Raw genomic sequence first — 72,089 nt, forward strand, 5'->3', positions numbered from 1 at the left:
CAGGTTTGCCGATTCAGTTTAAACCATGTCCAAAGCAAACAGAATCCTGCCGATGTCCTGTCCAGAGGAGCAACGACGCAACAACTGCAGAATAACGCTCTCTGGCAGAATGGTCCAGACTTCTTGAGGACCACGGGAGAGCCTGTTCCGTACGAGGAGGACGATCCTACTCATGAAAACACCATAGTGGCGGCGGTACAAGAAATGAGGGAGGAAATAAGACCTGTCCCACCAGGAGAGATATGGGAAATTCTACAGAGGGAAGTAGAGTTCCAATTCTTGTTGAGAGTTGCTAGGGTAATTCAAAGGTTTACCAGATTAAAACGGCATCCGTTCAGTATTGTTGTCCAACTAGAGCAAAACCATTATTTGCCTACAGTCTATGCTTACTTGGAGGGTGGTGTCAGACCCCCTCGTGAAGTTACTAATTTTGTCAGACAATTAAATCTAGTGTTAGATGATAAATTAATTTACGCTAGGGGACGAGTGTCCCAAGTAGAGGAAATTAAACAGCCAAAAGGTACTTAGTTAGGGCTTATCTAAGATATTTACACCGTTTGCACTTACATTGTGGTGTGAATACACTAATGGGTATCTTTCGACAGAAATGCTGGGCGGCGGGCCTAGGTTCCATTGCGAAGCGGACCGTACGATGGTGTCCAGAATGCGTGGTAGCCTTCCAGCCCCTGTTGAGACAGCCACCACCACCCCCCCTACCGAAGGAAAGGATCACCCTAATGAAGCCCTTTACAGCAGTCGGAGTGGACCACACAGCGGCCATACAGACTGAAACGCGGCCAGGCTACATACTGACCGTGACATGCATGGCCAGCAGGGCCGTGTACCTCGATTTCTGCCCCTCCCTGGAAGCGGAAGAATTCGTCTTAGCCCTAAGACGATTTTGTGCTACCCACGGTGCTCCGTTGTTCATCACATCTGATAATCATCAAATGTTCAAGACTGCCAGCAACCTCCTTCAGGGACTCTACGAAGAGGATGAAGTCCAGCAGTTCCTGAGGAGAACTGGCACAGATTGGCACTTTCAGACGCCCCATGCACCTTGGAAAGGTGCGTTCTTCGAGCGCCTCATCGGAGTGACGAAACGTACCCTCCAGATAGCCCTTGGGAAGAAGTACCTGCCGGACGCCCATGTATTAACCCTTGTGAAGGAAGCAGAAGCAGTGGTAAATAACAGGCCTCTAATGTACAGCGGCGACAAGTGCGAGGATGAGGTCCTCACTCCCTCCCATTTGCTGAGAGGACACCCAGTCCACCTCATGGCACCGATCTTGCCGGACGACCACCTCAATGCGACCTTCACCTCCCGGAGGCTTCGTGACAGTTACATAAAACTGACAAACTCTTTGAAGGCCTTCAGAGAGAGGTGGAGAAAGGAGTATATGAGTGCCCTGAGAGCCCGACACGACTGTCGATCTGGGGAACCTTCCAAGCTGCACCCCGGAGACGTCGTGCTAGTCAAGCAAGTAAATAAAAAAAGAGCTATGTGGCCCCTTGGACGTGTCGTGGAGACATATCCCGACGACGACGGAGTCGTGCGTTCAGCCAAGGTGTTATTCGAGGATGTCGAGTCCCTGCGAGCTGTTAGCCACCTGGTTCCCCTGGAAATTGCCTCCTCTGATGATGGTGTTGGAAAAGATGACGACGACGACGGAGAGGAGGGTGCGCACAGTTTGCCAGCAGGAATGCCAGGGATCGTTGAGACGTCTGGGGACAACCCGGAGATGGGTCAAGCTACGGCATCTCGACAACCAGCCACAGAGACCTTGGATAATGACGCTAATAGTGATAACAATGCGGTAAGTGGAGCAAGTGAAAGTGAAACAGGATCCGAGACAACGGACGGACAAGGACGTTCCACACGCCCATTGAGAAGGGCCTCTGCGAAGCAGCGAGAACTAATAGAATGCTTAGTCAGGAGTGAGGATATATAATGCATAGTTGCAAACAGTGAGTGAAAAAGGGAGTGCTCCATCCGGAAGGTAGGGAGGGTGGAAAGAAGTGAATGTAGGTGCAAACGAATCCACAGAGGTTGGAAGTGCGTCGGGTGTGGAGAACGGGGACAGGATGGTCTCTCGTACTTACCAACCGAGCGTTGTACAGAACCAGGCCCCTCCCTCTTGTTCCCCCTAAAGTAATTGCCCTGGTGTGGCAGAGTGGGAAGGGTACATTTTTTTTATTGCCATCCTTGTTTATATACATGCTTATTGATTATTGTAGGCCCATTGCCTACTTTCCTTTCTATCTAAATAGTTCATGTATGTATTACATGTCTGGGTACATTTTTTATTGCCATTTTTGTGTATATATACATACTTATTGATTATTAAAGGCCCATTGCCTACTTGCCTTTCTATTTAAATAGTTCATGTATGTATTATATGTCTGGGTACATTTTTTAAAGCCATTCTTGTGCACACCTGTAAGAGTTGATTGCCCCGGGGTAATATTGCTGTCGATGTACATTATGTATACTCTGTTAGAGTCGTCGTGGAGTGCTACGCAACGAGCCTGACAGAGTCTTGGAGTAGTTACTCCTCCCCCGAGTCCAGTCTTGCCTAATTGACCGTCGTTTCACCGCCCCTTTATTTCGGGTGTGGAGGATGTCGGGAGTTTCGAACTGATCATTCGAAAGTCCCACCATTCAACTCCACAAACGTTACGTTAAATTGAGCTAAGATTGGAAGATCTCGCAGGCGTTGCTGCTAATGACTATGGTCCTATACGTGACGGTATTGGGGCATAAAATTTAACCACCTGTTGGGGAAGGAGCGGGTGTCAGATAAACTAAGTGTTTGTTATTTACGAATCAAAGAATTCGTCTCGTATTATTGTGGATTATAGCAAATTATGGCCTTCAGCCGAAGCATTAAGCTCATCCTTCTATCTGAAGTAAGACTTTAACAGTTTCTCAGTCTTGTGGTCGATAAAGAAGCTTTATCAGACCCCTTATAAATAAATAACGTAAGAATTCCCTCCCCTCTCCCAAGGACACTTTAGTTAGCGCGGGAGACCGAAGTTTTCTTCGGAGCTGCCCAGAGCTACAGTCGTCCTCTCTGCCTATCTCCCCAGAACAAGTAAGTCCATTTTACTGGTACTCTCTCTCCGCTCCAAACCGCGTGAAACCAGGTCGGTTCCCCCAAGTCTTTTTCTGAGTGCCAAGTGTTTTTTTATATCTGTCTGTAACTTTGTGATCCCAGTGATTGGGGATTAGATTTTTTTACTAAGATATGTCAGAGAACCTTGGTAGGTGTTCTTCCAAGGTATTATATTGAAATTGAGTGTATTTAGTTCTTTTTTTAGTCCGACGTGGACTTAGTGCCCCACGGGCATATGTTGCAGACCCCAAAGGGAGATAGTCTCATCTATCAATTAGTTTAAATGTTTTAGTGTGTATTTTCCTTGTTAAATAGTTATTTTTGAAATAAATTTGTAAAGTGTATTCATATTTTATTGAATCCTGGACAGTTTTAGGAGGCTAACCTCATTAAGGTATTGTTATCGGCCCACACCCTCGGGCCTAGAATCATACTTGTAATAAGTCGGAGATAATTCACGACAAATATTGTCCAAATTTTAGTATTTTGAATTAGACACATTAATTATATCTACATAGCTAAACAGATTGATGGTTCCATAGCCAGGTTTTGTATAGTCAGCTTCATGAAGTAATGACGCCATATTTTGTTGAGAGAATCGGAACTTTCCTTTGATAAATAACAAATGGTGATTCCTCTTGTGTTCAGAGGCATAAATAAGTACTGTTCTGGACGATCTGTAATGACAGAAATGCTTCATTTAACTGAATGGTAATTCCATTTACGATTATTAGACTTAATAAACGACATCTTGCTTGAGTTTTGTCCTGAGTGAATTATTCTTACCAACTGATATGCTGGCCTTATTAATTAGTCCATGAATTATATATATATATATATATATATATATATATATATATATATATATATATATATATATATATATATATATATATATATATATATATATATATATATATATATATATATATATATATATATATATATATATATATATATATATATATTTAGAGCTGAAAAGTCCCTATATTTCTCGCTATTTTACCATAGTTTAAATTTCCCTCCATTTAGAGATATGTCCCTACTGGACTGAGGTCGAGTGGTGAGCTGGGTTTCCCTTTCTGATGTTAAACTGCCAAATGCGCCAGAAAAGCCCTAAATTAATTTTTTTTCTAAGATATAACATTAATTGTGGGAAATAATTCCAGGAAAGCCTCCCGGCTCTGATTCCCTTATCCGGGACTGGAGGAATAGAGTGCCAACACTCTCCCACTCATCAACCCAGTGAACCGCAATGAACAATGGTTTGGTAATGTCAAAGAAAAATATATGTTGGGATTTTACTCTAATATAGTGAGTGTAATCAGGAGCAGATCCTATTCTGAACTCCTCAAAAAGAGAATAACTCTAGGTAATGTTCAAATACCATCGACTTAGAGAGAGAGAAAAGACTCGATTTTTATGATTTATTAAAATACTAGAGAAAGAAACAAAAATGCAATATATTTAGTATTTCTATTTGTATTTAGCTTTTAAATGCATTTTAAAGGTGGTGTTTATATATATATATATATATATATATATATATATATATATATATATATATATATATATATATATATATATATATATATATATATATATATATATATATATATATATATATATATATATAAAATGACAGAAGGTTATGGTGACTGGGTGGTAGCGTCCTTGCCTGGTGATTACCAGACGGGTTTGAGTCCTGCTCAAACTTGTTAGCTTCTTTGGTCGCTGCAACCTCACTATCATTATGAGCTAAGGATGGGGAGTTTGGGGGAGCCACTAGCTTTATCTGCTGAGTCACACGCAGCCATTGCCTGGCCCCCCTTGGTCCTAGCTAGCATGAAGATGGGGTTTGGGCGATAATCATATGTATAAATGGTCAGTTTCTAGGGCATTGAGCTGCTTGATAGGGTAATGCCAGTGCCTTGCTTTGCCATTCATGAGTGACCTTTAAACCACCAACCCTAACCCTGGCCTTCCTCTTGCAACTTCTATCATCAACTCTTGCATTCATCACCTTCTTCAGCAGACAGCTATTTTCCATTCACTCGAAATGGGCAAACTTAAATAGCTTTTGGGAGTAGTAGGCTGGCCAGGGCACCAGCCACCCGTTGAGATACTACCACTTGAGAGTTATGGGGTCTTTTGACTGGCCAGACAGGACTACATTTGATCCTTCTCTCTGGTTATGGTTCATTTTCTTTTGCTTACACATTCACACACCGAATAGTCTGGCACAATTCCAACCACATGCAAGCATTGCATAAAACAGTTTCAATACTGGCAAAATTATTGTATATTTATTTGATACATTCAAAAGGTTAACCACAATAGACAATATCAGGTGTTAATAAAACACCAATTATAACTAAGACAAGTGCATACCTTTTACAAGGGAGAAAGTAATAATTACACATAATAATAATAAGGGGGAGCAACACCGTTTCCCCTCTACACTGGTCGCTGTCGGCTCGAAGAGTGCGCTCTGCGCTTACCTAGCACAGCTACGCCCGAGGATCACAATCACAAACTCTCGACCACACACACAACTACTCCTTTGTTACGCCTCTCTACACCTCTGCGTATGCACACTCGATCCTACACCATCTCAACTACGTCGAGCTAACATAACATTTTGATGAGATGAAAACTAATTCGTTTATTAAGTCTAATAATCGTAAATGGAATTACCATTCAGTTGAATGAAGCATTTCTCTCATTACATCATTTTACCCCTACGGAAATTGGTTTTCATTTATCAAGAACTATCAACTAACTGCAAAATCTACGGTAGAAAACAGATCTAACAACAAGTTTTATAAGCTATGAATAGTAGCCATCTCTCAGCCGGATATAGGCCGCAACATTTAATCTTCAAGGTCTGCTGACAGGAATACAGAGCAAGTTGTGGGCCGCCACCCTTAAGGCACGTTTTTACCTAACCATCCTAATAACCTTACCAGGATAAAACACCTACGTAAGAGTGATCTTAAATTCAATTAAGACTTAGTCACTCCTCATTAAGGGTATAATCACTTAGGATTATTTTCCTTACAAACAACTTCTTTGTAAGATACGCCATAACGTATTTCCAAGAAATCTTTTGTGTTCTTTGTTAACCATGAGGATTAATTTGGTTTCCCTTATTACGTTCTCCAGGACCAACTCTAAGCGCCGAAAACATAACCTTATTTGGGCATAGCGATGGTCTAGCTCCATGATTGGTCGGCTCAGAGGGGCATCTCGCGCTAGACAGAGTGACGTCACGGCCCCGGACCTTGGCAGTGCATGGCTGTCCGCTGTGGTGTGAGCATCTCTGCGCTCAGCTTGCTGTATTGACTGATGAGGTGATTTAGGAGTGTCTCTCCGTGCGTGAAGGACCAATCACACATTTGGCTCGATAACTAATCACTCGCAGGAGATTAACGGTACCACCTGTGAATGTTCTTTGGAACTGAACTTGAAACAGAATTGGCGTTGGGAAAAGATGTAAGTCTATTATTTATTCTAATGAACCCTATTACAATTAATGTAATCCTGTACCATTGCTGTATTTTATTTTTTTATTGACAAGCTGTTTTTTTTTGTTTGCAGCTAAAACCTCGTCCGATATACAAGTTGTACTCTTCAATATATCTAATTATAAAAGACGTGAGTTTCAAGACCTACACGCCAATAACTTAGAACTTTAGCCGAGAGAGTGAACCCCTCTCCGGTGTTCTACAGTTTTAGATCTTTTCCCAACGCCAATTCTTAGATGACTGATTGTAACCTGACTATCAAGAAGTGAATCTTTCTCAGACATTGACGCCGAGCTGGGAACATCGTCATCATATCGGAGAGATCATTAAAACCAAGAACGTCATCCAAGAGCAACACAGTTGAGGTCCGCCGAAAGCTGTTAAAAGCGCAAGCTAACTTAGCCAAGGTTCAACTGGAGGCACACTTAGAAGAGGAAGAACGTGCCGCCAAGAAGAAAGCTGAAGCTGATGAACTCGCTGCTCAGAGAGATGCCGAGGATCGGGCCGCTAGAGGACTAGCGGACCCTGCATTGCTGAAGGCCGAGCTCGAGGTTCAGAGACAGCAACTTGAATACGAAATTAGATCGGAGGCAGGAGAGTCGCAATGTGGTTCGGAAGTGTCTTCACATACCGGAAGCGTGAGAGTTCCCAGTGTAAAAATCGTGAAGACTGAATATGGATCGAGGATCAATCAATGGAAGCTAAGTGTCGCCCACCACCACGAGAATGACCCAAGTGCTATGCGGACATTGGACTCTGTAGAACATACAAGAGGACCAGAATGCCATTCTACACCCATGGAAGTCCACTCACGGCCATTGGATCCCACCTCAACTCCTTTCACACCACGACATGCCACATTTGAACCCTCTGTCACTGACCCCTTGACCAACAACTCTCAAGTGCTTAAGGCACTCGAATGCACTCTTGCTAGCAGCAATGAGTTGGCGCGGTCAACGCTGTTACCACCTACTAAACTTGAGCACTTTGGAGGCGACTTCACCAAATTTAATTGGGTCAAGATGTCCTTCAAATGGCACATTGAGAACAATACCTCGGACCCAGAGTGCAGGCTGAACCACTTGTATCATATCCTAGATGGGCCTCCGAGAAACCTGGTTGAGCACTGCTTGCACCTGTCACCGACAATTGGGTACGATGAAGCTTGGAAGCAGCTGAGTGAATTCTACGGCAGAGAAGTCGATGTTACCGAAGCTTTTATTCGTCAGCTTCTCGAAAGGAAGGAAATCCCAGCAGGTGAGAGCGAAGGTTTAATGAACTATGCTTCTTACCTAAAGAAGGTGAAGGCAGCACTGTGTGCAAATTACACTAGAATTGAGCTGCAAGAAACAATAAGTAAGATAGTGGAAAAGCTCCCTCACCCTCTTCGGGTAAGATGGGTCTCCAAGTACCTAGAACACGAACACAAGCTTCCAGCCCTGATCACCTTTGTGGAGAGACATGCACTGGTTGCTAAAGAACTGAAGTACTACGAGTGCAACCGTCGTCCATCCAAGGGCAAACCAGAGGACACGAGCAAGCCGATTAACCCTGGAACGGTACGGTGGGTCGTTCGCGACCCCGAGCGTAAAAAAAAAAACAGGCTTTTCTCACGTGACTCACCCCCGTGACTCACCCCCGTGACTGAATTTGTGGGTGATCGACCTGCAGTAGGTGTCTCGCCTACACGCTCTAGTAGTGTCCAGATGTGCATTGCTGTAGCTGTACTCCTTCCCCGATTTCTGAGACGCGTCGGGGTCGAGCGCGACCGAGTTTACCCTTCTAAGGTAATTTGTATAATTATCAAAGTTATTACGTATTATGAAATTGTCGTAGAATGGTGCAACTTGTATAGGTTATTAGTTGTGGAAAGTCTTAGTGGATTGTTTGGCTACCATGTGCAAGATTTTTTTTTTAGTTAAAATGTCGTTCATCACCACGAGGACCATTTTACCGCGAGTGCCCCTTTTTAATTTTTTTTTCATTTTTTTGCCAAGTCATTTTTCCGTAAGATATTGCCAAATAGTGTCGTAAAACTTTTGCTTTTTTAGTGTTGGAAAGTGTGTCTAGATGATCTGGCTACCCATGCGTGACTTTGTTTTTGTCAGATACGACGTAGTTATTGGTATATTGGGTATTTAACTGCGGCTGCCAAATTCTGTTTTTTTTTTCAATATTTGTAAAAAATTTACTACGTAGTAAGGAATTGCCGTATATTATTGATTTTTTTTCATGTTTATGTGTTAGAAAGTGTGCCTTGATGGTTGGGCTAACACGTGCATGTCTTTTTTTTTATCTGAGATGCCGTATATTAGAATGTTGGGCATTTTGCCGTGAGTGCCCCTTTTTCATTTTTTTTCATTTTTTTGCCAAGTCATTTTTTCGTAAGATATTGCCAAATAGTGTCGTAAAACTTTTGCTTTTTTAGTGTTGGAAAGTGTGTCTAGATGATCTGGCTACCCATGCGTGACTTTGTTTTTGTCAGATACGACGTAGTTATTGGTATATTGGGTATTCAACTGCGGTTGCCAATTTCGGTTTTTTTTCAATATTTGTAAAAATTTACTACGTAGTAAGGAATTGCTGTATATTATTGATTTTTTTTTCATGTTTGTGTTATAAAGTGTGCCTTGATGGTTGGGCTAACACGTGCATGTCTTTTTTTTATCTGAGATGCCGTATATTAGAATGTTGGGCATTTTTCCGCGAGTGCCCCTTTTTATTTGTTTTGCATTTTTTTGCTTAGTCATGTTACCGTAAGGAATTGGCAAGTAGTGTCGCAAAACTTATATTTTTATAGTGTTGGAAAGTGTTTCTAGATGATCTGGCTACCCATGCCTATTTTTTTTTAGCCAGATATAGCGTATATATAGGTATGTGTTCGATTTTCCTGTGATTGCCATATTTTCGTTTTTTTCCCATTTCTTTCAAAATTACTACGTACTAAGGAACTATCACAGAGTAATGAGTCATTTAGATGTTTATTTGTCGGAAAATGTGCCTTGATGGTTTGCCTAGCACGTGGCTGAAATTTTTGTTTCTGAAATGCGTATAATAAAATGTTGGCCATTTTTCCGCGAGTGCCCCTTTTTATTTGTTTTTCATTTTTTTACTTAGTCATGTTACCGTAAGGAATTGGCAAGAAATGTCGCAAAACTTATATTTTTATAGTGTTGGAAAGTGTTTCTAGATGATCTGGCTACCCATGCCTATCTTTTTTTTAGCCAGATATGGCGTATATATAGGTATGTGTTCGATTTTCCGGTGATTGCCATTTTTTCGTTTTTTCCCAATTCTTTCAAAATTACTACGTACTAAGGAACTATCACAAAGTAATGAATTATTCATTTATATGTTTATTTGTCGAAAAATGTACCTTGATGGTTTGCCTAGCACGTGGCTGAAATTTTTTTTTCTGAAATGCCGTATATTAGAATGGCCATTTTTCCGCGAGTGCCCCTTTTTATTTGTTTTGCATTTTTTTGCTTAGTCATGTTACCGTAAGGAATTGGCAAGTAGTGTCGCAAAACTTATAATTTTATAGTGTTGGAAAGTGTTTCTAGATGATCTTGCTACCCATGCCTATCTTTTTTTTTAGCCAGATATGTCGTATATATAGGTATGTGTTCAATTTTCCTGTGATTGCTATTTTTTCGTTTTACCCCATTTCTTTCAAAATTACTACGTACTAAGGAACTATCACAGAGTAATGATTCATTTAGATGTTTATTTGTCGGAAAATGTGCCTTGATGGTTTGCCTAGTACGTGGCTGAAATTTTTTTTTTCTGAAATGCCGTATATTAGAATGTTGGCCATTTTTCCGCGAGTGCCCCTTTTTATTTGTTTTGCATTTTTTTGCTTAGTCATGTTACCATAAGGAATTGGCAAGTAGTGTCGCAAAACTTGTATTTTTATAGTGTTGGAAAGTGTTTCTAGATGATCTGGCTACCCATGCCTATCTTTATTTTTAGCCAGATATGGCGTATATATAGGTATGTGTTCGATTTTCCTGCGATTGCCACTTTTTCGTTTTTTCCCTTTTCTTTCAAAATTACTACGTACTAAGGAACTATCACAGAGTAATGATTCCTCTAGATGTTTATTTGTCGGAAAATTTTGTTTACTTCTTTTTTGATTGAATATCATCAAATTTTTTTAGCTAAAATATTATATTGTTTTACATTTTTTTTTTCGATTTTATTTCCCTTCAAAAAATTTTTTTTGGGTCAGAATTTTAATTTTATAGTCGTAAAATAATCGACAATTATCCAGCAACCCACCATACAGTTCTTATGCATATCCAAGAATAATTAGATTAGTAAATAACACCTTGAAATTGACTTACCCTTCCTACATTTCAAGTGGCAGATTAGGGAGTCTGAGTCAGTGTGGTTGGCGGCCATTTTGTGGACATATCCGAACCGTAAGTTGCCCTATCTATATATATTTTTGTTCCCTATTGAATTTGTGATATTTTGGTATATTTTTACCTGCATAAATATCATATTATATATTAAATATATGTATTTTTTACGAAATTTCTAAGTACTCAAAAAATTACCTTTAGATATGGCCCCTGATATAAATGTAATTTACAAAATAATGAAGATTTTTTTACATATTTCTATTTTAGGATAACATATTTTTATTCCCTAAGAAAATTAGCCACTTCCTATTTCATTTGGGTACCCAAAAAAATTCATGAAATTTGGACAAATTTTTTTGGCCAAAAAAAGTTACCCTTTTTTTTCTCATTTCAGATCTTCACCTCCATGGGTCTGACTTCATTCAAAATACATCAAGATGTGTCCTAAACATTCAAGAATCAATTCCTAAAAGGATTTGTGTATATATGTATAAACTTTTTTTATGAATTTTTATGTAAGTTCTTTTTTTTCTATTTAATTTTTTAAAATATCTATAATAAATAGTTTTTCTGCAGATGAGTAGTATTTATCTTTACAGTTGTTTTAAGCATTCTTTGAAGTTTTTTTGGCAAAAGAAAAAAGGAGGTTACTGTAAAAACTGATTTTTCAGGAATTTTTTTTGGCGTCGGGGTCGCTCGCGTCCGAGTATACCCTTAAAGGGGTGTCCGAGGAGCTTACCTATCCAGGGTTAAAGCTAAAGCCTTGCCTGTTCACCACAGCTCTCCTTCCGACAATGGGATATATTGTGTATACTGCAAGAAAAATAAGCACGGAATTCAGTCTTGCCACCGATTCCAAAGCCTTAATTTGGATGACTGCTGGAATGCTGTGGTGGATGCCAAACTCTGCTTCAGATGCCTAAATGTCGCGCACAATCACGAAGCCTGTGAAGAAGAATCTACGTGTGGCAAGTGCGGCTTGGGGACGCATCACACGCTCTTGCACTATGTGAAGTAAACCCCTCCAAGGGACAGTGCAAACTCCAAGAGAGCAACTGTGTCCAAGACATCTGACAAACCTAAAGCGAAGGCCAGGACGACTAGCAATACACCACCTGATAGAACTAACACCGAAACCGCTCTAGAGGCTGGGACTCCTGCGACGATGGGGCACGTACACGCCATGTCCACTGACCGACGACCGGATAGTTGTACAATGTTGAAGCTTATCCCAGTCATGGTGAACGGAACGTGCACTACGGTCGGCTTAATAGATGGAGGAGCCGCACCCACGTTAGCCGCAAGGAGCCTAATAGACCGGCTAGGTTGAACGGGAAGGCCTTGCAACCAGACCATGGTGACAGAGGCCGGTACGTTCGCCTGCAAGGAAGTGGTCCAACTCACCCTTGGTAACATCAACGGAGGTGAGGAGGAAGAACGAGTAAAAGAAGTCTTTGTTACTGGCAAAATTAATGTGTCGACGGACTACATAATGCCTTCGGACCGGCTGAAGAGATGGCCACACATGGCAGACGTAGATCTGCAAAGTATGCCAACTTACCACGAACAGGTCCAGCTTGTTATCGGGTTAGACACGACCCTGAATCGAATCATTCTGGAGCAACGCCACGGCACTGCCAATGAGCCATCCGCCTACCTAACCAAGCTTGGTTGGGTGGCTTTCGGTCCTACTGGAGACCGGTGTGCATCGGAGGTCTCACCCGTGCATCATGTTCATCGAAAATTTGACCCTCAAGACTTGTCAGAGCTACTGCAGAGTCATTTTAATAGAGATTTCTTCGAAAAGGAATCCCTCTCCAGATTGGAAGATTCCCTAGAGGATAAAAGATTCCTGGCCACCTTGAATAACACGACACAGCATCGACATGGAAAGTACGTGGCCAAGCTGCCATTCAAGGACTTTACTCCTCTACCAGATAATATGAAAATGGCAATTCGGCGAGCCCGAAGCTTGAAAAGAAGACTAGAAAATGACGAAGCTTACAACACATCCTACGTAGCTCAGATGGAGAAATATACTGATAAGGGCTATGCAGAAAGGGTTTCTGTAAGTCAGCTAGACAGGAAGGACGGGCGCGTATGGCTCATGCCGAACCACTCTGTCAGGCATCCTGTCAAACAGAAAGACCTAGTGATCTTCGATCTGAAAGCAAGGCACCGAGGAACATCTCTCAACGAACATCTGATGCAAGGCCCCGACCTCACCAATAGCCTGCCGGGTGTTCACCTGCATTTTAGAGAGGGTCAACATGCCATCACAGCAGACGTGCAGGAGATGTTCCATCAGATGAAGGTACCTGAAGAGAACAGAGACTGCCTGAGGTACCTCTGATGGCCAGAAGGTGTCTCCAGCAGAGAACTGCAAGTCTTCAGAATGACATCCCACATTTTTGGCGCAAGATCATCGCCGAGCGTCGTTAACTTCTGCTTACGCAAAACAGCCCTGGACTTCGGAAGCAAGTATAACGAAAAAGCTTCTAACTCTATACGTCGCAACTTCTACGTCGACAACCTCCTTAAGGCGATGGATGATGAGGAAGAATGATTTAAACTGACCAGAGATCTGATCAACCTGTGCGGGGATGGAGGTTTCCGTCTTAACCAATGGACCTCCAGCAGCAAGCGAATTCTAGCTGCAATCCCCGGAGAAGAACGAGATGACTCTGTGGCTGTCCTAGACTTGAATAAGGATGAGCTGCCAACTGAACGAGCCCTGGGGATCCATTGGAATATGAGCATAGACGTGTTCACGTTCAGAATCGTCCTTAAAGACAAACCTTTCAACCGACGTGGTGTGCTCTCTGTTGTTGCATCGATCTACGACCCCTTGGGCTACTTATCCCCCGTCACTTTCATCGCGAAGATCCTGTTGCAAGAAATGTGCCGAAGGAAGCTCTCGTGCGATGAGGAGATGTGTACTGATGAACTTGTTCGATGGAAGACCTGGCTCGCGCAGTTGCCACAACTGGAAGAGTTCCAACTACGAAGGACCTTCATACCACCAGACTTCGGAGATGTTGACACCCTTCAGCTGCACCACTTTGCAGATGCAAGTCAGACAGGCTATGGTGTAGTCTCTTACTTTCATGTAGTTGGTGTCAACGGAAAGATTCATTACACTCTCGTCATAGGACGGGCGAGAGTCGCCCCTCTGAAAAGGACCAGCATCCCTCGTCTTGAGCTGACGGCGGCTGCTTTCGCTGCACAGAAGGACTCAAAGCTGAAGACTGAGCTCGATCTGAAACTGGCCCCGTTAGTCTTCTGGACTGATAGCACCTTAGTGATGAAATATCTCAGAAATCCGACTGCGAGGTATTAGACCTTCGTGGACAATAGTGTCAATCTCATTAGGGATACATCCAACATTATGGCGTGGAGATACATCAATACTACTGCGAACCCAGCACACCTCGCATCACGTAGCCTCTCCGTCGCTGACTTCCTCCAATCATCTTTGTGGTTTTCAGGACCAGATTTCCTCAAGATGGACGAAACGCACTAGCCAACCATGCCCGAAGACGTTGTCAGAGGAGAGCTTGATCCAGACGCCGAAGTGAAGACTTCTCCTGTCTTCGATATAAGGAAGAAAGAACCAAAGTTCATTGAATCAATAGCGACAATATTCTCCTCCTGGTTGAAGTTTCTCAGGACCGTCGCGTGGATGACAAGATTTATCCGCCACATGCAGAAAGCTCGCCCATACAGCGGCGACTCACTCTCGAGTGCGGAGCTGCGTACCGCGGAGAATTTGATCTGGAGACTGACCCAGAGGCAAGAGTATGAAGAAGAGTTAAGCACCCTCTCGAAGAAGGAAAGATCGCTGAAGAGGTCTAGTAAATTAATCAAGTTAAGACCATTTCTCGAGGATGGATTGCTCCACGTTGGTGGTCTATTGCAGAAATCAACACTGGCAGATACGGCCAAGAATCCAATCATCCTACCCAGCAGTTCTCTGGCGGTCAAGCTTATGGTGAGAGCCACGCACGAGTCCTGCGGTCATTGTGGCCAGAGCCACCTGATGACCCAGTTGAGGACAAACTACTGGATCGTCTGGTGAAATGCGATAGTCAAGACTGTCATTCGAGAATGCTTGGTCTGTCGCAGACTAAGTCGTCGTCCTGTAGTTCAGGTGATGGCTGAACTGCCATCCGACCACCTTTGTCCAGATGAACCCCCCTTTACTAATACTGGGTCGGACTGCTTCGGACCGTTCTTAGTGAAGCATGGAAGGTCCACAGTGAAGCGTTGGGGTGCTATTTTTACGTGCCTCACCTCGCGAGCAGTCTACCTGGAAGTGATCGATACAATGGAACAAGACTCCTTCGTCAATGCCATCAGGCATTTCATCGCTCGTAGGGGGCCTATCAAGAGAATGTGGTCCAACAACGGGACCAACATTGTGGCCATGGAACAAGAGCTAAGAGAAGCTCTCCAGCGCTTCAACGAAGGAGAAATCAGAGACACACTCTCGATCCGAGGCATAGAGTGGAACTTTCATCCACCACGTGCCTCACACTTTGGCGGAGTGTGGGAGCGTCTGATCAGGTCCGTCCGAAGAGCCCTTACAGCGGCCTGTCTCCAACAAGTCACGACTGATAAAACGCTTCGCACTCTGTTCTGCAAAGTGGAGGCTGTTGTTAATAGCCGACCTCTGACGAAGATCAACGGCGACCCGAACTGCCCTGCTCCTCTCACGCCTAACATAATCCTAACTTTGAAAGGGTCACACGATCCCCTCACGATGTAGACAGGCACAGTTCCTCGCTGACGAATTCTGGTGCAAGTGGATACAGGAGTATCTCCCTCTGATTCAGGAGTGCCAGAAGTGGTCAGTCCCAAAGCGTGACATTAACGTCGGTGACGTCGTTCTAACGCTGGACGAGCGGCTTCCCCGAAGCAGCTGGCCTCTAGGGAAAGTCATGGAGGTCACTCGGAGTGCTGACGGTCGCGTACGTCAAGCTTTGATCAAGACTGAGAACGGCGAGTTCAGTAGGGCCATGCAGAAACTGTGCCTTCTCTTGGAAAATGATAAAGGCGATGATATAAAGTGATGTATATGAGGTTTAATTAGCGTACACCGAGCGCTGCTCGCTGCATTTTGTAAATTTTGAATTTTATTATTTGAGTTGAAAATATAGCAAGGTCATTTGAATGAAGTAACCCAAGTGATGCCGTATCTACGGAAATATTTAGCCCATGACCAAATAGGGGCAGTGTAAGATATGCCATAACGTATTTCCAAGAAATCTTTTGTGTTCTTTGTTAACCATGAGGATTAATTTAGTTTCCCTTATTACGTTCTCCAGGACCAACTCTAAGCGCCGAAAACAACCTTATATGGGCATAGCGATGGTCTAGCTCCATGATTGGTCGGCTCAGAGGGGCATCTCGCGCTAGACAGAGTGACGTCACGGCCCCGGACCTTGGCAGTGCATGGCTGTCCGCTGTGGTGTGAGCATCTCTGCGCTCAGCTTGCTGTGTTGACTGATGAGGTGATTTAGGAGTGTCTCTCCGTGCGTGAAGGACCAATCACACATTTGGCTCGATAACTATTCACTTGAAACAGAATTGGCGTTGGGAAAAGATGTAAGTCTATTATCTATTCTAATGAACCCTATTGCAATTAATGTAATCCTGTACCATTGCTGTATTTTCTTTATTGACTTGTATTTATGTATTATAATGAACCCTATTGCAATTAATGTAATCCTGTATCATTGCTGTATTTTCTTTATTGACTTGTATTTATGTATTATAATGAACCCTATTGCAATTAATGTAATCCTGTACCATTGCTGTATTTTCTTATTGACGAGCTGTTTTTTTTTTTTTTTTTTCCTTTTTTTGCAGCTAAAACCTTGTCCGATATACAAGTTGTACTCTTCAATATATCTATTCATAAAATACATGAGTTTCAAGACCTACACACCAATAACTTAGAACTTTAGCCGAGAGAGTGAACCCCTCTCTGGTGTTCTACACTCTTCATGTCATTCAGTATCATGCACTCAATAACCCTGAGCAGGAAAAAAGATCCTTTGAAGATAATATACCTCTTAAAGCATCCTAATGACTAACTTACACATCAGTCACATAACTTGAACTACTCCACCAGAGTTTGTAAAGCATTTGGATGGGGTTACTCTTGATATACAATCTCAACCGGGTAGAAATTCACAGTAACGAAGTGTTATTATCAGATCCATAATCTATGAACATAACCCATAAAGACACTTGGAAATTAACATATTTGTCATATGCATGAACAATTTTAAGGCACAGAATAAAATACATTTTCATATAAAAGTAAAAAAATACAAAATACAGTATAAAAAGTATAATCATCTCAAATTTCCTCAATTCATCTAGAGGGAGGAACAATATTGCAAGCACCTCTAGTTTGTACTCTTTTGTTCACATTCGGATTGATAATTTACATTTCCTGCCTTTTTACTAGCTACTGTTCTTGTCCTACAAAAGGTTTTACTTTGTCAGCAGCACGTTCAATAATGGTGTGGTCAAACAAGTTTTCAACTCATATTTAGCACCATCCCTAAACACTTTAGTTACTACATAAAGACCAGACCATCTTGGGTTTAGTTTCTGACTTGTGCTGGGAATCACATTTTCATTTTTAACCCATACAAGACAGTTTTCATCCACTTTCTCATTCTTCCTCTTTTGATTGGTTAATGCGTGATACCTGCTGGCCATCTCTCTATGAGTTTTTTTAATTACTTCATGTGCTTTTGCAATAGCAATCTCTTCTAAACCATCATTTTTTTGTGGGTAACACACTAGTAACTTGCGTAGGGGTGCTGCGAGAGAAAAATACATAGTGAGGCTGTTCACCAAGAGTGGTATGTACAGCAGAAATGAGCACATGCTGTGTTTCACCTAAGTACTTTGGCCATTGATAAGGATGTCCTTTACACATCACGTTTAGTACTGTCTTCATAGTTCGATGCATCCCTTCACTAACACTGTTTCCTTGTAGATGATATGGGGTAATATAACCTGCATTGATCTTATGTTCGCGACATAATTCTCTAAATTGATTTGAAGTGAATTCAGCATCATTATCCAGAATGACAGTCATAGGTATACCAAAATCATTCAGATACATAAGGAAGTTTTGCTTACCTCCTCTGTAGACTTACTTCGCAAGGGATAGGACTTAACATACCAGCTATAATGATCAATAACAGTCAATACATATCCATAACCATTTGCACCAGATAACATATCTGTTAAATCAAGACTGGTTCTCTCTAAAGGTTTAGTTACTGGAGGCAATTCCTGAAACTGTTATAGCAAAGAACTACTAGCTTTACGTTTTTGACACATGACACATTCACTTACATATTTGGTAACATCAGATCGCAATGAAGGCCAATAAAATAAGTTTTCAATAGTATCAATTGTTTTGTGTATTCCTAAGTGACCTGACAATGATTCATGACCGAACTTCAAAGCTGGCTTGGTTAAATCCCAAAGACCTATTAATCTCAGGTGATACTAGAGGCTGATGATCTGTGTGAATAGTAAATGGAACACCCCAAAGAAGAGGATGAAGCCTACGACATGCTAAGACAATACCAAGTGCTTCTCTGTCAGTGGCACTGTAGCGCTGCTTAACTGGCTTCAGTTTCTTAGAGAAATATCTAACAAGTTTCAACTGACCATCTTACCTCTGCATCAAAACCGCACCTACATGATCTAAACTAGCGTCTGTAAATAATTCAAAGGGTTTAGTCATTTGAGCCTTTACTAACACTGGAGCAGTGACTATTGCTTGTGTCATCTGTTCAAAGCTGGACTGACAATTCTTTGTCCACAGGAAGGGTTCTTTCTCTCTTAAGAGATTAGTCATGGGAACAGCAATTTTAGCATAATCCTTAATGCAGTGGTTCCCACCCTTCTTCTAGTGGTGACTCAATTTCAGCTTGACCATACTTTTTGCGACCCCACTCAAATATCAAGGCTACCTGAAAATTATTTTTTTTAGATAAAAGAATATTATTGATTAAAGTACACTGTTTATCATTGAATAGCAAAAACCCAAAAATGCACTTATATATAATATATAGTTTCTTTATATAAGACACAATGCATAATAGAATGTTATTGATATGAGTACTCAAGCATTATCCTGATAATTAAGATGATGTTCTTCATGTCATTCATGTGATAGTTAGAACTGCTTTCCATGACAGTATCTCAATCCGCAGTGATGTATACGATAAAGCACAACGTAGTTCATCTTCAGCATGGAGATTAGGTCTCAGCTTTGACTTTAATAAAAGTACAAATGAAAAGGTCACTTCAAACATATGTCGAAGAAGAGGGCATAACATTTTAAGCATACCTTTAGCCAAATTTGGATATCGACGTAACTGCTTTATCCAAAACTGAATCTCTTTTAGGGAATCAAAGTCAGCTTTAGCACTGTCAGATGTAATAAGATCAGTAAATTCTTTTGGTTATCTTTCAGGAATATTTTCAAATGGTTTATTCGAAGTAACGTGTTGGATAACCGAGGTTTTTCTGGAAAATATTGGCTAAATTCCTCTTTTAAGGTCTCTAAGAAGAATGAGTAACCTTTGAAAACTGTTTGAATGGAATATCAGGGTCATTTTATTCAACAGATGCATTTAATGTGGGAAACATGCACAAATTTCTCTTTTGTCATTTACTCCAAGAGATTCAGCTTCATTTAAAAGGCATTTAGTTTTTCTTTCTGAAGTGGATGATTAAGGGAATTCAAAATTGTTAAAAATCTAATAAGTATGCAATTTTTGCCCAATTACTCATATCACCTAAGAAACTGGAAAGTTCTGTTCTTCCTTGCCAAGATAAGAATTCTCTAACCTCACCATTCAACCTTTTGGTAGCTACCTTACTCCAGTTTGTTACATAACTTCATACTTTGAATACATTTATTATGACACACTTTAGCAAACAAGCGGTTGTTCAATGCATCTGACTTTATAAAGTTAACTGCTTTAACAACTGATTGCATAACTTTTCAAATCTTTGGCAATGTTTCTGCAGAAAATACTTAACGATGTATCATGCAATGAATTCCAACAACTTCTGGAGAAATATTCTTTACCTTCTGTTGAAACCCTAATCTACGACCTAGCATAGAAGGTGCACAATCAGTACACACACCACCGACATTTTCCCACATCAATCCTCTTTTTTTAAGAAATTATTCTATTTTTTTTTATATATACCACAGCTTTAGTTGTTTCTAATGGTCTGCAAGAAAGAAATTCATTCTTAAAATCGTCATAAACTAATAACCGAGGAAGATTACCTATATATGTTGATTCTTCAACTTTTGATGTGATGAGATCAATTGGAGATCTACAGTATGATTAGAAAGCGTTACAATTTCCGAGGATTTAACTCCCTTATCTGCAAATATGCCATGAACGATGTCTTTTGCAAAAGGTGAAATGAATTCCTCACCAATGACATGCGTTTTTTTTTTCTTTTTATTTCTTAATTTCTATCTGTCAAGAAGAGAATTTTTTAGATCCACATGCTTATTCTTAAAAAAAATGGGCTTTCTTTACTGAACTTTGCATTTTTTGACTCAAAATGTTGGGAATTTTCCTCCGACTTATTTAAAACTGCAATGATTCTAGGCCCGATGGAGTGGGCCGAGTATAAGACCTTGGAGAGGTTGGCTTTTTAAAACAATTCAGGAGGGTTTCAATAAAATATGGTCAGAAAATCTGGTTTATTACAAAAATAATCATTTAACCCTGGATAGGTACGCTCCTCAGACACCCCTTTAAGGGTATACTCGGACACGAACGACCCCGACGCCAAAAAAAATTCTTGAAAAATCAGTTTTTGCAGTAACCTCCTTTTTTCTTTTGCCAAAAAAAACTTCAATGAATGCTTAAAACAACTGTAAAGATAAATACTACTCATCTGCAGAAAAACTATTTATTATAAATATTTTAAAAAATTAAGTAGAAAAAAAAAGACCTGACATAAAAATTCATAAAAAAAAGTTTATACATATATACACAAATCCATTTAGGAATTGATTCTTGAATGTTTAGGACACATCTTGATGTATTTTGGATGAAGTCAGACCCATGGAGGTGAAGATCTGAAATGAGAAAAAAAGGGTAACTTTTTTTGGCCAAAATAAATTGTCCAAATTTCATGAATTTTTTTGGGTACCCAAATGAAATAGGAAGTGGCTAATTTTTTTTAGGGAATAAACATATGTTATCCTAAAATAGAAATATGTAAAAAAATCTTCATTATTTTGTAAATTACATTTATATCAGGGGCCATATCTAAAGGTAATTTTTTGAGTACTTAGAAATTTCGTAAAAAAATACATATATCTAATATATAATATGATATTTATGCAGGTAAAAATATACCAAAATATCACAAATTCTATAGGGAACAAGAATATATATAGATAGGGCAGCTTACGCTTCGGATATGTCCACAAAATGGCCGCCAACCACACTGACTCAGACTCCCTAATCTGCCACTTGAAATGTAGGAAGGGTATGTCAATTTCAAGGTGTTATTTACTAATCTAATTATTATTGGATATGCATAAAAATTGTATGGTGGGTTGCTGGATAATTGTCGATTATTTTACGACTATAAAATTAAAATTCTGACCCAAAAAAATTTTTTTGAAGGGAAATAAAATCGAAAAAAAAAAAATGTAAAACAATATAATATTTTAGCTAAAAAAATTTGATGATATTCAATCAAAAAAAAAAGTAAACAAAATTTTCCGACAAATAAACATCTAGAGGAATCATTACTCTGTGATAGTTCCTTAGTACGTAGTAATTTTGAAAGAAATGGGAAAAAACGAAAAAATGGCAATCACAGGAAAATCGAACACATACCTATATATACGCCATATCTGGCTAAAAAAAGAAGATAGGCATGGGTAGCCAGATCATCTAGAAACACTTTCCAACACTATAAAATTATAAGTTTTGCGACACTACTTGCCAATTCCTTACGGTAACATGACTAAGCAAAAAAATGCAAAACAAATAAAAAGGGGCACTCGTGGAAAAATGGCCATTCTAATATACGGCATTTCAGAAAAAAAAACTTCAGCCACGTGCTAGGCAAACCATCAAGGCACATTTTCCGACAAATAAACATATAAATGAAATATTACCTGTGATAGTTCCTTAGTACGTAGTAATTTTGAAAGAAATGGGAAAAAACGAAAAAATGGCAATCACAGGAAAATCGAACACATACTTATATATACGCCATATCTGGCTAAAAAAAAAATAGGCATGGGTAGCCAGATCATCTAGAAACACTTTCCAACACTATAAAAATATAAGTTTTGCGAGACTACTTGCCAATTCCTTACGGTAACATGACTAAGCAAAAAAATGCAAAACAAATAAAAAGGGGCACTCGCGGAAAAATGCCCAACATTCTAATATACGGCATCTCAGATAAAAAAAAAAAGACATGCACGTGTTAGCCCAACCATCAAGGCACACTTTCTAACACATAAACATGAAAAAAAAATCAATAATATACGGCAATTCCTTACTACGTAGTAAATTTTTATAAATATTAAAAAAAAAACAGAAATTGGCAACCGCAGTTAAATACCCAATATACCAATAACTACGTCGTATCTGACAAAAACAAAATCACGCCTGGGTAGCCAGATCATCTAGACACACTTTCCAACACTAAAAAAGCAAAAGTTTTACGATACTATTTCGCAATATCTTACGGAAAAATTACTTGGCAAAAAAATGAAAAAAAATGAAAAAGAGACACTCGCGGTAAAATGCCCGACATTCTAATATACGGCATCTCAGATAAAAAAAAAGACATGCACGTGTTAGCCCAACCATCAAGGCACACTTTCTAACACATAAACATGAAAAAAAAATGAATAATATACGGCAATTCCTTACTACGTAGTAATTTTTACAAATATTGAAAAAAACAGAAATTGGTAACCGCAGTTAAATACCCAATATACCAATAACTACGTCGTATCTGACAAAAACAAAGTCATGCATGGGTAGCCAGATCATCTAGACACTCTTTCCAACACTAAACAAGCAAAAGTTTTACGACCCTATTTGGCAATATCTTACGGAAAAATGACTTGGCAAAAAAATGAAAAAAAATGAAAAAGGGGCACTCGCGGTAAAATGGTCCTCGTGGTGATGAACGACATTTTAACTAAAAAAAAAATCATGCACATGGTAGCCAAACAATCCACCAAGACTTTCCACAACTGATAACCTATACAAGTTGCACCATTCTACGACAATTTCATAATACGTAATAACTTTGATAATTATGCAAACTACCTTAGAAGGGTAAACTCGGACGCGAACGACCCCGACGCGTCTCAGAAATCGGGGAAGGAGTACAGCTACAGCAATGCACATCTGGACACTACTAGAGCGTGTAGGGGAGACACCTCCTGCAGGTCGATCACCCACAAATTCAGTCACGGGGGTGAGTCACGTGAGAAAAACCTGTTTTTTTTTGACGCTCGGGGTCGCAAACGACCCATCGTACCTATCCAGGGTTAAAAACACAATAACAAATCACGCTAATAAAATCTGAAGGATATCACGAGCGGTTAAGCCAATGTGTACTAAGAAACATCACGCAAAATGAAAGTTAGGTCTTCAACCCTACTGCACACGCAGTTACTCGATATTGACAAGAAATTGACTTAATCAAATACAGGCTCTCATGGCCTTAGAACACGATAACCCTCAGGATGTTTGCACGGTTGAACTAAACTGGCGAAATTACAACATTACTCTAATGACTCTCTGGTAAATGACATACCGGCGTCTGCAGACATCATCTGAGGCATAAATCAAATACCTAATCCCAGGGATGATAAATTTACAGACAGATAAAAAATGCACATAACTTACACTGACAAAGGAACCGACCTGGTACCGCGGTTAGATAGGAGCCAGAGGCAGAGAGACACACTATAACTTCATAGACGGTACTTACGTCGTTCGGGGCTTAGGCAGAAATGCCGGGCCTTGCTCAGCATAGCTCAAAGGAAAACTACTGTCTCCTGCACTAATAAATGGGTCCTTGTAAAATGCGCGGGAACTCTAACTTTATTTAATCAACAAGGAGTTTAATTCAGTTTCTTTATAGAATACAAGCTAGAAAAACAGTTAAAGTCTTACGTTTAATCAAAGGATAAACTCAGTACTTTGGCGGAAGGCCGTAATTTGCCAGAATCTAACAAACTAGCGAGTCCTTGGCTCTAAACATATACATCGATAATTTTGCCTGCATGAATGAATACAATATCATTTTTGTGAATTGTAAATAATGAAGACTTTGTTTTTCTGACACCCGCTCCTTCCCCGCTAGGTGGTAGAAATTTACGCCTCAATACTGTCATGTATTGGACGGCGCTCATTCATAGAAACGCCCGTGAGATCTTCCTGCCTTGCCCCAATTTAACGCAAAGTTTGTGAAGATTATGGCGGGGATTCTGAATGATCAGTTCGAAATTCCCGACACAAAAAGATGTCTTAACTTATCTTGGGTCATTGATTCTTCTGAAAGCACTTCACCGCATATCAAATTTTTTTTTGTTTTTTCTTTTCCTGCTGAGATAAAGCAAGTATAACCAATGTTAGCGTAGTCCTCCATATATTTCTGCTTTCCTTTGTTGTTTGCCATTGCCATAATTGAAACAACCTATTGTAAAATCAAATGAGAGAGAGAGAGAGAGAGAGAGAGAGAGAGAGAGAGAGAGAGAGAGAGAGGAGGCGGAGGGGGCGGAATTTAAGACTATACTACGTATCTGCATTTTAAGTAATCACCAACAACTCATTTGTCATTTTTGTCTTATATATGCATGTCTGACTGCAGCTTAGGCTTATAAACAACAATATTTTCGGCATATATGACTATTTTGAGTTTCCTAATTTGTAGTTAAAATATAGTATTTAATGAATATCATAATTAATAGATAATTCCAATATCAAAAACTTTCTATCACACGAATGCAAACAAAACCTTCAGATATAAACCTAAATAATGAAAGTTATAACCATCTTAAACATAACAATGCTCCTTACCTATACATTTCAAAATACAAATTCATTGTTTGTTCAAACCAACTGGTAGCACAGTGACACAGACATACCACACGCAATATCTTTAATTAACAAAAATTATCAGAACCAGACATATATATATATATATATATATATATATATATATATATATATATATATATATATATATATATATATATATATATATATATATATATATATATATATATACTTCCCTATTATTATTATTGCTTGCTCTATTGAAATTGAATATATATATATATATATATATATATATATATATATATATATATATATATATATATATATATATATATATATATATATATATATATATATATATATATATATATATATATATATATATATATATATATATATATATATATATATATACATAAAACACAGGATGGGACCAGATATAAAATACAGATTTGTTAAATCTACGGATAAACCCTATAAGTACTTTCTACAGAGATAATCGTTCTTGTTAAACCTTCTCTGTACAAAATGAGCTGAAAAAGGCCAATAGACCGCAGTGTAATGTATGTACATGTGAATGATCGGTCCAGTTGATCGTCAGATTAAGGCAGGACCCACTTATATGGGTCCTGGATTAAGGTATATGCAAAAAAGGGAAACAACTCAGTTTGAGTAGGGTCATTCTATCCTTCTTTTTTTAGATTTATATATACCACTTAGGTAAGAATGGGGAACATTTTTGGTAAGCCTATTGAATCTTCTTAAACCAACAATAACAGCCAACACCTTTTAAATCATTATCATGCCTTCGCGACCCCAAGAAAAGTGCTTGCCGACCCCATTTTGGGTCGCGACCCCGGGGTTGGGAACCACTGCCTTAATGTGTATCCTGTAAAACCCACACATTCCCAGAAATCTCCTAGTTTGCTTAACATTGATAGGTGGTTTCATGCCTTTGATTGCTCTGATATTGTCTGGACATGGTCTACAACCGTCCTTTGAGATTATATGACCTAAAAACTTTATTTCCCTTTGGCCTATCTGACATTTCCTTAGATTTAACTTCACTCCTTTGTCATTGAAAAGTTTGAATATATGCTTTAACATTTTCAACAGAATGGGAAAACTGGGAGCCCAAACAACTATACCATCTACGTAATTCTTAATCCACCCTTTGTTAATAAGAGGAGCCAAGATATTAGACAAGATACGTGGAAATATAGTTGGACTGAAACTTAATCCAAAAGGAAGGCGCTTAAATCTATACAGTGAAACTAAAAGTAGTTAAATCCTTGCTCTCTTTATCTAATTCCACATGATAATATGCATCTTTCATATCTAAGGAAGCATAATAATGGTTTCCTGCAGCTGTATCTACTATTTCCTGCAATCTAGGTAAAGGGTGAATATCAACCTGGAGGTGTGTGTTGACTTTACGGTAATCGAGGCATATCCTTTAAGTGTGATAGGGTTTCCTTACAAGAACAATAGGGCTTAGCCACGATGCATTCGATGGTTCTATTATCCCTCTTTCTTCCATAATCTCTAACATGGTGGAAATAGGAGTTTTGGCTTTTTCGGGGTATACATACTTGGGAGACCTAACTGGATGGGGATCACTTACTGAAATATGAGCTTGAACATCTTTAAACTCTCCCAATTCTTTTTCTTCAAGAATGAATATGGAGTAATTTGCAACTAACAGGTCACTCATTTCTGCCTGTTGATCAGCATTAAGATGAGAATTATTTTGTTGAGAAAACAAATATTTAATCTTTTCTTCTCTAGTATTGCCTAACTGGATGCTAACATAAACACCTGGAGCAAGTAAATCATTCTGAATTCTAGTTTTCTGACATATTGGATCCGGCTGATCAATATCATCTTCACTGATTATCCTATAACAACCTAATAAAGTTCCAACCATCACTGTCATCCTAGCTTTTGTATTATTTACCAATGGTAAAAACACTTCCTGAGCATCATTAACTTTAAGGCACAAGACATTGAGTTTGACACACCTTAATTTCAGGTACAAATTCTAACAATGTGTTGGGAGGTTCATCTACAGCTATTGGGGAAATACCAGCAGTAAACTGGGATAGAATAAGTTTCTTTCAAAGTCTAACCTGAGCTTTTTGAGGTTCATTTGGTTGTTAGATGGTCTGGGTCTCAAATATCTTACCAGATAAATAAATCTATCCCAAACAAGAATAAACACTATTACAAATCTGGGAAAAATATTGCACATCTTAACTTACAGTTGAGGCACAATTCCTCCCATATGCAAGCACAGCATGAAACAGTTTTAACCCTGGATAGGTACGTTCCTCGGACACCCCTGTAAGGGTATACTCGGACGCGAACGACCCCGACGCCAAAAAAAATTCTTGAAAAATCAGTTTTTGCAGTAACCTCCTTTTTTCTTTTGCCAAAAAAAACTTCAATGAATGCTTAAAACAACTGTAAAGATAAATACTACTCATCTGCAGAAAAACTATTTATTATAAATATTTTAAAAAATTAAGTAGAAAAAAAAGACCTGACATAAAAATTCATAAAAAAAAAGTTTATACATATATACACAAATCCTTTTAGGAATTGATTCTTGAATGTTTAGGACACATCTTGATGTATTTTGGATGAAGTCAGACCCATGGAGGTGAAGATCTGAAATGAGAAAAAAAGGGTAACTTTTTTTGGCCAAAAAAAAATTGTCCAAATTTCATGAATTTTTTTGGGTACCCAAATGAAATAGGAAGTGGCTAATTTTTTTAGGGAATAAACATATGTTATCCTAAAATAGAAATATGTAAAAAAATCTTCATTATTTTGTAAATTACATTTATATCAGGGGCCATATCTAAAGGTAATTTTTTGAGTACTTGGAAATTTCGTAAAAAAATACATATATTTAATATATAATATGATATTTATGCAGGTAAAAATATACCAAAATATCACAAATTCTATAGGGAACAAGAATATATATAGATAGGGCAGCTTACGCTTCGGATATGTCCACAAAATGGCCGCCAACCACACTGACTCAGACTCCCTAATCTGCCACTTGAAATGTAGGAAGGGTATGTCAATTCCAAGGTGTTATTTACTAATCTAATTATTATTGGATATGCATAAAAATTGTATGGTGGGTTGCTGGATAATTGTCGATTATTTTACGACTATAAAATTAAAATTCTGACCCAAAAAAATTTTTTTGAAGGGAAGTAAAATCGAAAAAAAAAATGTAAAACAATATTTTAGCTAAAAAAATTTGATGATATTCAATCAAAAAAAAAAGTAAACAAAATTTTCCGACAAATAAACATCTAGAGGAATCATTACTCTGTGATAGTTCCTTAGTACGTAGTAATTTTGAAAGAATTGGGAAAAAACGAAAAAATGGCAATCACCGGAAAATCGAACACATACCTATATATACGCCATATCTGGCTAAAAAAAAGATAGGCATGGGTAGCCAGATCATCTAGAAACACTTTCCAACACTATAAAAATATAAGTTTTGCGACACTACTTGCCAATTCCTTACGGTAACATGACTAAGCAAAAAAATGCAAAACAAATAAAAAGGGGCACTCGTGGAAAAATGGCCATTCTAATATACGGCATTTCAGAAAAAAAAAATTTCAGCCACGTGCTAGGCAAACCATCGAGGCATATTTTCCGACAAATAAACATATAAATGAAATATTACTCTGTGATAGTTCCTTAGTACGTAGTAATTTTGAAAGAAATGGGAAAAAACGAAAAAATGGCAATCACAGGAAAATCGAACACATACTTATATATACACCATATCTGGCTAAAAAAAAAAAATAGGCATGGGTAGCCAGATCATCTAGAAACACTTTCCAACACTATAAAAATATAAGTTTTGCGACACTACTTGCCAATTCCTTACGGTAACATGACTAAGCAAAAAAATGCAAAACAAATAAAAAGGGGCACTCGCGGAAAAATGCCCAACATTCTAATATACGGCATCTCAGATAAAAAAAAAGACATGCACGTGTTAGCCCAACCATCAAGGCACACTTTCTAACACATAAACATGAAAAAAAAATCAAAAATATACGGCAATTCCTTACTACGTAGTAAATTTTTACAAATATTGAAAAAAAAACAGAAATTGGCAACCGCAGTTAAATACCCAATATACCAATAACTACGTCGTATCTGACAAAAACAAAATCACGCATGGGTAGCCAGATCATCTAGACACACTTTCCAACATTAAAAAAGCAAAAGTTTTACGACACTATTTCGCAATATCTTACGGAAAAATGACTTGGCAAAAAAATGAAAAAAAATGAAAAAGAGACACTCGCGGTAAAATGCCCGACATTCTAATATACGACATCTCAGATAAAAAAAAAGACATGCACGTGTTAGCCCAACCATCAAGGCACACTTTCTAACACATAAACATTAAAAAAAAAATGAATAATATACGGCAATTCCTTACTACGTAGTAATTTTTACAAATATTGAAAAAAAAACAGAAATTGGTAACCGCAGTTAAATACCCAATATACCAATAACTACGTCGTATCTGACAAAAACAAAGTCATGCATGGGTAGCCAGATCATCTAGACACACTTTCCAACACTAAACAAGCAAAAGTTTTACGACACTATTTGGCAATATCTTACGGAAAAATGACTTGGCAAAAAAATGAAAAAAAATGAAAAAGGGGCACTCGCGGTAAAATGGTCCTCGTGGTGATGAACGACATTTTAACTAAAAAAAAAAAACATGCACATGGTAGCCAAACAATCCACCAAGACTTTCCACAACTGATAACCTATACAAGTTGCACCATTCTACGACAATTTCATAATACGTAATAACTTTGATAATTATGCAAACTACCTCAGAAGGGTAAACTCGGACGCGAACGACCCCGACGCGTCTCAGAAATCGGGGAAGGAGTACAGCTACAGCAATGCACATCTGGACACTACTAGAGCGTGTAGGGGAGACACCTCCTGCAGGTCGATCACCCACAAATTCAGTCACAGGGGTGAGTCACGTGAGAAAAACCTGTTTTTTTTTGACGCTCGGGGTCGCAAACGACCCACCGTACCTATCCAGGGTTAATACTGGCGAAATTATCGTAACCTTTTTTGATAATTCTGTTATTACATTTAAAACGATAACCACAATAGACAATACCAAGTGCTATTAAAACAAATGAATTATGACTAAAACAGGTGCTTACCTTTTACAAGGGAAAAAGTAAGAATTTGACATAATAATAAGGGGAGCAACACCGTTTCCCCTTTACACTGATTGTTGTTGACTTGAAGAGTGCGCTCTGCGCTTACCTCGCACAGCTACGCCCGAGGCTCACACAAGTACGCCTTTGTTTACCTTGTGCACTTAATCACAAACTCTCGGCCACAGATATAACTACTCCTTTGTTACGCCTCTCTACCCCTCTGCATATGCACACTCAATCCTACACCATCTCACCATATGTGGCTAGCATAACATTTTGATGAGATAAAAACCAATTCGTTATTTAAGACTAATAATCATCAAGGGAATTACCATTCAGTTAAATGAAGCATTTCTGTCATTGCATTGGGTTTCTATATTCACTAAAATGTCAAGATAAACAAACATAAATGCCCAGCCAATATCACCAATCTGCAGTCGGCCAGTCACCTGCCCAGCAGGACTTCACTTTTCCGTCCAGAGAAATCTATGTCATTCACCTATCTCATGAATATACCATCACTCAACTATGGTCTGTCTGTCGTTTTTCGAAGGCCTGAGGATCCTGATATTGAGCACTATAAAATGCAAATGGGAAAATAAAAAGTGACGGTAGAATTTTTTCACTCAATGTCCAGCGTTCCCTATGGTCTAGGGATCACGAGGAGAAAACTCTTTGTAAAATTACTTGGATATCAAAGATTTTAGTTCTTCCATCCCCCCACTAATCTTATTCACAACTCCTTATTCATGAGACAAATATGGGGTAATTCTACAGTTGATAGCTTTTATTTTTCCTATATCTGAGTGGAATCTTTTTGATCTTGGAATATCTACCTACAACATGCAACGAGGAATTAATCGAAAAGATAAGAACACTATATAATCACTGACGAAACCAACACCCTAACTTTGGTGATAAAGTTCATAAACCTTCACTCTTGGAAAAAGCTTCCTCTTCTGTCAAGAGACCTATAAAACTCGAGACATGTCTGAGTATTTTGTAAGTCTAGTTTTGTTAATGGTAAAGTCTTCTCACTCTTAGGCTCTATTTTGGATCCGTCTTGGCTGCCCGAGTAAGATACTAGACAGGAATTTACATTAATATAGACAATTTTACTCAAAGCAATCAGTGATCATGGGATGTATTGTAAGAAAGTAGAAATAAAGATCTTCATTTTTGAAGCACAAGAATAAAATTCGCTAATATCCCTTATCTAGGCTACTTTCTTCAGTATCTCTGGTATCACTATTCCGTACTAGATAACTATATCGGAAAAATATAATCAATGGAATAAAAAAAAAAGCTTTTATTTCAAATAATTCAAATTATGTTTCCAGATTTCCGTTTATCAAAAGAATCAAAGCAAACAAAAGGTGGAAATGGATGACTTGACCAACGATGCCTTTGCTTTTCTCTTACCAGGAGGACCAAGAGTTAAGGGAAAAAAAAATGAAAGATAATCAAGATTAGAGATAACTGGTATATAACATTCATATGAAGCAAAAGTTAACCTTAAACCAGTAAGCTAGTATATAGTTAAGTTAGTAAAGTAAAATGAAGTAAGATAAGTATTAGGTAATATAATCCTGGAGGTCCCGATCCTTTATCTTTAAAAATATCTAGGATTGACTTTTTCTAAAAGTACCAAATATTCTAATGTGTAATGCCGCAGAAGTTGCTATTTGCATAACTGAGTAAGGTTCTGATCTATAATACAATAATCATTTGGGTAAGTCAAATGTCATAATAACCAATTAAATGAAAATTTTATATCTGAAAAGAATCATCTGAAATAGAATAAGTTATCCACACAGTCGCTGCTTTGCTGTTCCTTGTGATTTGAAGTAAGGAGCCACCACAGGAGATGTTGATGTAGGTATATTTTTCCCTGATGAAGTTGATGTTTATGCTCCTGAAATTAAACAGTATCTCTTTACAACCTCTTGTGCATATTTTATATTTACTAGTTTCCAGTTATTTCTTTTACAAAATAATGTATAATTATTTATCAGTGATAATTTTTTTTCAGGTCCTTAACTTTTTGTCTTTTTTGAATAGGTAAGTGAAGGACAACTCTCCCATCAAAATCCTTATTATATATATGAAAATGGTCAATCATGCTTAAGAATATGGTAGAACGCTAAAGAATTGGTTTTAGTATTTTCAGTAAACATAAGTGACACTTCTACTTAGGAAGAGATTCTTTGTCCCATTGAGAAGAAGTACGGAATTCCCCCTGATTTTTTATCGTTTATGATTATAAAATTCAGAAAATTTTTTTTTCATTTTGTTGAATTATATGTTTTACCTAATTATGTAGCTAATATGGAATTGTTTGAATTTGTAAAAAAGAAAATTTTATAAAATTTAACAATCTTATGAAACAGACAACAATTCAGTATATCGTCTGTAGTTTTAATTTCACAAACCTGAGTTCTTTATATGAGAATACACTTTGGAAGGAGGAAGGCTCATATGTCTATCTTCCTCTAACCATTGTAATAAATCTAAAGCTGTTCAAGGAAATCGCCCGCGTCGAAAGACAATATTGTTAAGTATCAATGAGTTAATACAGTTTTATATTTCTTGTATTCAAATTCTGTTGGTTCTATATAGATTTATTAGGATCGTAGAGATATTTCATTTATGAATACAAATAAGATAAATTATTTGTTTTTTTAGTACATGTCATAAAATAATGCACTGGCTTAAATGATAATAGATATGAATAATACTATTGAATGTGGAAATATTGGTCAGATGAATTCTCTTTATCATTGTTTTTTTTTATATTTATTTTTTTTTAATTTATACAAATTTTCCAGTTGAAATTAATCTGAACAAATAATTGAGTTTTTATTTTTCTTTCTAACGATGTAATGGGATTTGAAATAACTATATATGTAATGGACAAAAATAGCAAACAATTACAGAAAGGTTGAATGTTACTTAAGCTAATTAGTTTATGAGATACTTATAGTGATGTAAATATAGCAGTGATATATACTACAGTATCAGCAAGTGTTATTTAGATATTAAAAACACTGTTTCTGGGTACGAGCCACCCATGGAAATACTACCGATAGAGAATTATGGCGTCTTTTGACTGGCCTAACAGTATTACATAGGATCCTTCACTATGATTACAGTTAATTTTTCCTTTGCCTACATGCACGCCGAACAGTCTGGCCGATTCTTTACGTAATTTCTTCTGTCTTCATACACCTAACAACACTGAGATTACCAAACAATTCTTCTTTACTCAAGGTGTTACTGCATTATAATTATTAAGTGGACATTTTCCTTTTTGTAACGGTAGAAGAGACTCTTTATCTAAGGTAAGAAGCTCTCCCCGGAGTAGGACACGCCAAAATCACATCAATTCTCTCTATTATTGGGTAGTGCCATAGCCTCTGTACCATGGTCTTCCACTCTCTGGAGTTAGACCTTAACATTGCCATATATTCAGCCCTCTATATTCTTGGGAGTTTAGAAAACAGAGACAGTCGTAAAGATCGAATACTCACTGCTGTACGTTGGGATAACTCTTAACCTAAGAACTCACTTCCCATTGCCTACTCAGGAAGGTCGACTAACTCACTAAGATTAGCCTAATATTGTTTTTACTTGTTTTATATTTCAATAAAAGTATTGTGTTACTCAATGAACACATTTCACTAAGTTTAAACTTTATAACCACATGTGTTTTATGTTCTATACAGATATTTGCAATGAAAATTTTATAAAGAAAAATATCCAAAAGTATATCAAATAAATATTCTTTCCCTACACGCATTTGTCCTTTGAAAAATATTACAATCGTCATGTTCCATAAACTATATTATTATTATTATTATTATTATTATTATTATTATTATTATTATTATTATTATTATTAATTCCCTAATATCGCAAGAGGGTCTGCCCCTCTCTTCTATTCTGCTCCTGTACTTATCTTTCTCCCTATTTCCTTAATCTTTCCCTTCCCGAGTACCTGCCTTTGAGCTATAAACTGGATTGTATCCAGGGGTACTCTTCCTTCCCCCATATTCCCCACTTCCCTATTATTATTATTATCGTTATTATTATTATTATTGTTAGTAGTAGTAGTAGTAGTAGTAGTAGTAGCAGTAGCAGTAGCAGTAGTAGTAGTAAATAGGGTAAAAGTTCCTAGGGTCATACCACAAAAATTACATTGGTACTATAGTGTGATTCCTACCCTCATTTTCTGTTCCCACCTCAATATGGGGATTCAAATCTACTGCTTCCTGTATGCAGTTGACTTTTGTTGATCATTTTAGCCCAGGAATTTTCGTCAATGAGTGGTAGCTCTTTTAGGACATCAATGCGGATACTGCATCGGAAATGTTTTCACTCTGTAGCCCCATATATATTGCAAACTTTCTTCCTTTATGAAATCAGGTAACGATTATGTGTCAAATTACGTAACTATCTATTGTCAAATTATAGATATCGTCACCTTAGTTTGATGTAATACATGTTTCATATTTTTGGTATCTAATTCCATATTATTGAAAATTTGGCTGGTCATGCAAATTTCTAACGCAAGGTTGCGGTCATCATAATTTTTCACATAATTAGAGCATTTGTTAATTCTAACTCAATTGTAAAACATTCGATATTTTCATGCTCTATATCTCTGTTTGTTTGATTACTAATTAAGGCAACATTTTTCCCTGAAGCAGCTTTCTCATTAGATCTTTATAGCTTATAGCACCAGGATGATCATGCGGTCCACTTATCTGTCTGTAACATAAAAAAAGTTCTAACATGTCCTGATATAGTTTTCTAGTCAGTATATATGCAACACTATAATCAGTGACTAATATCTCATTTATTCCCATAAGTGAGTAGCAGGTAAACTATGAACTATAAAGACTGTTTGACCTAGCGTTGCACATTCACATTTTTGTCATCACACCAATGACTTCACATAAAAGATTTACGGGTTCTTTAAGTAACTTTTAGGATTTAATGTCTCTTCTAAAATTAGATAAATTCATAAGATCGAAACAATCATCAACCATTGAGATGAGTTATGCATTAGGGCTATCGTTCCAGTTTCTGTTTTTTAGCAATCATCTCCCTCAATAATCAACAGAATTAGCACAGCTTTTTGACATCAACTGCGCAGCATACTTTACTCGCTGAAGCTCAGTGTTTTGTAAGTTTAGATGAATTTTACCAATCTCATAATGTAGACCATATTATGTGCGATTATTACTTGGAATTTCCCTAACACAATAATCTGATATCAGTGTTCTGCCATCAAAGCAACACCCTTAGTATAAAATTATCTATTATCAGATACCTTCGGCAAATAAGAATTATTCTCTATTGTGACACAATTTTTTTTTTTTTTTATTGAAATATGCTTACAGTTTATTGGGTCAATCCAAAACTTCATACACAGCATTCTCAAATTCCTGAAGTATTATCATTATTTCAAGTATTTAATATTCATGAAAATCATAAAAGAGGGATTGTCTACTTTTACTAATAAAGCACATAGTCATTATTATTTGAAGCTTTCCATGGGGTTTATATAGTCTGTCCCTTCCCTTATCATAACTGTACTGTTTTGTGATGCTCTCCTTTACAGTTAAAGTTACAGCTTCAGTTTTCATCAAAGACATAACAGACTTTAACATAAATGACTCGTAGGGAAAAAGTGCTGAACTGATGAGTACATTGCTTCTATGGACATAATCAAATCGATGGTAGGCCAAATTTTTCTTCCTATATTCGTCTCTAGGAAATCTAGAAAATCGAATTCTGAACCAGTTTTTCTATCATTAAAGCATCCATAGACTGCACAATACATAATTCCAACAAAACTGCTCCCAGGTGCATTCTTGAACGGTTGTTTAATGTTATGATTTGCAACTAACTAAAGTCCATACTCAGGGAATGTATTTTGAAGTGAAATGCATATTAAGTTAATCTGCCTAAGGTCCTGTGTCCCAAAGCTGAATTAAGGAATCTCAAATACAAAGACCAGGTGTTAGTATTAACGAATGATCTACAATCACGGTTACAGCTTAAGTGAGCGTACAACTTCATTAATAAGCAAGATAATTCTGCCTAATTCGTACTCTGTATGTCCTTCTTTCCCTCAAGCTCCCACGTGTGACGTAACAAAATCGAGACCTACGAACCGACCAAGGGATTGGCCCATGCCAACAAGAACTGTTGGCTTTAATCCACTACTACTACTAGTTAGCCAACCTAATATATCTCAACCGTGACTGGGAGTAAGTGCCGCTAACTGTAGACGTGTTTTGCGCAGAGCCACGGGTAGCACTCCCTTAGCCGTGTTTTAGCTTTTTTTCTCTCCCAGAGTATCATTGAAAAGATGAGTTAATCCTATGAATAGACCAAAAAGAGAAGAAGCAGTACGCCAGCTCTGCCCCTAACAAGGCCTCTCTCATATGTGAAACCAACGAGGGAAAAAGGAAAAAAAAAATATATAAGATGTGATTGCGAGAGGTTCTATTGTAAGAAGTTTGTGTATATAGTGACAGACATCAGTGATAATGAAATGAATAACAAAAATGTTCATGCCCACACCACGTAGATATAGAAAGAACAGCAAAGTTATATTTATCAAAATTGAAGGAAGATTTGAGTATAAGAAATATGCTAACTACAACTTAATTTTGCTGGTCTATGAGGTATATTTGTCCACCATGCAAGCCCTCCATGTTAAATACATTTGATTTTTTTTCCTTTTTTTTTGGTATGCCAAATCGTTAGGTATGTTCCCGTGGATCTGGAAAATAACTGCTGTATAAAATTCACATGCTACAAGTGGGTGATCGACCTGCAGGAGGTGTCTCCCCTACACGCTCTAGTAGTGTCCAGATGTGCATTGCTGTAGCTGTACTCCTTCCCCGATTTCTGAGACGCGTCGGGGTCGAGCGCGACCGAGTTTACCCTTCTAAGGTAGTTTGCATAATTATCAAAGTTATTACGTATTATGAAATTGTCGTAGAATGGTGCAACTTGTATAGGTTATCAGTTATGGAAAGTCTTGGTGGATTGTTTGGCTACCATGTGCATGATTTTTTTTTTAGTTAAAATGTCGTTCATCACCACGAGGACCATTTTACCGCGAGTGCCCCTTTTTCATTTTTTTTCATTTTTTTGCCAAGTCATTTTTCCGTAAGATATTGCCAAATAGTGTCGTAAAACTTTTGCTTGTTTAGTGTTGGAAAGTGTGTCTAGATGATCTGGCTACCCATGCATGACTTTGTTTTTGTCAGATACGACGTAGTTATTGGTATATTGGGTATTTAACTGCGGTTACCAATTTCTGTTTTTTTTCAATATTTGTAAAAATTACTACATAGTAAGGAATTGCCGTATATTATTCATTTTTTTTCATGTTTATGTGTTAGAAAGTGTGCCTTGATGGTTGGGCTAACACGTGCATGTCTTTTTTTTTATCTGAGATGCCGTATATTAGAATGTCGGGCATTTTACCGCGAGTACCCCTTTTTCATTTTTTTTCATTTTTTTGCAAAGTCATTTTTCCATAAGATATTGCCAAATAGTGTCGTAAAACTTTTGCTTTTTTAGTGTTGGAAAGTGTGTCTAGATGATCTGGCTACCCATGCGTGATTTTGTTTTTGTCAGATATGACGTAGTTATTGGTATATTGGGTATTTAACTGCGGTTGCCAATTTCTGTTTTTTTTCAATATTTGTAAAAATTTACTACGTAGTAAGGAACTGCAGTATATTATTGATTTTTTTTTCATGTTTATGTGTTAGAAAGTGTGCCTTGATGGTTGGGCTAACACGTGCATGTCTTTTTTTTTATCTGAGATGCCGTATATTAGAATATTGGGCATTTTTCCGCGAGTGCCCCTTTTTATTTGTTTTGCATTTTTTTGCTTAGTCATGTTACCGTAAGGAATTGGCAAGTAGTGTCGCAAAACTTATATTTTTATAGTGTTCGAAAGTGTTTCTAGATGATCTGGCTACCCATGCCTATTTTTTTTTTTAGCCACATATGGCGTATATATAAGTATGTGTTCGATTTTCCTGTGATTGCCATTTTTTCGTTTTTTCCCATTTCTTTCAAAATTACTACGTACTAAGGAACTATCACAGAGTAATGATTCATTTATATGTTTATTTGTCGGAAAATGTACCTTGATGGTTTGCCTAGCACGTGGCTGAAATTTTTTTTTCTGAAATGCCGTATATTAGAATGGCCATTTTTCCACGAGTGCCCCTTTTTATTTGTTTTGCATTTTTTTGCTTAGTCATGTTACTGTAAGGAATTGGCAAGTAGTGTCGCAAAACTTATAATTTTATAGTGTTGGAAAGTGTTTCTAGATGATCTGGCTACCCATGCCTATCTTTTTTTTTTTAGCCAGATATGGCGTATATATAGGTATGTGTTCGATTTTCCTGTGATTGCCATTTTTTCGTTTTTTCCCATTTCTTTCAAAATTACTACGTACTAAGGAACTATCACAGAGTAATGATTCATTTAGATGTTTATTTGTCGGAAAATGTGCCTTGATGGTTTGCCTAGCACGTGGTTGATTTTTTTTTTTCTGAAATGCCGTATATTAGAATGTTAGCCATTTTTCCGCGAGTGCCCCTTTTTATTTGTTTTGCATTTTTTTGCTTAGTCATGTTACCGTAAGGAATTGGCAAGTAGTGTCGCAAAACTTATATTTTTATAGTGTTGGAAAGTGTTTCTAGATGACCTGGCTACCCATGCCTATCTTTTTTTTAGCCAGATATGGCGTATATATAGGTATGTGTTCGATTTTCCGGTGATTGCCATTTTTTCGTTTTTTCCCAATTCTTTCAAAATTACTACGTACTAAGGAACTACCACAGAGTAATGATTCCTCTAGATGTTTATTTGTCGGAAAATTTTGTTTACTTTTTTTTTGATTGAATATCATCAATTTTTTTTAGCTAAAATATTATATTGTTTTACATTTTTTTTTCTATTTTATTTCCCTTCAAAAAAATTTTTTTGGGTCAGAATTTCAATTTTATAGTCGTAAAATAATCGACAATTATCCAGCAACCCACCATACAATTTTTATGCATATCCAATAATAATTAGATTAGTAAATAACACCTTGAAATTGTCATACCCTTCCTACATTTCAAGTGGCAGATTAGGGAGTCTGAGTCAGTGTGGTTGGCGGCCATTTTGTGGACATATCCGAAGCGTAAGCTGCCCTATCTATATATATTCTTGTTCCCTATAGAATTTGTGATATTTTGGTATATTTTTACCTGCATAAATATCATATTATATATTAAATATATGTATTTTTTTACGAAATTTCTAAGTACTCAAAAAATTACCTTTAGATATGGCCCCTGATATAAATGTAATTTACAAAATAATGAAGATTTTTTTACATATTTCTATTTTAGGATAACATATGTTTATTCCCTAAAAAACTAGCCACTTCCTATTTCATTTGGGTACCCAAAAAAATTCATGAAATTTGGACAAATTTTTTTGGCCAAAAAAAGTTACTCTTTTTTTCTCATTTCAGATCTTCACCTCCATGGGTCTGACTTCATCCAAAATACAAGATGTTTCCTAAACATTCAAGAATCAATTCCTAAAAGGATTTGTGTATATATGTATAAATCTTTTTTTTATGAATTTTTATGTCAGGTCTTTTTATATTTCTACTTAATTTTTTAAAATATTTATAATAAATAGTTTTTCTGCAGATGAGTAGTATTTATTTTTACAGTTGTTTTAAGCATTCATTGAAGTTTTTTTTGGCAAAAGAAAAAAGGAGGTTACTGCAAAAACTGATTTTTCAAGAATTTTTTTTGGCGTCGGGGTCGTTCGCGTCCGAGTATACCCTTAAAGGGGTGTCCGAGGAGCGTACCTATCCAGGGTTAAAATATGATAGTAGCAAGTGTAGGTCTAATTTTAATTATTTTGCTTTGAGGATGAAGATCCTCAATCTCATTATTGCATACATCACTGATCTCATTCTCCGCCTTCAGCGAAATTGTGTTCAGGGTAATTTCCTGTCCATCATATCACTAGTGTCTCTGGGGTGGAAATAGAACCTACGAGTGAGGTAATGACATTTATGAAAAAAGGATTCTTATAGATGTTGGTGTGGAGTTTATTTCTCGGGCCACAAGAAGTTTGCCTTGAGTGAAGCTTTGTAAACTGCATCAAAAAAGTATTTTATCCTGTGTTTTGGAGTGGCAAAATTTAGATAGCTACTGTTATAATTGAATAAAATATATATATATATATATATATATATATATATATATATATATATATATATATATATATATATATATATATATATATATATATATATATATATATATATATATATATATATATATATATATACACATATATATATATATATATATATATATATATATATATATATATATATATATATATATATATAATGTTTTTGTAAATAATAATCTTTTGTAAAATGATAATAGGATTTTTTTTTTTTTGTTAGTAAGTTCCAGTGAATTTCTAAGGGAATTTACTTTTCTATTTGAACGTGGGATTTTTGGGGAAAATGAAAAATCCATTGAAATTTCTGGTAAGCAATACAACAACACTGCTACCTGGTAATCTTCCGTATGGACAGTACACTGAAGATAAAGGTACACTTTATGTAGCAGAAAGAGGAAGTTGAAGTAACATCATACACTGAGGTGTGTAATGAGTAGGCCTTTTGTATGCGATAAGTTAGCTAAGGTTTTGGTGTGGATAAATTACTTCTATGGATTATAAATGATATTACACTGATAATGGATTGATAAAGGCGAGAAATTAATTGAAGGCATTAGGAGGAAATGTAGTCATATATTATTATTATTTTGGGAAATAATTCCGGGAAAGGATTCCCCATTTCTGATTTCTGGACCCGAGCCTGAAGGATAGAGTGCCAACACTCTCACACTTGACAAACTAGAGATCCGCAACAAAGACTGTTTGCTTTCCCTACGCACATTTAAGTCCAAAGATTATTCTATACCGGGACTGTCGGCACCGATATCACCTTGATGTTCAGGGCGCAGAATAGTAAATCCCAATCAAGTGTGGTTGGACTGAATCAGTTACATTTACGACAGTTTCACAAAGAGTTATGGGGAGCAGTACTGTAAAAGTCAAAACGTCCTAAGGACCACCGGGAGATAATACCGTAGAACATTACAATAAAGCATTGACATCAATAGCTTTAGATTGACGTAAATATAAACTTATCCTTAAGTCATATCTCACCTCATGTGATAACTTATTTAGTCATTTCAAAATCTAAAGGTCAAGTTAAAAACAGTTAATAATTTTAACCTAAAAATGGCGTTTATTTCCATAAAGTACAACAGGAATTTTCACCTAACTGACACAGGAAAAACCAGCAAAACTACCTAATTGAAATTTGAATAAAGACCGCATGGCATATGAAAAATGAAAAATGCCAAGAAAATGGTCAAATCAACTAAATCGTAAATCAATAATCAAATGACTAATCAACCAATTAAAGTAAAAATGGTGACTGAAATAATACCAAAAGTTCTACTCATTACTTGGAACACATTCATCTCGAGCAATAAAATTTCAAAATTGATATAGGGGAACGGGAACACAACTTATGTTAATGGACACGCCACGAATGATTAAACCAGACAGTTTGAACATGACTTCCTAGCTAAATGTACACATTGTCAAATAAAGGCTAGAAAAAAAGGTGGGACAGTTCCTTGGCCAAGAGTGAGCACCGTTAATTAGTACTCACGCTCTTGAGGGTTGATTGTAGACGTAGTGGAGGCATCTTGTAAACTGTTAAGAACACGGTGCATCTTCAGTTCTGCACTGACGTGTTTTGTCTTCGTAAACTCATCTTCTAAATAATGGCACAAAGCAAGACATACTGTTGGTCAGTAACTGGTTGACCAACAGGTAGTTCAACCGACGCCTAAAGTTAAAACGGCGTTTCAGATGAAGGGGCTATGCCTACGTCCGCCTTCCACGCTTCCTGGTTTTTAAATGGGGCGCTCGCACGCTCCTGCCTGCCGCCGCTGAGCTGGTTCAAGCCGGTCGAGTGGTTCTTCTTCCAATTTCCATGAGTACATGGTTCGCTGAAGGATGCTTTTTCTAAATACAAGGAGCATTCATGAAACTCCAGGGGAAAGTGATTATAAAGAAATCCTACTGTCTGGCTTATAAAAATTAATATACATACAAAAAAATTGAGTGGTGTTTAGTGATATTCAATAACACAGAAAACAATTCTAGCTAAACAGACTTATAAATAGGTACTAAGATGTAAATAGCAATAAGCTAAGATCAATGAGTTACGTAAATTAAAGAGTTACTTAAATACAAACCAATTGTGGTAAACATCCGAAGCTTTAAGAGCATTTGGAACAGAATGCAACCAAGCGCTATTTTTTTTTAAATTGTCGATGGTCGGTTGCATCGTCAGAGCAATGTACTATGAGCTCAGAAATGAGATAATATCATTTACAGAGGAATGAGGTGATGAAAGGTAAAGCATTACAGGGGAATGATGGACATGTTAGCAGCAATGAATATTTAAGGGTATAATAATGAAGGTTACAAAGGAAACAAAGGAAAAACGAGATGCGTAAAACCCAGAAAAAAAAAATAAAAAATGGAATAACAGGGGTGACTAAAATGAAGCGTGGAAAGAATTTCCACAGAATGTGTTGTGTCAAAAACACAAAACTAGTAGTTCTTTACAACAACAGTTTCAGGAATTGCCTCCAGTAACTAAACCTTTAGAGAGAATCAGTTTCGACGTAACAGATATGTTATCTGGTGTAAATCGTTATAGCTAAGTACTGACTATTATTGATCATTATAGCCAGTATATTAAGTTCTATCCATTGCGAAGCAAGTCTACAGAGGAGGTAAGCAAAAACTTCCTTATGTATCCGAATGACTTTGGTGTACCTATGACTGTCATTCTGGATAATGGTGCTGAATTCACTTCAAATCAATTTAAAGAAATATGCTTCGAACATAATATTAATGCAGGTTATATTACCCCATATTATCCACAAGGAAACAGCGTTAGAGAAAGGATGCATAGAACCATGAAAACAGTACTAAACGTGACGTGCAAAGGACATCCTTATCAATGGCCTTACTTTAGGTGAAATACAGCGTGTGCTCAATCCTGCTGTACATACCACTCTTGGTGAACAACCTCACTATGTATTTTTCTCTCTAAGGGCACCTAGGCAAGTTACTAGTAATATCTTTAAAACTAAGGGGGACTTATGCATTTGAAGGTCAATTGCTGTAGTTTTGAAATACAGGCTTTCATTGTTTATCCTTGTATTTTTATAGACTATATTGATAAATCATGATTATCATGAATTTTATGTTTTTTGGGGTATTCCTATAAAAAGAAAGTTGTTTATCATAATTTAATCATAAGTGAAGATACTTTTCATCAATATCTGGCCTCTTTTGGCTCCTGTGAGACAAGGCGGCTGCTCCTCTATCCACAACACTCTCTCTCTTTCTCTCTCTCTCTCTCTCTCTCTCTCTCTCTCTCTCTCTCTCTCTCTGCACTACCAGAGAGAGAGAGAACTCTTAATAGAACGAACTTTCTTCTTCCTTATGACAGCAAGATTTGGAAATTGTCTTTTCTACTTTAAAATGATAAAATTCTTACCAAAAAACGAGGAAAACAAACGTAAAAATAAGTGAATGTCAGTGAGCGTTCAAAGCTTTTTTTTTTTTTTACAAGGACGATATTAATAAATCATGATTATTATGAATTTTATGTTCCTTTTTGGCTATTGATAAAGAAAATAAAAGTTATTTATCATAAAAGGAGATCCTTTTCCCAAATATGATGAATCTTTCGCTCGTGTTAGGCAAGGCCGTCTGTTCTCCATCCACAAAACTCTCTCTCTCTCTGCACTATAGATGTTACCCTCGTCTGAACTCTTAATAGAGCAAATTTTCTTCTTTCTTATGTTAGCAAGATGTTGAGATTTTCTTTGCCTCTTTGAAAGGATAAATTCTTGCCTAAAACGAGAAAAAAAAAAAAACGTAAAAATGAGTAAATAACATAGGTCAAAATCAGGCTTGTACTGTTTCTCAGGTTTTTCGTGGAACTGAATGGAGAAGGGTGTAATACATCATCTGCGACCCGAGGAAGTTATAGAGATGCCATTGTTCACAATCTCCTTTACATTAAAGTGTACTAATCATCAAAATTTACGATAACAGAAGAAATACAGCAATTTCTTGTAGGGAACAATGTTTATGGTTTACCAAGTTACCTCTGATCCTCTGGCTAAGTGTTTGACGATAGCCAGGAAATGGAGAGACGATGAAGAGCTAGCTATGCTGAATAACACGAGATGTGAATACGCAGTCCAACCTGAGGCACAACAGAGATATGAGAAAGAGTTGCAGGAGTGGATTCAGCAGGGCTGGCTGCAGCCATATAATAAGGGTAAGAATGGCCATGCTAAAGGCTTAACTCCGTTGATGGCAGTTATCCAGCTAAGTTATGATGAGATGAAGCCGGTGATGGACTTTCGTGAGGTCAATAGTTACATTGATGCCCATACAGGAGATGAGGATGTATGTGCAGACAAGCTATGTGTAAGGCGAAAGATGGCTGTCAATGTAACAAATAGGAGTAAAGGAGAGATTTTGGCCATACCAATCAGTTATGTTTGGAGGTAAGAGGTATGGCCTTACAAGGTTTGGATTTGGCTCAAATGTTGCCCCAGTGGTGATGAAAGCGGTGATTAATAAAGTGTTGGAGCAGAACGCATTAGTGCATGATTGTACTATGTTCACGTATGTAGATGATATACTAGTTCGTGAGGATATGGACGTAGTGAAATATGTAATTATTTATTTGGAGAAATACAGGTGGTTATCTAAGCAACCTGAAAACATGCAGGAATGCACACAAGCATTTGGACGGCAGGTGTGAGGAGAGAATGGCAAGTTGCAGTGGCGTAGGAATGGTTATGTGCTGGAGATATCCGATCAAGGAACATATAGCGATGTGTTTCCTGTTTGTGGGAACTAGTTAGTCATTACCCTGTGTGTGGATGGCTGCAAGTAAGGGCGGTGTTCATCAACCGCAAAGTGAGTAAGGCGATGTGGAAATATAGTGACAGACAGCATGGTGGTACAGTACCTGCACGATACAATAGCAGCTGTGAGGAAAAGTGATCCTGCGAGAAGTAGATGGGATTTTGGTAAAAGGTCAGAGACACTTTGAGGTGATGCGAGTTCATTGGCCTTTGGCGCTGTGGTAGAGATCGATGGATGTATGGTACCAGTAAGATGATTGAGAAAGCAGGATGCAATGCCATCACTATGTGCTGTTGTGGAAGATACAGTGTACAATTTGGTATGATGGGTGTACCATGAGATAGGACAAACGGGGGTGCGGTGAACTCTGTATTTTGCACGGAGACAAGATGCAACAGTTAAGCACGACGAGTTCATGATGTGGTAAAAGGTTGCGAAGTGTGTAAGTCCATTGATCCTGCAACGCTGAAGTGAAGTAATGGAAGCTTGAGTGTATCTCAAATATGGCAGCAGATAAGGATTGGTTTAATGTAATATCGCAAGCAGCATTACCTGACAGTCATAGATTTTGACCATCGTAGCTTGCTATATGGCGCCGGTTGCGTATGCAAACTAACGAGTGTGTGATAGATCAGCTAGAAAAATTTTCTCTGAATGTAGAGACCTAGAAGAGATTCTGACAGATAATGACACAGCCTTTAAAAGCACTAGGTTTGTAGAGTCCACTGATAAGTGTGTTGTAAAGGGGAGGTTTGGGTGTGCTTTTATAGTGTGAGGTAATGGTGTGACAGAGAGATGTCATGAGACAGTGAATGTAATAGCTAAAAGGAAACAGCGTTCTATAGGCGAGGCTGTGAATCCCTATAATATCACACCATGAGATGGCTCTGAGGAAGAGACTGCTCCTGTTCCTCTAACAGGTAGTAGGTTTGGCAGGGCTCCAGACACCCGTTGAGATATTACCACTAGAGAGGTATTGGATCCTTTGACTGACCAGACATCAATGAATTGGATCCCTCTCTCTGGTTACGGGTTATTTTTTCTTTTCCTACACTTACACAGAATAGTCTGGCCTAATCTTTACATATTCTCGTCTTTTCTCATACACCAGGAAACAATAAGATACTAAACATTTATTCAGCTAAGGGGTTAACTACTGTACTGCAATTTGTTCAGTGTACTTTCATCTTGGTAAGGGTAGAAGAGACTCTTTAGCTTTGGTAAGCAGCTCTTCCAGGAGGAGGGCACTATAAAATCAAACCATTGTTCCCTAGTCTTTGGTAGTGCCATAGCCTCTGTACCATGGTCTTCCACTGTCTTGGGTTAGAGTTCTCCTGCTTGATGGTACACTCGGTCACACTATTCTATCTTATTATTATCATTTTTTTCTTCCTCTTTTATTTTGAAATGGTGTGTTGGGCAGGCTTAATAGAAGGGCCATGGATGCCTGGTGGTTTATCAAGAGGTTATCTATTCCTTTTTTTTATTCCATTTCTTCTCAAAACAATCCTTACTGTCCTCTCTTCAGTGGAGGTGACTATCATGGAGGGTATTTAGCCTTGCATGGTGTATCGGCTCCTCCATGTTGACCAGTTTTTCCGACTTTTTACTATAGTCTATGTGTTTCATCAATCACTTTATTTATGATTCTGTACATATTTTTTTCTTATTATTCTTGTTAATCTAGTTATTAAGCATGATGTCTCTTTTTTATTTCGATTAATTCTTATGCTGTCTGGAGACATTGAGCGAAATCCAGGACGAGTACTTCCTAGATTTCGTCAATGTTGTCTTCTCTATTGTTATATTAGTGGTCTTTATGCAAATATCCAAGACCTTACAGTTGCGTCCAGAGAGTATGATATTCTTTTGTGCTCAGAAACTTTGATTTCTAATATTAGGCACTCATCTGAGCTCCTTATAACTGGTTTTAAGACTCCAATAATGTTGAAACGTGATGCCATCCCCAGGGCCAGGGGATTGGTGGTGTATATTAGGACCGAGTACCCTGCTTCTCATTAGTCCTGCTATGAATGTGGATGTCATAAGATTCAGGTAATAAAAGTTTGTGGTAGGGATAACAACTTTTATTTGTGTTCAATCTACCGGAATCCTGACATGTATAATTCTATCTTCGATTGTCTTCTTACCATTATGGCTGAGATAAAAGAAGATGATAGAAAGGCTTCTTTTGTCTTTGTTGGTGATTTTAATGCTCACCATAGGGAGTGGTTAAATTTTATCTCTCCTACGGATCGCCATGGCTTAAGAGCTTTAGACTTTGCCTCTGAATCAGGCTATGAGCAAATCATAAATGAAGCTACTCACAGGTCTGGTAATTGCTTGGACCTCGTATACACTGACTCCCCTGGCGTTATAACTAGTAAGGTTGGTTCTCCAGAAGGACATCTGATCATGCCTTGATTTCATTAGTAGTGAAGACTTTGCAACATGTTCCTGATATATCATACTCTTGTAAAATTTATAAGAAATCCCAAGCAGACTGGAATGGGATTTTGCATGATCTTTTTTGCTTGAATTGATCACAAGGATATAGTAGTGTAGAACCTGATGTCTCTTTGAATGAGAATCTAGTCAACATAATTGACAGGCATATCCCTTCTCGTGTGCTAAGGTACCGATAGAAGGACAAAACCGTGGTTCAATGATGATTGTAGACGTGCTTATTTGGAGAAGCAGAAGGCCTATCATCTTTGGAAGGGTAACAGATCAGATTTGACCTGGAACAACTATACTCAGCTTCGAGCTTTTGCTCAGAGAGTTTATGCCTCATCTGAAAAAGAGTACAACTTAACCATTGAAGAAACCTTTTCTGGTACAACTCAGGAACATAAATGGTAGTCGCCCCTTAAATCTGCATTCTTTTGTAGATGCAACAGTTCCTCCTTTACTTAAACCAGATGGCTAAGTCACTCACTGTCGAAAGGAAAAGGCAACCCTTTTGGCTGATGTTTTTGACAGTAAACAGAGTAATGAAAATCTTGAACTTCCTCATTCCTGTTTTCCCAAGGCTAAACTAACTAGTTTAGCTTTACGATCTTATGAGATTAAAGCTCTGTTGATGAACCTTGAGGCTTATGGAGGTGTAGACTCAAATCGTATTATTCCTTTATTTTTTATAAAGACAGCATAATTCTTAGCTCCAAAGTTATCTGTTATTTTGCCCAAGTTAGCAAGAAGAGGAGCTTTTAGCACTTGTTGGAGAATTGGTAATGTTACTCCTCTATGTAAATGTGTTTGCGGTAGCTCAAGTCCCACTGATTACCACCCAATTTCCATAACTCCCACATTATCTAAAGTTTTTGAACGTCGTCTGGCAAAACGTCTTAATAGGTTTGCTGAAGGTAATCATCTATTCCCTAGTTTGCAATTTGGTTTTCGTAAAGGCCTTTGAGCATGTAATGCCCTTCTTACAATCTCCAATGTTGTACAGAAATCCCCTGATTGAGGTCAGGAAGTTCGTATGATTGGCCTTGATTTTAGTGCTGCCTTTGACCGTGTTAATCATGAGGCCCTTGCTTTCAAACTCGAACCTCTGGGAGTGGGTGGGTCGTTTCTTAGCATTATTATTGAATTTTTAAGCAATAGATCTCAAAGAGTTGTTGTTGATGGGCACCATAATTAGTGTAGAAATGTGATATCCGGTGTTCCCCAGGGTAGTGTTCTTGGCCCATTTCATTTCATACTATATACACATGACATGTGGTTTGGCCTAGAAAACAAGCTTGTTGCATATGCAGATGATGCAACTCTCTTTGCATCAATTCCATCCCCTGAATGTAGATCTGGGGTTGGTGAATCCCTTAATAGAGATTTAGCTAAAATTAGTTTATGGTGCAAATTATGGGGTATGAAGTTGAATCCTAACAAAACTCAAAGTATGATTGTGAGTAGGTCAAGGACGGTGGCTCCTCAACATCTGGATCTCAGTATTGATAATGTTTCTTTAAATTTGAATGACTCTTTTTAAATTTTAGATGTGATTCTCGACGGCAAATTTACTTCTGAGAAACACATTAGTTCTGGGTCTTCTTCAATTGCACAAAAAATTGGCTTATTGAGAAAGTCTTACAAGATTTTCGGTGATAAATCTATTTTGAAGAAGTGTTTTAATTCTTTCATTCTACCTTATTTTGAGTATTTTTCTCCTGTCTGGTGTTCAGCTGCTGATTCTCATCTTAATTTGTTGGAGAGAAACTTACGGTCTATTAAATTTCTTTTTCCTGATCTAGATATTAATTTTTGGCACCGTCGTTCAACTAGTTCATTATGCATGTTGCATAAGATTTTTCATACCTCTGACCATCCTTTACATTTCCATATTCATGCGTTGGAAAGTCACGTGTGACTTTTTGTAATCGAATTTGGCCATTACCGAGTATTTTCATTTTCGGAGAATTGCTTAGAAAATCAGAAGGAGCTTTGAAATGCAGATGATAAAATCCATTATATCATTATTCATATAATTGTTGCCATGGTTATTATTGTTATTTGCTTTGTCAATATATTCTATCCTGTTCGTAATACTAGGCAGGCAGTTAACCCTGGAACGGTACGGTGGGTCGTCCGCGACCATGAGCGTAAAAAAAAAAGAGGTTTTTCTCACGTGACTCACCCCCCGTGACTGAATTTGTGGGTGATCGACCTGCAGTAGGTGTCTCGCCTACACGCTCTAGTAGTGTCCAGATGTGCATTGCTGTAGCTGTACTCCTTCCCCGATTTCTGAGACGCGTCAGGGTCGAGCGCGACCGAGTTTACCCTTCTAAGGTAATTTGCATAATTATCAAAGTTATTACGTATTATGAAATTGTCGTAGAATGGTAAACCTTGTATAGGTTATCAGTTGTGGAAAGTCTTGGTGGATTGTTTGGCTACCATGTGCATGATTTTTTTTTTTAGTTAAAATGTCGTTCATCACCACGAGGACCATTTTACCGCGAGTGCCCCTTTTTCATTTTTTTTTCATTTTTTTGCCAAGTCATTTTTCTGTAAGATATTGCCAAATAGTGTCGTAAAACTTTTGCTTTTTTAGTGTTGGAAAGTGTGTCTCGATGATCTGGCTACCCATGCGTGACTTTGTTTTTGTCAGATACGACGTAGTTATTGGTATATTGGGTATTTAACTGCGGTTGCCAATTTCTGTTTTTTTTTCAATATTTGTAAAAATTTACTACGTAGTAAGGAATTGCCGTATATTATTGATTTTTTTTTCATGTTTATGTGTTAGAAAGTGTGCCTTGATGGTTGGGCTAACACGTGCATGTCTTTTTTTTTTATCTGAGATGCCATATATTAGAATGTTGGGCATTTTACCGCCAGTGCCCCTTTTTTTTTCATTTTTTTGCCAAGTCATTTTTCCGTAAGATATTGCCAAATAGTGTCGTAAAACTTTTGCTTTTTTAGTGTTGGAAAGTGTGTCTAGATGATCTGGCTACCCATGCGTGACTTTGTTTTTGTCAGATACGACGTAGTTATTGGTATATTGGGTATTTAACTGCGGTTGCCAATTTCTGTTTTTTTTCAATATTTGTAAAAATTTACTACATAGTAAGGAATTGCCGTATATTATTGATTTTTTTTTCATGTTTATGTGTTAGAAAGTGTGCCTTGATGGTTGGGCTAACACGTGCATGTCTTTTTTTTTATCTGAAATGCCGTATATTAGAATGTTGGCCATTTTTCCGCGAGTGCCCCTTTTTATTTGTTTTGCAATTTTTTGCTTAGTCATGTTACCGTAAGGAATTGGCAAGTAGTGTCGCAAAACTTATATTTTTATAGTGTTGGAAAGTGTTTCTAGATGATCTGGCTACCCATGCCTATTTTTTTTTAGCCAGATATAGCTTATATATAGGTATGTGTTTGATTTTCCTGTGATTGCCATTTTTTCGTTTTTTCCCATTTCTTTCAAAATTACTACGTACTAAGGAACTATCACAGAGTAATGATTCATTTAGATGTTTATTTGTCGGAAAATGTGCCTTGATGGTTTGCTTAGCACGTGGCTGAAATTTTTTTTTCTGAAATGCGTGTAATAAAATGTTGGCCATTTTTCCGCGAGTTCCCCTTTTTATTTGTTTTTCATTTTTTTACTTAGTCATGTTACCGTAAGGAATTGGCAAGAAGTGTCGCAAAACTTATATTTTTATAGTGTTGGAAAGTGTTTCTAGATGATCTGGCTACCCATGCCTATCTTTTTTTTTAGCCAGGTATGGCGTATATATAGGTATGTGTTCGATTTTTCTGTGATTGCCATTTTTTCGTTTTTTCCCATTTCTTTCAAAATTACTACGTACTAAGGAACTATCACAGAGTAATGATTCATTTATATGTTTATTTGTCGGAAAATGTGCCTTGATGGTTTGCCTAGCACGTGGCTGAAATTTTTTTTTTCTGAAATGCCGTATATTAGAATGGCCATTTTTCCGCGAGTGCCCCTTTTTATATGTTTTGCATTTTTTTGCTTAGTCATGTTACTGTAAGGAATTGGCAAGTAGTGTCGCAAAACTTATATTTTTATTGTGTTGGAAAGTGTTTCTAGATGATCTGGCTACCCATGCCTATCTTTTTTTTAGCCAGATATGGCGTATATATAGGTATGTGTTCGATTTTCCGGTGATTGCTATTTTTTCGTTTTTTCCCATTTCTTTCAAAATTACTACGTACTAAGGAACTATCACAGAGTAATGATTCATTTAGATGTTTATTTGTCGGAAAATGTGCCTTGATGGTTTGCCTAGCACATTGCGCAAATTTTTTTTTCTGAAATGCGCATAATAAAATGTTGGCCATTTTTCCGCGAGTGCCCCTTTTTATTTGTTTTTCATTTTTTTGCTTAGTCATGTTTCCGTAAGGAATTGGCAAGTAGTGTCGCAAAACTTGTATTTTTATAGTGTTGGAAAGTGTTTCTCGATGATCTGGCTACCCATGCCTATCTTTATTTTTAGCCAGATATAGCGTATATATAGGTATGTGTTTGATTTTCCTGCGATTGCCACTTTTTCGTTTTTTCCCATTTCTTTCAAAATGACTACGTACTAAGGAACTATCACAGAGTAATGATTCCTCTAGATGTTTATTTGTCGGAAAATTTTGTTTACTTTTTTTTTGATTGAATATCATCAAATTTTTTTAGCTAAAATTTTATATTGTTTTACATTTTTTTTTCGAATTTATTTCCATTCAAAAAAAATTTTTTTGGGTCAGAATTTTAATTTCATAGTCGTAAAATAATCGACGATTATCCAGCAACCCACCATACAATTTTTATGCATATCCAAGAATAATTAGATTAGTAAATAACACCTTGAAATTGACATACCCTTCCTACATTTCAAGTGGCAGATTAGGGAGTCTGAGTCAGTGTGGTTGGCGGCCATTTTGTGGACATATCCGAAGCGTAAGTTGCCCTATCTATATATATTCTTGTTCCCTATAGAATTTGTGATATTTTGGTATATTTTTACCTGCATAAATATCATATTATATATTAAATATATGTATTTTTTTACGAAATTTCTAAGTACTCAAAAATTACCTTTAGATATGGCCCCTGATATAAATGTAATTTACAAAATAATGAAGATTTTTTTACATATTTCTATTTTATGATAACATATGTTTATTTCCTAAAAAAATTACCCACTTCCTATTTCCTTTGGGTACCCCAAAAATTTCATGAAATTTGGACAAATTTTTTTGGCCAAAAAAAGTTACCCTTTTTTTCTCATTACAGATCTTCACCTCCATGGGTCTGACTTCATCCAAAATACATCAAGATGTGTCCTAAACATTCAAGAATCAATTCCTAAAAGGATTTGTGTATATATGTATAAACTTTTTTTTTATGAATTTTTATGTAAGGTCTTTTTTTCTACTTAATTTTTTAAAATATTTATAATAAATAGTTTTTCTGCAGATGAGTAGTATTTATCTTTACAGTTGTTTTAAGCATTCATTGAAGTTTTTTTTGGCAAAAGAAAAAAGGAGGTTACTGCAAAAACTGATTTTTCAAGAATTTTTTTTGGTGTCGGGGTCGCGCGCGTCCGAGTATACCCTTAAAGGGGTGTCCGAGGAGCGTACCTATCCATGGTTAATTCTATTAGCCAGGCCTTATCCATCATAAGGCTCAATATTACACAGTATTCTAGAAGTTTTATTCCAGCTGTTACCAAGTTGTGCAATGATTTTCCTAATCAGGTAATTGAATCAGTAGAACTTCAAAAGTTCAAAGTTAGAACAGATGTTTTTATGTTGACCAGGCTGACATGAGTCTTTTTATAGTTTATATGACTTATATGTTTATGACGTTGTAAATAGTTTTTATAGGACATATCTGTTTTGGCGATGTTACTGTTTTTAAAATGATTTATTGTTAATTTATTCTCATCATTTATTTATTTCCTTTCCTCACTGAGCTATTTTCCTTATTGAAGCTCTTGGGCTTATAGCATCCTCCTTTTCCAACTAGGGTTGTAGCTTGGCTAATAATAATAATAATAATAATAATAATAATAATAATAATTTTGGTGTATGGATATGTTGTGAGGCTTCATGGAGTAGGTGAGATAGTACGAGAGCAAAAGGCTAACACAGGATCATATAAATTTAGTGATGCTGTGTGGGTAAAACCGTCAAGTGGACACTGTGACACAGTCTGGAAAAGGGAGAGTCATGGGCATTCAGTCACTTCAAGAAGTAGAGGTGGATTGATTACCACGACATGTACAAGACCAAAGATCACGGATTTGTGCATATAATGACCAAGAAGATTTCCCATCTTTTTCGAGACTTATTTCCCTGTTGACGGTCTGGCCCATAACCTGTTAAGGTTTCTTTTTGGGTTACATGTGAAATTTTTCCTTTCTTAATTACATAGTCTTTATAATACTGTTTATCTACCTTCTCGAGTTTGATCAACAAAACCATGATCACAGTCATTGCGTTTTATGTCCAGCTAACGTTATGAGGTATGGAAGACAGAATAATACCCTGTAGTTTTTTTCATACCATATGGGGTGGCTTTATTTACATTATGGTAAGGGGAAGACTGATGTTGGCATGCACTGCTGCTAGGCAGTGAAGTTGAAGTCACACAATTACAAAGAAAACTCAGAACGTTTATCCAGACGACGAATACTTTTAATGAATTTATTTTGTTTTAGCTTGTTAGATTGTCCAGCCTTGTGCTGGAGACGGGCTCTTGTATTGGCAGCTCATAGTTTATCATGACAGAAACTGATTAAACTTATAAAAACATAAACATTATTTCAGTTGCTTCCAATCATTTATGCTAATGACAAAATATATATATAAAAAAAAAACGTTTTAGAATTATTAGAATGTATAGCATTTTTTTCCTCTATATTTTATCTTTCAACCAAAATTTATTTACGAAGTTCATATTATTATATTTTTATTTTAATTTTTTTTTTTTTTTGTCATCAAGAAATATTTTGAACACTTCAGAATTGTAAAATGTTTCAGAAAAGCATAAATGCTATGAAGAATGTCATGAAAGATACCCAATTTACAAAGCAATGGGACTTCCAGGATTACATTGCCTACTTACTTGTACAGTTGTAACGTTTGCCTTGCATTGCCATGTGGGCATATCAATCCCCACTTAGGATGGTGAGTTTAAGCTGTTTATTTTGAGGCCACTGCTGTGGTTGGTCACCACAATGGTGGGATGGGCTTACCCGGTTGATGTTCTGATGAAATTCTAAAGGAAATTAGACACCTCTGACCTTCAATACCTATTCTACTTGAATTTTACTTTACCAACTTAAATATATACTATGATACGGATTTAATCTTCCAATTTACTTTACCTAAATCTTATTTACGAGTTAATTCTTTTTCCTTATCCCTTTGTCCTCCTGATAATAGAAAACTGAGCCATGGTTGGCCAAGACGTCCATTTCAATCTCTGGTTACTTTGATAAACGAATATCCAAAAACTTATAGATTTGATTCTCTATAATTCAAATCTCCTCCATTTGAATGATGATATGTTTGTATAAGCATCTAGTACTGAGATATTGAAGAGACTAACCTTGGTAAGGGATATCAGGAAGTATAAGGTTCGTTCCTATGATTCAAAAATGAAGATTCTTCGTTTTATACCTACAATAAATTACTCTTGCCATCCGTTACATTCAGCGAGACTCTCGTCCAAAATTTTAGATCGAAAATAGAGCCCCAGAGTGAGATGGCTTTAGTAAAGAAAACGAAATTAGGCATAAAAATTATTTAGTCAAATATGGAGTATCTGAGGTGTGTCGACAGATGATAAAGCTTTTCCCTCGGGTGAATGCTTATGAACTTCATCACCAAAGTTATTGCCAGGGTGTTGTGCCCTTCAGTGATTATTTAGTGCTTCTATCCCCCTCAGCCAATTCTTTGCTGCATGTTGTAGGGAGACATTTTTGGAAGAAAAAATGGTTCCCTCTCAGAATCAAATATAGATTTTCCCTGAGTAAAATTATCCTATTGTAGCCTATGCTTCTGTATTAATAACCACAGAAAAGAAAGACTATTTTAATATAATATTTTTTCGTAGGAGATGCAATATTCTAGTGATTACTAGAATAGTTGTATTCATTGTTAATATGCTCGAAGACATATGCCACCCTTCATTAGACATTTTGTGTATTCTTCTCAGGCTATGTCTTTTGTGAAAAATTCTATCATGCTACATTTTGTCAAACCAATAGAGTAGTTCAAGGCTAAGGTTTTCCTATGATTACCACACCTTAGAAATGGCATAGTATGGGGGCTAGTTCAATATTTACTATCTTAGTTTATCCGGTTCATCACAGTCAGCCCTTGGAAATTTCAAGATTATACACAAGGGCTGTGTTGTCACTCACCCTATAAAAAAGATCTGAATTTAGAAAATGTGTTTATAATTATAACATAATGCAATTCAGAAACGGATAGAGCTAATAAAAGTATAAAACTTATCTTGGCTGTTTCTAATCATTTATACTAATGTTTAAAAAAATCATTGTTTTTTTTCCAAATTTACTAAAACATAAAAAATTTTCAATTATATTTGATCTAGAAATGAAATTTTTTTGGGGGAAATTAATATAATTTGATTTCTATTTTCAACAGTTTTTCTTTTTTTCATGTTATCAAGAAATATTTGGAAAACTTCAGAATTGTATTGCAATTAACAAAGCAATGGGAGATCCAGAATTATCGTATTTTTAATTTACTAATCTAACTGTATACTGTATCACTGGTTCAATCTTCAGTCTCGATTTATCCTAATCTTTTTCACGAGGAGGTCCGTCATCTTAATTACCTTTATTTTCCTCTTCCTTAACTCTTGGTCCTCGTGATAAGATGAAAGCAAAGCTCTGGTTGGTCAAGTCGTCCATTTTTACCTTTCGTCTTATTTAGGTTACTTTGATAAACGGACATCTGAGAACTTATATATTCATTTCTCTAAAATTTAAACCTTTTATTAGAGGGATTATGTGTTGGTAACATAATCCCTTTGGTACGGGACAGTTATACCAAAGATACAGCATAAAGCTTTTATCTTTTGCTTTAAAAGTGAAGATTTATATCATAACTTCCTTATAATACATTCCTGCTCCCATCAATCGCCTTCAGCAAAATTGTCTAGATTAACGTAATTCCTGTTCAGTATTTCACTGGGATCGCTAAATTGGTTCTCGAGAGTGAGATGACTTTTGTAATGACAAAATTAATTATTTATGTGTGGAGTTTTATGAGTCTCTGGACAGATGGAGCTTTTTTAGTTGCCTTCATTTAAGGTTTGTGAACTTCGTGGCCAAGATTATTGCCAGGGTGTACTTTTTATGTGTTTTGTACAATACTATATGCAATATGAGTATTAAGAGTAATGTTGCATAGTATTACATTGATAGAACGTGTTTCAACATAGTTCAAAAGTGTAGCAGCGTATGTTGTATAGGATTTAATCATTAATTAGTTGTCCTAAAGTTAGGATGTGATTCTTCTTACTTTTGCATTGCAGGAGGATCCCGAGTTTTGAGAGTAATGGTCATTTTTGTTTTTTGTATGCATGTGTGCGAGTTTGTTTACATATTTTCACTCGAGAGTCACAAGTTCTTAGACAAGTCACAGAGTAGAGCTGTAATCTAAGCTTCAAACATTAAACGTATTTCAATAAGAAGTCTCTGATTTTATCCCATCCAACCAGAAGACAAGTCGGCAAAGATGCTGGGATAGGAATAAGCTTAACTACTGTATTACTATTCCAGGTATGTTAGAAGGGGTTATTTAATTTAGGCATTCTGGGAGTTGTTCTTGTGCTTTATTTCCTTATGAAATAAGGTTTTTCATATGGAATTACTTGTGTTTCAAACGTCTTTACAAGTTAAAGAATATAGTTTCAGTAAAATACCATAACTAAGAGCATTCCATTCACACCAGGAACACCTCTTATTTTCTTCTGTGGAGATTTAGGAATCTTATTTTGAATAACTTTAGCTGCGTAGTGAAGGGAACTATAACACTGACGCAACAAGCGGAATTAGTTCTAAATCTAAAATAAAGTTAAATAACGCTTACAGTACACCTTGTGGGCTTTACTGAAAACACTAGTATTTTCCCAGAATTTATCTTAATCATTGAACAGAATAATCTAGATTAGTAAAAGATCGGCTTCAGTTGGATGACTTGACCAACATGAGACAAATTAGTCCCTCTCAAAAACCCTTTAAAGAAAAAACCTCTAAAAGAGGAAACTGCATCTGGTATAATGATGAGACATATTATCATGCATTGTCTCTATTACTGCCAATTCATCTTGTTTGGCTGTTTTTAACACATTAAAAAGGACAGTTAACTTTCCATGTGTAACCTATAGGTTAAAAGCATTCAACATATAGATATCAATATATGCATTTATCCTATTATAGACTTCATTATCTCACTACTTTGTACTTTAAGCAAAAAGTTTAAGGGAAATCAGTAGTTATAATGTTAATTATATTAGAATTAATAATATTTTTATATCAAAACTGTTAGAGGATCCCTTCGTCTACCATTACCGAGAGAAGTTCTGGTCGTATCCTTTCTGCAACTGATAGAGGATCTCAATCTACCATTATTGAGAGAAGAAGAAATAAACAATTAAGATAACATATTGTGAGAACAGTAGCAACCTTAAAATAGATCTTTCATATATAAACTATAAAACTAAATAAAAGTAATAAGATAAATTGCTGTGCCCCAGTGTATCCTTAAGATATATGTATTGTATTATAGAAGATAATGCAATATTTATTTCATTTCTCATATTTATTAAATTTTTCATAACACTAAAATAAAAATATATCTAAAATCCTACATATTTAATGCTTTTATGATTATATTTATGAAGGAATTCTGAATAAAATGTATTCTTGATTCATTCTTCACTATTTAAATATATCTTTGTAATCAGTATTTCACTTTCCTGCTCTTACGGGCCAACCAAGGGAAAGGCCCGTGCCAACAACAAGTGTTGGCTTTAATACCCCAACAACAATAACACAGTTTACTACGGGCCAACCAAGGGAAAGGCCCGTGCCAACAACAAGTGTTGGCTTTAATACCCCAACAACAATAACACAGTCTCGGCCCAGCTCTCGCGCCGACAAGAGCTCTCCAGCCTTCTGAAGTTCAGCAGCATCGGACTTGGCAACACCTGGATGGGTGGACTTATATCCACACAGTCAATAGGACCTCTCAACTTTGGTTGAAGAGGCCACATATAAGAAAGAATCCAGTTATTTACTTTGGCTTTTTTGCTAATTATATAACTGTTGTTGACCTCAGTGACTGGCTCAATTCCATCCAGTATGGCTGATGATGGTCATGACAGTCTCCGCACCTACAGAAGGAGTTTGTACCCCACTTGGATCAATCCCTGCAAGAATGGGGCTCAGCAGTGCAAGTGCAATTGCTGCCTGAGGTACCAAAACTACAGACAGCAGCTAGCAGACCACATAGGGTTCAAAATAAGGGACCCAACGGTGCTCTCTCACAGGAAAACATGCAGTTGTTTCCAATGCTATACCCTGGTACTTGAGAGCATCTACCACCTCCTACAAAGGAAGCACAGGCCAGGACACATGGATATACCATCCTACCCTCCACAGCCTCCTTATCCAGACGTTTTTCAGAGGAAATACCGGGTGCGAGCACGGTATAAAGAGACAGTCTCTGCACCCAGTTGCAGTAACTCTCTCCCCTTTGAACGGGACTGTGACTGCCAGTCATGTGTGTATGCTATCTGGAGCAACACTGTAGGCCACAGCTCCCCCACTCATGCCAAACCAGCTATGGAATCCGAAGACCCACCTATCCCGGAGCCACCCACTCCATCTCCGGCACCAGCTGTCCAGAAGACACCTGAAAAAATGGAAGCAGAGGACGCTCCACTCACCGCAACTCCGGAACCTGAGACCAACGTTTCAACCATGGCTCTAGACCTGACTGACAACCAACCACCGCAACTAGCAGAACTGCACCCTGAGGATTGCAACTGCACTCCATGCCTCTCACAGCTCCTAATGGAGGCTCGGGCAATCACCGAAAATGACCCAAGCTTGGACCTAAACTTGGCCGCTGCTGAGGAACCACAACCACCTGTCAGCCAACCCAAACAGCTTGTCAAATTCAAGATGGCAGCTGTAGAAGGCTCACCGTCATATGCAGCAGTTGCTGCTATTGCCACCGCCAACCCTGGCATCAAGATCACAGCCAGGGCCAACCTAAAAGGGGATTTAATTATATCCCCGAAGGACCTTGCCAGCGTCAACATCCTCCAACAGGAAACCTCCCTGACCCTCCTGGACCCCGAGAAGAGACTCAGACAGGCAGTGATCTATCGGTTTCCTGTCAACATGCCACTGTCATTCGTCACCGACTGCAGCAATGTTGCAAAAGCTGAGAGGAAGCTTGACCACCGCAAACTTCCCACCAAGGAAGTAACAGTCACCTTTATTGGGCAAGTCCCTAAAGCACTGGATTTGGTCCTCTGGGGAAAGTTTCCCATCAGAAGTCCAAAGCAAGAACCACTGCGCTGTTACAACTGCCAGCGCTATGGGCACCATAAAGAAGAGTGCAGGAACCCTACAATGTGCGGAGTCTGCAGCCACCGCCATCCCACACAGGACTGCATTGACGCACATCGGAATGGGACAAAAACCCAGGCAAAATGTCCCAATTGTGCGGGACCTCACCATGCCTGGAACAAGAATTGTCCTGAATTCTTGAAGAGGCTACCAACCCCACTGGCAGCCCCACCGACCAAACCTGAGGCTGCACCAAGGCAGACACCTAACAAACCTGAGGCTGCACCAAGGCAGGCACCGAAACCCCAGCGGATTCAGCGAACCAGGCCTCCCCGACGACAATCCGAGACTCCCCCTCCAGGAGCCCCTACTGCAGCCACGGACCAAGAACCCAGCGCTGTTGTTAGCCCAGCTGAAGAGCCAACCTCCAGCGCTGTGCAATCTCCTCCCCAACCCCCAGCAATATCTGCCATCTTATCCCTGGCAGAGGCCCTGCCAGTGGATACCTTGATCCCCCTAGTACTGCAACTACTAGTCAAAGTCTGCTCCCTTGCTAAGACTCCCTCCTCTGTAATTCATTCCCTCCTCAGTCCCTTAGTTTCACCCTCCCCGGTGCAGAGATAGGCATCTATGCTTAAAACTGCCACTTTTTCCTACTACTCGAATTCTTCCCTCCTCTCCCAGTCTCTCCTACTTACTGGGACTTACTGCTATCAACACTTTTACCTACTACTGAAACCTTTCATTTCGGCTCCAAATGGTCCTGCTTTTTGGTCCGCAAGGTCATGCTCTTGGTGCTGAGCGACCACACTGGCAACCACGCTCAAGGGGCTGAGCAGTTGCAAGACCTATCTTTGCCAACCTGGCGACTATGCTCAAGGGGCTGAGCGGTCGCACCTGCAGCTACGCTCAAGGAGCTGAGCGGCTGCAAATCCAGACATGAGAGACTGGTACTGCTGTGACACTATTGCCTACTTAGGGCAATAAATACTACGGGCTGCTACACAAAAGCCAGTGTCCAGCAGTAAGGCTGGGCAATCTTTTAATTTTGTACCTATTTTTTGTGTTTGAATACCTACGGGCCTAACAATAAAAAGGCCCGTGCCAACAAGAAGTGTTGGCTTTAATACACCAACAACAACAACAACAACAACAACAATAACAAACAATAACGTAAATTTACATATACACTTTTTGCGGAGTACAGATTAATATCTGCTCCTTATTATACATATTGTTGCATCACTTCACTGATCAATTTTTACCGGCTGTCAACGCTAGATCCTGTGTCTTACACAAGGTAAGGTAATCTACACTCACGTATTCACTGTGAATGTGTGATGATGTGATCCTCCTTTAGCACACCTTAGGTAACACGTACCAGAACGACTTATGTGCTATCTTACCAGGGCTTAAACTCATGCATATATCATATGGCTATCACCTTGAATGCTGCTGCTTTTTCACTTAGATAACCTTAAAACTTTTTCCTATTTCCTTAAATTTTAGGCTAGTAAAACCGAGATTACCTTGAAACCATGAAAATTACCTCAAACTAAGGTAAATACCTTAAAAGTTTAAACCTTGTTCCTTACTCACTTAAAATCATATCATCCTTCACCAATAGATTAACTGGAGTAAAAAAGCAGTAGGTCTAGCGTGTGTTAATAGATTCTCTTAGTTCGTCTTCTCTTCCTTCCCCTGCTTCTTTTGCTATCTCTAGGGAACCTTTTGTTATTCTTAATGTCCATCTATTGTTTGTCATTCTCATTATATGCCTTCTCCATGTCCATTTCTTCATCTTGTTTGAATACCCTCTACTTTAGTTTGTTCTCATAGTATCCATGTTGCTCTTTTAGTGTCTCTTAGTCTTACTCCTATCAAAAGTCTTTCCATAGCTTTTTGAGTTGTAACTAGTTTGTGTTCTAAGGCTTTAGTAAGGATCCAAGTTTCTGATACACATGGTAGGCCTAATACTTGTAGGACCATATCATTAAACAGTTCACTTCTTTAGAGAAAGTGGCATTTTACATCTCATAATTCTATTTTTTTTTTTACCTAAGCCGATATCTTAACCTTGTCAAAGTCATTTGCCATGTTTCAGATAATGCTAATATTGAAAAATATTCTCATTTATCAATTGGAATTATTTTTTTACCAACAGACTGAATATTTCCTTAAACACAATTCATAACATCCTTAGGCAAACATCACACGAAGCGACGCGTCAGCAGCAAGGCAGAGACGCGTCAGACGATGACGTGACGCTGACGATTGTGCGTCTGCACACGATGCGTCTTCAAAGCGTACTACACGAAACTGCGCCACAAGATGATGTAATCAGAAGTAAAGAAAACTAGAGAATTATTACCATTATTAAAGAAAATTAATGAAAAAATAAAGAAATAGATAAATAAAAATGTTTACTACTATTATTATCATTATCATTCTTCTTCTTATTATTATTATTATCATTATCATTATTGTTATTATTATTATTATGAAGTACGTGTGTGTGATTTTCAACTTCATATAAATGATGTAAAGGATAAAACTTTATCGACTTTTTATTAACCTCTCCAATTCATCTCCTTTGCCACTTCACTCCATGCTTTCTCTGTTATGTCCTTACTAGAATATTCCGCACAAGAAAAGTCGTAAAGACATGAATACTTTTAAATTTTTCCTACAAAAGCAGCTGCTTCACCACTTATCCTGTCAAGTTGCTGCAGGCTTGACGACTGGAGGCCACCAGGGGTGTACGCCATGCGTCATGAGCAATCGATGATGCGCCGCAGACACACTGCAGATGCTTCGTGGGTACAGCTCTAATAAAAAGCATTGCTGTCGTCAACAATGCGTCACGTATGCAACAGTTGTCTCTGCCTTGCCGCTGACGCGTTGCTTCGCGTGATGTTTGCCTTAGTATCGATGGTCGTCTTTTCTGCTAATCTTTTCAATTCCAGATCATAAAGTTTGAAATGTCTTGATTCACTATATGGTCAAATATTTTGTTCAACTCACTGTAATTTATACATCTTATCTGTTGTGAGTTGCATTCCTTTGTGGCGTGATTTAATGAACATTACCTGCACTCTATATCATCAGTCTTGAACTCTCAAGCTTCTTTAATCATCCAACACTTAGCTCATCTTTATTAGATTCAAGAAAAGACAATCTTTTCCAGTGTCATCCACATCTAATTATCTAAAATGATAATTAATTGTTTCTTACGCATTTGATTACACTACATGAAGTTTAGGCATATAGCTGGCATAGATGCCCAGTCATGTTAGGTGGGGAAAATTAGGTTAGGTGGTGGTTTTTTGTCTGTATCTCATTTAAGGGAACCGTTAGCTATGTTCTTCCTTTTTTGGCTAATGATTCGAAAAACACAATATCTATGTATGTTTTAGTCATATATAATACCTTCATCATATATAAATTTCAAGTCATTTTATCAAAAACTTTTTGATTTATTAGCTAAAGTAAAAATTCACTAATGTTTTACACTGGCTGCCGATTAAAGCGAGAGTGGAATTTAGAATATGTACAATAAGCCACCATATTATCAGAACCGGGCGTTCAAAATACTTGAGAGAACAGCTACATTTTGCGCAGCCAACAAATCGTGTCGACACAAGAATAGTTACAAATGGATTCAAACAGCTGGAACCTAGATTTTTGTCTACTTTAGGCTCCAGAGCCTTTAAATATGCTGCCCCAAGACTATGTAATAAGCTCCCACGAAACATTCGAATGATTGAAGACATTAAGGCTTTCAAGAGGAAACTGAAGACTTTCTTATTTCAACAGTCATACGACAGTGACGATTTACAAGTAAATGAACAATACGCAATATGAAGCATTAAATACTCTGAATGAACAAGGTAAAACGATAGTGGAGGTCCTGTAGAGAGTGGGGTTCCCCTGCTGTATGGGACCGGTAAAGCACCCATCAAAGTGAGAAAGTAAGTAATATGAAAATCATACCATCAAAACTTTTTTATAACCCAAGAATTTTTCTTAATTTTCTTTGTCTAGATGAAAGGAAAAAAAAAAAAGGAAAATCTAAATTTCTTTGAAAAAATGTTGTCTTTATTCATCTTTTTCCCTTAAATTGAGAGGTGAATAAGTTAGAAAAATGTACCTAAGTGTGATTATGTTTTTTCATGTAAGAACTCCCAAAAATTTGCAATAAATTTTCGCCTTCTTCTTAGCCTTATTTTGTATTTTGTAGAGGAATTATTTCCGAGCAAGAAGGAAGACTAACTCATCAAACCATTTTAAAACTGTTAGCAGCGTAGACAAATGGAACTAAGAGACAGGATGCAACAAATGAGATTTCCAAATGCAAATCAAAAGCTTAGTAATGCTTACAGTGCACCATGTAGAATGTCCTAAAAACACTCATAATTTATCTTTAATTATTGAATAGAAGAATTGAGGTTATTAAAAGGTTGACCGACATGCTACAAAGTAGTTCCTCCCAGGAATCAAATAAAAATCCCTCTTAAAAAGGAAACTGCATTTTGGCATAAAGATGAGATTCATCATCATGCATTATCTTTATTACTGTTAATTCATCATGCTTGACAGCCTTTAACACATTTAAAAAGCTGTTAGCTTTCCAGCTATCACTAATAGGCTTAAAGCATTCAGCATATCGATAATAAATACTGAAATATGCCAGTATCTTGATAAATACCTTCCCTTAAGGAATAAAATTGTATTGATATAGATTTACCAATATTAATTTAGGTAGAGGAGTGGGGTGTTCTTTACCTGTGAATATTTCCCCTGCAAAAAGCTCAATCACATGTAGAGCTACAGTTACATCCTAGGGGGATACGATAGGTAAGGGAGAGGAGGGGGAGTTAGTATTGCAAGGATTGGAGGGGATAGTGTTAAAATGGAGAACAATAGGAGCTGAAAAGATTGGGGGCAAACCCAATGGCTCTTTGTTGTTGAATTTTTGCTGTGACATCATGCCTTGTGGACTTCCAGGAGGTGAGTTCCCTTGCCAGCCTCCTTGGGACTTGTGCCTTCCTGTTTATTCCTTTTCTGTGGCTTGTTTATTCATTCATGTGTGCCTACTTTTTTCTTATTGATTTATTTGACACTCCGAATTTGGTTCATCCTGAACTATGTAAGGAACTAAACTTTTCCACCAGGATTGCCCGTTTGTGTGTGTCTGTTATTTCCTCACTTGTTGTTGCAAGTTCTGAATAAATGTTTTTGAATCTTTCCAAGGCTTGTATGGCTCTTCTGTGGTATCTGACGTGTACTGGTTCGAGATTGTGTATGCTGTGAAGTGTTTCATTGTTTTCGTTTGTGTTATCATTATTGTTATTGTTATTATGGCTTAGGCCATGTACAGTATGTGTCCTATGTTTACATTTTAGAATTTTTGTAAGGTTTTCATTTGTGTTTTAGCCATTGTGCATGCTGGTGCTACTGGATATTTGAATAGAGGTCTTATCAGGCTTTTGTAGAGGTTTATTCTTGTGTTTTTATCCAATAATTTGAAATATTTTAATGATCATTTTATGTTTTGCCGGTTGGAGTTTTTATTTGATATGGCAGCTTATGCCTGTTTTTTTGATAGGGAGACCAATGATTTTATCTTCGTTGTTAAATAGAATATTTATGCTGTTTATTTGCTTGCTTACATGTAAGATTGTCCATCCTTGTGTTGTTGTTTATTGTTATTGATGCTGGTTTATTTTTTATACTATAAGAGTTGGAATTTGTTGATATTTATGTTTATTTTCCACTTGATTTCGTAATCATTTGTTCTTTCGATCTCTCTTTCTGTTTTTACTTTAAAACAATCCTTTGGAATTTGTAGGATGCAATATTACTTGTGTTATGTCCTCTGCATAGGCATTGTTATGGGATATTCTGGGGTATCTCTATACATGATTAAAAGTGTTGGGGATAGTATGCAACTTCCCCCCCCCCCCACCCCGGGCACCCCTCTTTTTATATCTACTGTTTCACCCAGTTTCCCTTCTCTGCTACATATTGTGACTGTTCTGTCTTTGATGTAGCTTGAGAGTAGTTTTTCCATTATTATTGGTAGTTCCAATTGGAGTGTTTCATATATGAGGCCCTCATGCCATACTTTATCAAATCCCTTTGAGATATCTCTGCAGATGACATTGCACTGGTGTTTTTTATTTCGTTGGTTCATGGCTATTGTTTCCTAAATAGCCATGAGAGCAGTTTCAGTGTTTCTTCCTGTTCTAAAACTGTGTTGATGTTTGTAATATTTTCTTGTTATTTTCTAAGAATCTCCATAGTCTTCTGTTTATGTTTATTTCAAACACTTTTCCCGGCACTTTCAGCAAGGTGATTGGCCTCCTGTTTGATGGCAGTTTTGGGTCTTTCCCTGGTTTGGTGGAAGTGACAGTTCCTTCTTTGTTTGGTTTTGGTAATATCCTATTGAGAGTATAAGTTTTAATATATCCTGGAGTCTCCTCCATGCTACCATTGTTAGATTTGATAGATTTTAATGTCTGCTGTTAAGTAGTTTTCCTTATCCAGTCTTGGCAGCTTTGGATTTTCATAGGGTATTTTTTCCCTATTTCCCTGTAGGAAGTTGAGGATTACTGTTTCTGTGTCTCTGTCGAAATTCGCCTTCTCTTCTTCTGTAATTTCGAAAGTACTTGCACATATATCGGTTAGTAATTTAATTTGATCCTCGGTATCTTCTACTTTATCACCATTACTGTTAATTAAGTATGTTATTTCTCATGTGGGTTTTCCTAGTACTCTTTGTAGGTTTTCCCAGATTTTTTCTTGGTCTTTGTATGTTTGTCCTAGTTTAATTATCGCGTTGTTCCAGTTTTCTTTGTTTAATTTGTTAGATTCTTGAATAATTTAATTCTTAATGTGTCTGTTACCCTTATCCACCTATATGTGTTTGATTTTGGGTAATTTAATTTTTGTGTTAGTAATTTTAAGTAGTCCTATCTGTGATGTGTTTATGTTATGATATCCTCTTTATTGGAGATACTTTTTCTATTGTTTCTGAGATGTCTGACATCCTTTTATTTATTGCGAAGTTTATTTTGTTATATTTTGTTGTTTAGACCAATTTCCATTTATTTGCATGAATTTATTTATTGCTAACTTTATTGTGTTTTATGGTGTGGTTTCATTGTTGTTGAGATCTATTTTTTGTTCCTCTGTGGCTATTTTCATAGTTATTGTACCTTTAAAAATTTACCAATTAGCGTTTTTAATATCTTGCCTGTATTTTAATCTTTGACTATTGGTTTAGTTGAGAGTTTAACTATTATGGAATATGATCACAAACGGTAATTCGATCTGGTGACATGGTATAGTATAGATGTGCTCTGTTGTTTTTAAGTATTATGTCTAGTCTCGTTTCATATATTTTATCTAGTTTTTATGTCATTCTGTTGAATATTGGGTCTATGCGTGTTAGGAAGTTATAGCCTCTGTGCTGTTTTAATGCATTTCCTTTTGCGCTTGTGTCTGGCTGTCTCTCGGGTATAGTATTGGTTACCAAAATGGGATGGCCTCTTCATACATACCTGGTATAGTAATAGTTCATTAGGTGAGAATGAATCCTTTTATCTCAGCATCTTCGCCGACTCATCTTGGTGGGATATAATCAGAGACTACATTACGGATCTACCCTCTGACTTGACTCTCAAGTGAGAATATGCAAACAAAACCCGCACGCATACATTCTTAAAACCAAAAATGAGCATCGCTCTCAAAATGATCGAATCATACTGCAATACAAAAGTAAAAAGAATCACATCCTAACTTTAGGACAATTAGTTAATGATTAAATCCTTCATAACATACGCTACTACTCTTTTGAACTATGTTGAAACACGTTGCAATACTGTGCAACATTACTCTTAATACCCATAGGGCATATAGTATTACAGTAAAAAATACACAAGTCTCTTCCTCTTTAACTTGATATTGTACAAAACTACAAATTTAATCTCTCAGGGGCTTCCCTCTATTCATCCTATAGGGAAGTACTCTAACATCATCCTGTCAACATGAATAGATTCTGAATCTACATCTGAGGTTTGAGCATCTTAGTTAATATTTGATTTAACTAAAATTTCTCATCTCTAACATTCAAATGATCTACAGCATTTTTATTTAACGGCTGTAATTGATCAACATGAGGTTTAACAATAATTCCCCCAACTTCAACATCACAATGTAAATTTCTTATCTTTTTACTATTTCTCCTGGTACAGCCTTTTCTGTAGTATTGTATGATCTTACCATGACATCAGAACAAGGGGAAAAATGTCTTAATTTTGGGAGACTTTCTAATTGCCCATACCCTTTTTCTTCTGAATCACTTTACAAACTTGGATACAACAAATATAATTCACACCTATTCCTCCTCCGCATCAACAAATTTGATGGTGTCACTCCTATTGTGCTGTGTGGTGTTGTTCTATAAGACAATGAAAACTTTGACACATGAAATGTTATTCAAATATGCCTTTCTGCATTTCATGTTATGCTTGAATGTTTGAACAAACCTTTCAGCTTCTCCATCCGTGGAAGGGTTATATGTTGCTGAAAATATATTCTTAATACCTTTTACTTCACAAAAATCTTTAAATTCCTGTGAGGTAGACTGTGGCCCATTATCTGATACAATTCTTTCTGGAATTCCATGTGTAGGAAATTTTTTTTCATTAATTCTTGAATTATGGCATAAGATTTTGTCTTGATTGGCATTACTTCTGGCCACTTACTTTAAGCATCTGCAACTATCAAAAACAAATAACCAAAGAAAGGACCTGCAAAATCTATGTGCAATCTTTGCCATGGATACCTGGGTAATTCCCAGGGATGCATTCTTGCAAATTGAGGGTTGTTCTCTGCCGTAGCACAATTCATACAATTTCTTACAAAGAATTCAATATTTTAATCTTCACCTGGCCTCCTGACAAAACTCCTTGCAATGGACTTTGATCTGACAATACCTTGATGATCAGCATGTATTTCAGACAAAACCTTATTCCTCAGTGAACTAGGAATAATTACTCTTGACCCTTTCATTATACAACCTTGTGCTATACTCAGTTCACTCCATATATCTTTATAGACATTACAATTTACCTCATATCCACATAACCCCCTACCTGTCATTAAGCTCCCTAAAACCTTACTAAGTATTGGGTCTTTCTTGGTATTATGTGCAATATCCTTGGCTGTAATGGGTACATCATATTCTGAAACTAGTAATGCACTGTCATCCTACTCTTCTGGTGCTTTATCTACTGGAAATCTAGATAAAGCATCTGCATTACCCATCTTTGGCGTAGGACGATATTCTATATCATAATGATATGCTGCTAACGTAATTGCCCAATGTTGTAGTCTTGCTGCTACTAACGTAGGTAAACTTGCTTCTGGACCCAATATTTTAAAAAGAGGTTTATGATCTGTAACAAGTGTGAACTTTTTCTTTCCATAAGGGGACTGTCCGCCATGTCCGCCATTTTTTTCTAATGAACCAAAATACACCATTTCTTTATATGTTTTAGACATATATAATACCTTCAAGTCATTCGATCAAAAACTCTGATACATTAGCAAAAATCATAATATTAAAAGAAATTTAGGTACAATTTTTCCCACTAATACAAAACCAATTTTATTGAATCTTATATCTTAAAAACTACTTTATAAACCAAACAATTCTGTGAGACTGAATTTTTTTTTTCCTTTTTGTTTTGTTTTTTTTACAAAATTTTATTTACTTTTCCTCGTCATAAAAAATAATCATAAAAAATAAAGCAAAAATAAAATCAAAATTCCGTCCCCAAAAATTGTGGGATTTTTAGTCTTCTTCTCATTGGTACCTTTCTCTCTAAAATCGAATATTAAATAAGTGAGAAAAGTGTACCTAATTGTGAATAAGTATGTTTTTAAGTTATGAGCTCCCAAAAATTTGCAACAGATTTTCAATTCTTTTCTTAAAGAAATCAAGATAACATTATTATGGTCGCTATTATTGTTTTTTCCTACATAAACGCACTCTAAACGAGGTATTTGAGCCCTCAGTTCACTAGTACTGTGTCATGAGTTGCCAGCGATCTCTAAGGGCTCGGCCAGACCAAGCTCGGCTAGCGGCGAGGTTAGCGGTAAGAGGTTATGGCGGCAAATTGAAACCTTAGGTATCTTATGTAGGTGGCCAGATAGGAGGCGCAGGAAGCCTCGCGCCTCCTATCTGGCCACCTACATAAGATAACTAAGGTTTCAATTTGCCGCCATTACCTCTTGTCGCTAACTTCGCCGCTAGCCCCGCTTGGTCTGGCCGGGCCCTCATTGTTGCCAGTGTTTTGGTTAGCATGTTTCAGCTGCGTACTCCTATTCATGTTTCCCTCTCTTCTTGGTTTTTTTTTTTTTTTTTTTTTTTTTTTGTTCTCTGCTTACTTTTTGTTCTTTCTATGACCTTAGATAACTTTTGCTTTGCTATAAAGCTCCCGAGGATGTTGTGAAAACAAAATGTATATACAATTTGCAAATAAACAAACATATGCATTATAACTTCCATACGTCTTTGGAAACTCTGGCTGCAGTTCCTGTAGCTGGTAGTTTTCATTCAAGAAGCGTCTACCAATGCCTTCCATTTCTGCCAAAAGTAAGAGATTTTAAAACAGAAGAGAGAGAGAGAGAGAGAGAGAGAGAGAGAGAGAGAGAGAGAGAGAGAGAGAGAGAGAGAGGGAGAGAGAGAGAGAGAGAGAACTTTGTAGTGTTAGCATTTGGTTGATATAGATGGCAGTTCAAATTGAGAGAGAGAGAGAGAGAGAGAGAGAGAGAGAGAGAGAGAGAGAGAGAGAGAGAGAGAGAGAGAGATTAACCATCCTTTGATTCCAAGAGAGAGTTGAACATTGGTATTAGAGTATTTATATAAATGGCAGTTTAAAATAATTTGAGTGATATATATATATATATATATATATATATATATATATATATATATATATATATATATATATATATATATACATATATATATATATATATATATATATATATATATATATATATATATATATATATATATATATATATATATATATATATATATATATATATATATATATATATATAAGTATATATATATATATATATATATATATATATATATATATATATATATATATATATATATATATATATATATATATATATATATATATATGTATATATATAAATATATATATATATATATATAAATAAACGCATAGACGATTCTGTCAAACTCCGTCATGCAGACGACGCAGTGAAGATTACGCCATCCTTTAAAGACCTTTATATCTTCATTATATGAAAAAATAATTGACTATTTGTTTTTTTTTTTCATGACCTTAGGTAACACTGGCCTTGCTATAAAGTTCCCAAAGACGTTGTGGAAACACAATGTCCATTCGTACTACAAATAAACTAACACATGCATTATGACTTCTATACGTCTTTGGAAT

General features: G+C 37.0%; 4 protein-coding genes across 4 annotated transcripts; all 4 read left to right on the forward strand.

The window, feature by feature from the left end:
* Positions 1–12,364: 12,364 nt before the first annotated feature.
* Positions 12,365–13,363, forward strand: LOC137635818 (uncharacterized). The gene has a single exon (XM_068368246.1). It carries the CDS (start codon positions 12,365–12,367, stop codon positions 13,361–13,363), a length of 999 nt encoding a protein of 332 aa, XP_068224347.1.
* Positions 13,364–13,762: 399 nt separating this feature from the next.
* LOC137635819 (uncharacterized) lies at positions 13,763–14,350 on the forward strand. The gene has a single exon (XM_068368247.1). It carries the CDS (start codon positions 13,763–13,765, stop codon positions 14,348–14,350), a length of 588 nt encoding a protein of 195 aa, XP_068224348.1.
* A 189-nt stretch (positions 14,351–14,539) lies between these two features.
* Positions 14,540–15,088, forward strand: LOC137635820 (uncharacterized). Its single transcript, XM_068368248.1, has one exon. It carries the CDS (start codon positions 14,540–14,542, stop codon positions 15,086–15,088), a length of 549 nt encoding a protein of 182 aa, XP_068224349.1.
* Positions 15,089–15,337: 249 nt separating this feature from the next.
* On the forward strand, positions 15,338–15,778 carry LOC137635821 (uncharacterized). The gene has a single exon (XM_068368249.1). It carries the CDS (start codon positions 15,338–15,340, stop codon positions 15,776–15,778), a length of 441 nt encoding a protein of 146 aa, XP_068224350.1.
* The last annotated feature ends 56,311 nt before the right edge of the window (positions 15,779–72,089 follow it).

Source organism: Palaemon carinicauda, unplaced genomic scaffold (genome assembly GCF_036898095.1).
Source record: "Palaemon carinicauda isolate YSFRI2023 unplaced genomic scaffold, ASM3689809v2 scaffold18, whole genome shotgun sequence".
Lineage (NCBI taxonomy): Eukaryota > Metazoa > Arthropoda > Malacostraca > Decapoda > Palaemonidae > Palaemon > Palaemon carinicauda.

Excerpts from the sequence above, each read along its gene's own strand:
- LOC137635818 (XM_068368246.1), top strand. The coding sequence starts at position 12,365 with ATGGTGACAGAGGCCGGTACGTTCGCCTGCAAGGAAGTGGTCCAACTC.
- LOC137635820 (XM_068368248.1), top strand. The coding sequence starts at position 14,540 with ATGCCCGAAGACGTTGTCAGAGGAGAGCTTGATCCAGACGCCGAAGTG.
- LOC137635819 (XM_068368247.1), top strand. The coding sequence starts at position 13,763 with ATGAGCATAGACGTGTTCACGTTCAGAATCGTCCTTAAAGACAAACCT.
- LOC137635821 (XM_068368249.1), top strand. The coding sequence starts at position 15,338 with ATGGAACAAGACTCCTTCGTCAATGCCATCAGGCATTTCATCGCTCGT.